This window comes from Oratosquilla oratoria, chromosome 12, assembly GCF_046742065.1.
Source record: "Oratosquilla oratoria isolate Oo_2021 chromosome 12, ASM4674206v1, whole genome shotgun sequence".
Classification (NCBI taxonomy): Eukaryota; Metazoa; Arthropoda; class Malacostraca; order Stomatopoda; family Squillidae; genus Oratosquilla; species Oratosquilla oratoria.
Window position 1 is genome coordinate 13377031 of NC_134788.1, and position 72089 is coordinate 13449119.

The following is a 72089-nucleotide window of genomic DNA, read 5'->3' on the forward strand; positions in this document are numbered from 1 at the left end:
ATTAGTGACGTCAGACGAAGGTAGCTTAGCGTAGGATATGGGGATCTCGGGAGAGGGTGTGAGGAGACGAGAGAGATCCTGAGTGTACCCCAGTGAGCATAATTACAGTGAAAGAGAAAAAAACTAATCCATTTTCCTTAACCTCAGGACTGAATTGAAGTACAAGACAAATACTAGGCGTGGGGCCTAATGAACTTGGAAACTAGGCATGGGGCCTACTGCTTAAAAAGGACTGGAAAACTTATAAGAAAAGACGTGAGGGGAAATTAAGTGACTACTAACAGAATAGAGGAAGAGTTCTGACAGTGGTAGTGACAGTGACTACAAGGGAGGTGAAAGTGGTGAACAGCGGTGCGACGAACTGAGTGTTAAACATACTCAGAAGAAACTGGTGCAAGAAAGTCTACGGGAACAAGACAACAAAAATAAAGAGTGTATTGGTTCCAAGGTCGACTACGAGAGAAATCTACAACTTCAAGTAACTACTACGATTGGAACAAGCATTCTTCAAGATTCTTCAAGGTGATCATCATCTACAAGGCGGTCTTCAAGGCAGAGTGTGTGATGGAGCTGAGGAACAACGTCGCTGACGAATGACAAGGCCGTAGAAGGACGTCAAGATAGAAGTTGACATTACGAAGTGACATCGCAAGCAGCCAGGCTAAAGCAAGGTATTAGTAATTAGTATGAGTACCGCTCAGAATTCTGACGTGTTAAGACATGAAGTTCACACCTCAAACACAAATATTCCAAAATTTACTGGAGAATCTAATAGCTATGGGGTTAATAAATTCCTCAATCTCATTGATACTCTTATAGTGAGTAAAAACATTACGAATGAGAACCGGAAGATAGAGATTCTCAAGAAGAATATCGATCCAGAGCATGAAAGGGCGAGGTTTGTCATTAACTTCCAGCAAATGGAAGAAATAAATCAATATGAGAATTACAAAAAGGCCTTCCTCAAACATTTTATGTCTAAATGTGATCAGGATCCTATTAGGTCATTGGTAAAAACGATTAAGGAAGTTAGGACAAGTGAAACTGACACAGAGTACTTAGCTAGATTAGATAGATGGTCAAAAGACATGAATTCTATCTTGAAAGATTCAGACTGGATAGAAAGATCTAGTGACAAGATGAAAATCGCACAGGTAATCAAATTGATTACCTTTAGCTTATTGGCAAAGAATTCTGATGACTTAACAGCAGAAAGGCTGTACAAGGATCTAAAATCAAATATAAGTTTAGGAGAAGTAGATTATCTTCTTCAAGGATACAGTGAAACCAGAACAATAAACCCATATGTAATGCCTATAAATCAACAAAGCCAAAATAGGAACTCTAGAGAGTTTAAGAAAACCGAAGTAGGACATAGGCGACATGCTAGAAGTCCATCTAGGGATAGGGATACCAGAATCCTATGTTTTAATTGTAATACATAACATAAGAACATAAGAAATAAAGGAGACTGCAAAAGACCATAAGGCCTACACTAGGCAGCTCCGTATCCATCACCACCTGTCATCCCCATCCATAAAGTTGTCTAATCGTTTTTTAAAACAACTGATAGTTTCAGCGCTTACTACGTGGTTACTAAGTTTATTCCATTCATCGACCACCCTATTTGTAAACCAATTCTTGCCTATTTCCTTCTTAAATCAAAATTTGTCCAGTTTATACCCATTACTGCGAGACCTGCCCTGTTGTTTTATTATGATGACCTTGTTTGCATCACCCTTGTTATAGCCTTTGATCCACTTGAACACTTCTATTAGATCACCCCGCACTCTGCGTCTTTCCAGAGTGTAAGTTTAGGTGCCTAAGCCTCTCCTCGTAAGGCAAATTTCCGAGTCCTTGTATCATTTTGGTCATTCTTCTCTGTACTGATTCTAGTGAATTTATGTCCATTCTGTAGGACGGAGACCAAAACTGTACCGCATAGTCAAGGATGGGTCTAACTATCGCTAGATAGAGTTTAATAATTACCTCTGCACTTCTATTCGTTACCGTCCTAGCAATGAAGCCTAATGCCCTGTTTGCTTTATTTCTGGCGCTAATGCACTGCTTCCTGGTTTTAAGGTCCGGACTCACCAGAACTCCCAAGTCCCTCTCGCACTCAGATTTTTCTAAAAACGTGTTATCTAAGTTGTATCTATTTTCGGGGTTGTGTAGCCCTACGTTTAACACGCTACACTTAGAGATATTGAAGTTCATTTGCCATTTCACCGACCATGTTAACAGTTTATTAAGATCATCCTGCAGAATCTGGGCGTCTTCTCCTGACCTAATTAGGCGTCCTATTTTAGTGTCGTCCGCAAACTTACTAACATCACTATCTAACCCATCGTCTAAGTCGTTTATATACTTAATGAACAACAAGGGACCCAAAACCGAGCCCTGGGGGACCCCGCTAGTAACATTGCCCCACCTAGATTTTATTCCATTTAGGGTGACCCGCTGTTTTCTGTTACTAATCCAAGCTCTAATCCATTCTAACACTTTTCCTCCTATGCCATGGGCTTTGATTTTATTTAGTAGTCTCTGGTGTGGCACTTTGTCGAACGCTTTGCTAAAGTCAAGGTAAATAACATCGTAATTTTCATTGTTGTCTGACGCCTTATATACCTTAGTGTAAAAGGATAGAAGATTAGTCACGCATGACTTACCTTTGGAGAAACCATGCTGTGAATCACAAATTAAATTATGCCCTTCAATGTGTTCTCTGAGTCTATTTACTATTATTGATTCAAGCATTTTTCCTATAACCGATGTCAAACTGATTGGCCTGTAGTTGCATATGGTCGATTTATCTCCCTTCTTAAAAACGGGAACAACGTTTGCCTGCCTCCAAGCAGTTGGAACAGAACCAGTGTCTACCGATTTATTGAATATTTCAGTTAACTGGTCGCACTGGGGACACAAAGCACAAGAATGTTTTTATGTGATTATTTGCAGAAATTGTAAATACGAAGGACACCATTAGTATCAATGTAGGAACCCTCCATTCTGTATTTATCATAATAGAATAGGTCATAGGACTCATGAGTGCCGGAATTTTCGGGTACCCCCAGGGCTAAGAGAAAACCTCCCACACAGAATAAACAATTTCAGACTTCCCCATATATATACCAATAGGCGGTATTGTGTTAAATATGGGAATGCAAGGGAGATGAAAAAAACTTACAAACTGATAATCACTGTTGGTAAAACTTCTGTAGGACCTCTCATTGCGGGTAAAGTGTTCAATAAGCCTATTCAAATTTTTATTGATACAGGGTCTGTAGTTAATGTAATTACTAGTAAAGTTTTAAACCAGTTGAACCCAGGAGTGAAAGTGTTGGAACCAATCCGTTACTCATTGCAAGGTGTAACTGGAAATCAGTTAAAAACATTAGGTAAGGTGGAACTAGAAGTTGCCTTATATACAAATGAACAATTGTACATCCCAGTGATAGTGGTAGAAAAGTTTGTTTTTCCAGGAGATTTATTGATAGGATTTGCAACTATGAGAAAAGAAAACATGGTAATTTGTCCTGCTGACTTAGGAATTTTAGTGAAGTCACAGTTAATCCCATTCTTAAATCAACCAGACTTAAGACCAGTGACAGGAATCAATGAATCCTTAGATAACATTTCTATCTTAGATAGCGTGACCGAGCGGTCCAACCCTACAGAAGGTAAAACAATTTGTGAACCCAACTCAGAATTTCGGGAAATCCCAGAGATTACTAAATTAACAACTACAGAAGCCTTGATAATTGCAGATTGCGGAGTAACAAGGTCGACATTGTTACATCCCATGTCAATTAATAAGGTTGAAGTGTGTTTGAAAGGAATCAATATAGACTCTGAAATGATTACAGTCCCAAAATCAGTTGAAATTAAAGGATTGAAGTGGGACTCAGGGATTTATAAGACAAATAAGAACAGAGTAGAAGTATTAGTAATTAATACTATGAATAAAGAGATAGTTTTAAAGAAAGGTACACAAATAGGATGTATTCAGGTGTGTACTAAACCTATTAAGATTTTAAATGAGACTAGTGAGAAGATGGAATTACCAACTTCATCAATTTGTTCAGTTCAAGAAGGAATAGACTTAAGAAATAGATGTAAAGAATTATTACAATCAACTAATTGCCCTGAGTTGGATGAAGCTTTATTTGCTTTGCTGGTGAAACACAAAAAAGCAGTTGCTTTGCCAGGGGACGCCTTAGGCAAAACAACTGTTTTAAAACATCACATTAAGTTAAAACCAGGAACACAACCTATCTACATACCAGCCTACAGAGTTCCTCACTCTAAATTAGCTGTAGTAGATAAACTCATCACTGAAATGTTATCACAGGATATTATTGAACATAGTAAAAGTGAGTGGAATTTTCCGTTGATCTTAGTACCAAAGTCTGATGGAACTATGCGCCCAGTTATTGATTACAGAGAATTGAATAAGCACACCATTCGTGATAGGTTACCATTACCCATTATCGGTGACATTTTGAGAAGTTTGGGAACTGAGAATAGATATTTTAGCACTATAGATATCAAATCAGCTTTTTGGCAAATAGAATTGCATGAAGATTCAAGAGAGTTCACAGCATTTTCTACTACAACAGGACATTATGAGTTCAGGAGAATGCGATTTGGGTTATGTAATAGTCCATTAACTTACATGAGATTAATGAATACTATCCTAGATGGATTGTTAGGAAACACTGCCAGTGTATTTCTAGATGACATTTTAATAGTTTCTCAGACTGCAGTGGAGCACTTTAAGAAATTAGATTTGATATTCTCAAGACTAGGAGAAGCAGGGTTAAAAGTAAAACTTGAAAAATGTAAGTTCTTGCAAGACAGTGTCATTTACTTAGGACATAAGATAGACAGACACGGACTCAGTACAGTAAATTCAAAGGTTGACGCTGTCAAGAATTTTCCAGTTCCGACCAATGTAGACAAGGTTAGGAGCTTTTTGGGATTAACAGGATATTATAGAAAATTCATTCAAAGTTATGCTGACATTGCTAATCCACTAAGTTCATTGTTAAGAAAGGACTCAAAGTTCATATGGGGACCTGCACAACAGCAAGCTTTTGACAAGTTGAAAGAGAAACTCACGAGTTCACCTATTTTAATTTTTCCCGACTATGAAAAAGAATTAATTCTTTGTACTGATGCGTCTGACATAGGATTAGGAGGCATACTCATGCAAGAGAGAAATGGAACTTTGAAACCCATAGCTTACACATCAAGACTTTGTAATAGTGCAGAGAGAAACTATTCTATAACAGAAAGAGAAACTTTAGCAGTAATTTATTCTTTGGAAAGTTTTAGGGATATGATACTAGGGTATCCCATCAGAGTTTGGACTGATCACACAGCTATTCAGAACTTATTTAAGCATAAGAATCTTAGAGGCAGACTTGCTAGATGGTTTGCGATACTTCAGTGCTATGAAGTTCAATTTGAATATATTCCGGGTAGAAGGAATGTAGCAGATCCACTTTCTAGAAACATTAGTCAACCAATGACTGGGACTGGGTTGATTAATTTTGTTTGTAGTATAGAAGAATTAGTAACTTTAGATGAAGAAATGCTAATAAGAGAACAGAGAGATGATGAGACATGTGATTCAATAATCAAGCATTTGATGAACCCAAGAGGAGATCCTCCAAAGCTACCAAAGGGGTATAAGATAGAGGAATTTTATTTGATTAATGGAATTTTGTATAGGAAAACATTTGTAAATGGGAAAGATATTTCTAGAGGTCAAGTAAATCAGTTGGTTATACCACAAACTCTGGTAAATGAGATATTGAAGTTACTTCATGATAGTGATTGTAGTTCACATTCTGGAAAGGATAAAACTTATAGACAAGCACAACTTAAATACTTTTGGCCAGGTATGAAGAAAACTATATATGATTATATAGAAAAGTATGTAAAATGTGTAAAGGTGAAGGGAAATACACCAAAACCTGCTCCTATACTCACCTATCCCATTCCACAGAAACCTTGGGAAAGAGTTCACATTGATACATTAGAATTACCTATGTCCGAGAACGGCTTTAAGTACCTATTTGTTGCTATTGATTATTTTTCAAGATTCTGTATATTACAACCCATAATCAATAAGAAAGCTGAAATTATTGCTTCCGTAATCTATGATCAGATAATCTGTAATTTTACTACACCTAATATCTTAGTTTCAGATAATGGAACTGAATTTAATAACAAAATCTTGGAAAATCTATGTAATGTATTCCACATCAAGAAAGTCAATATACTCGTGAATCATCCCAAAGGTAACGGGGCAGTAGAAAGGTTAAACAAAAAGATAATGATATGTCTTAGAACCCTAATAAGTCCTCATAGTGTAACTTGGGATACTCGGATTCCTTGTGTTAAGTGTACCCTGAACAATCAAATTAATGTAGCAACTGGTGATACACCTCATTTTATAATTTTTGGGGAGGACAAAACTCTGCCATATGAAATGTTGACTGCAGAGCAGAAGCCCATATATAATATGGATGATTATATATCAAATAGGATAAATACTCTTCAAAGTATTCACCAAAGAGTTAGGAAACATATGCAGGTCTATTCACAAGAGATGAAGGAACAACAACACAAAATAGCTCATAAACTAGATTTGAAAATTGGAGATTTAGTAATGGTCAAACTAACTTCACCCAATAATAAACTTTCACCAAGGTACACTGGTCCATATAGGGTAATTGATTCTGCAGGTGGGAACAAATTTAGACTTAAACATTTAGAATCAAGAGAAGAATTGATAGGACATTTAGATGACACAAGAAAAATTAGCTTGCAGATCTATGAAGATAATTATAGTAATACTCTTTGTATCAATGTTGACAACACTGAAGAGTATAAGGAAAACTTTGACTGTATTCTTGATGAGTTGAATATTAATCTTGATGTATTTTACAGATAGTATTGACCATTTGTATGTATTTGGGATGGGAGACCTAAACAACTGGAACTTGGTGTCAAGCAGATACATGGAAACCTAAAACCTAGGATCTGCTGTGGTCAGACTTGGAACCTTAAGGACCTCTCATCTGAGTACACACATGAGTATTGTGACCATTTTAAAGTAATAAGACTGTCTTTGAAAATGAAGTGTGTTGAAAATAAAATATGAATATTGAACAAGAAGAGACACTCAAACTCTAGATTAGTGTGTTTGGTAAATTAATTGCTATTATCTTTGAAAAGATGATAAAACCATTGAAAGTTAGTTCTCATAGTGAATTTTCTAATCAATTACATCCTTTCTGTAGACAATCTAAGAGAAAGCATGATCTCTTTTGTGTTCCGAGAAGCTTCACATGAATTCTCTGGTTAGGAATGTGTCTGTTATGAACAATTGTCATTACCAACGAATTTTGGTAGACCAGATCCCTCATTGTAACATACAAGGATCTCATTACTTGTTGTTTCCTAACAAGACAAAGGTTTCAATCAATTGTCCCGGGTTGAGTCCTAAATTGGATTTGGTTGAAGGTCTTGTCTCTATTCAAGATAACTGCAAATTGCATGCAGACACTATTTCCACCATTTCCAATACCCTTAACACAATACATTTAACTGATGACACCTACATTTCAACCTTCAACTTCACATTGCCTGAAAACTCTCCTCCCTTGAAAATTAAGAGAAGACCATTGTCAAGATCTCCCTCAAATGATTTACATATACTACCAATCCTTATCATACCTTTGCTTTCAGTGTTAGTGGCAGCACTGATTGCCTTTGTTGTATTCCGGAGGTTGGCTCTGTCAAGGCAAATCAACCATGTAACCGCTTAATTCATTTTAGTGCCTTATATATTGACATGCTTGTTATTCACATTTATAGGTATTATGTTTATGTATTATTCCCAATTTATTGCATGAATGATGTATTTTGGAGGGTAGCTTATTTCTTGATACCAATTATGCATGGGTAGATTAGCTTATTCTAGAAATATATTAGCAAGCCCTGTAAGAGGGAAATAAGAAATTGGTCGGGACGACCAACGGTAGCTGCCGAGCCCTGTAAGAGGCCGGTAGCGAATGCAAATCGGGTTGGGAGGCATTGGTGCTGGGTCAGCGAGTTCAGGCTCGGCGCCTGCTGTTTAATAACATTGAAGGCGTCGTTCTGTCTATGTAAACACGCCGACGGTGGTGACTGTTTTATAATCGCTGATGTAATCAAAACTCTGTAAGCGCAAAGTTATTTTTCGTTTGACTAAGCTGAGGTAAACGATATTGCTAGTGACATTGTAACGGCTTTCCAGATTGGAGAAAAGGTGGAGAAGGAGGAAAAACTATTGGTGCATGAATTCAAAGTCACGCCCATAAGGAGTGACATTTATTTGAGAAGTCAGAGGAGATTGGATTAGAAAAATTAGTGACGTCAGACGAAGGTAGCTTAGCGTAGGATATGGGGATCTTGGGAGCGGGTGTGAGGAGACGAGAGAGAGAGATCCTGTGTGTACCCTAGTGAGCGTAATTACAGTGAAAGAGAAAAAACTAATCCATTTTCCTTAACCTCAGGACTGAATTGAAGTACAAGACAAATACTAGGCATGGGGCCTAATGAACTTGGAAACTAGGCATGGGGCCTACTGCTTAAAAAGGACTGGAAAACTTATAAGAAAAGACGTGAGGGGAAATTAAGTGACTACTAACAGAATAGAGGAAGGGGTCTGACAGTGGTGGTGACAGTGACTACAAGGGAGGTGAAAAATTAATATCATACATTGTATGCAGTATGAATAATTTTCATATATAGACAATTCTTTTTTTGCTTTTTTGTCATGAAAATGAAAATCTCTAAATAAAAAGACAACATAAATTGAGACAAAACAGGATGAAAAAGATTAAAAGATTAAAACGGCACAAAATAGAAAGAGTCGGCATTTATCTATTTGAGATTAGTCTCCATTCGGTGAGAAGTGAAACAGATCTCTTCCCCCACAATGCCTGAGCCGGTCGTCCAAATAATTCTTCCAGCTGTTACAAGCCATATTCGCCCTTTTTCTAATGATACAAAAAGCAAAGGAAAACAGACACCAAAAAGTGAATACGAATAGTCAAATTCAATGTAATATCTTGCTACTGTTACTCTGCTCTCTAATGTACTCTTGATAGCTGATACCGGGTTGCCCACCACCAACAAAGCTAGAAAATATCGAGACGCGGACGAAAGAATAAAAACAATTGTTTATGAATACGACGATGGCGAAAGAAACTCTTTGAAATATCTCAGAGGAATAGCACATAACTATCAAATGAACTAAAGTTTTTTATTTTTTATTTCTTTATTTTTATCTTTCATAGAAATAGAGTTATTGTGCAATACCCAATTTTTTTTTATCTATTTTACAGAATAATAACATAAGAAAGGAGACTGATAGGCAGCTCCATGTCCATTACCACCTGTCATCCCTATTCATAACGTTGTCTAACCGTTTCTTAAAACAACTGATATTTTCTGCGCTCACTACATGGTTACTAAGTCTGTTCCATTTGGGATCCACCCATTTAGTCTTTTGGACAATTAGTCCTCCACTAATTAGTCTTCTGACAATCAGTCTTCCTTTGAAAAGTAAATGTGGACATTTAGTCTTCCCAGTACCTTGTCTTCAAGTTAAAATAGGATAATCAGCTTAAAACTCCAGTTATTATTATTTCATTATCAATTGATGATTTAATATAAACATATATAAATGATAAATAAGATAAGAATAGGAGGATTAGAGGCTCTAGGGTACCTTGTATTACACATCTGGTATGACGTATACCAAGTTGATTAATGTGCTGCTAAAATGAGGTATATGTGTGATAGTGAATCAATATATATGAGGTTCAACATTTTACAAGTCTATATATACTGATAGTTTCTACTCACTGGGTTTGCTCACAGTTTGACCAAAGTCTTTAAACTGCTTTGATTTAGACTCATACCCTACTCAACTCACTTTTGATGTAGACTCATCTCCAACTCTTCTCTCTTTATAGTTGGCTTAACCTGTACTCTGCTTTAATTCCCTTTGATCTATATTCTATATAAGGTGAGAATAACACCCTTTTCCTAATCTCCTACTCTTCTCTCTTTAGAGTATGTTTAACTCTACTCTGTCATAACTCCATTTGGTCTATATAAGGTGAGAATAACATATTTTTCTAATCCTATTCCACACATTCAACTGAATTACCATATTGACAATAACACCTTTTTACTTAACACATGCAGCACATTCTCCTTGTTATGATATATTATCATTGTCAGGCAACTTTTTTGTGCAATAATAACACCATTTATCTTAGTCCACACATGAAAGTTGCACAATTTTAATTTAGATAATTTCTTTCATATAAAGTGCATTTTCAATGCATTTTCACACGGTAAGTGCAAAAAATATTGTTACATGGAAGTGATATATAAGTAATTTTTGAAAATTTCTTTTAATAATGTATTTTCTTTCAATAATAAATAAACAATAATTTCAATTTAGATAACTTGTTTCATAAATTTCATTTCATTTGCACTTACTGTGTGAAAATGCATTTTCATTTCATTTTCACACAGTAAGTGCAAAAAATATTGTTACTTGGAATGTTACATAAGTATTTTTTTAATTCTTTTAATGATATATTTTCTTTCAATAATAAATAAATAATAATAGCAACATTAGGAGGACTGGCCACAACGTCCCACCTTGCAGAGTTCTGGCTGAAACCTCAGTGGCCGAAACGTCCGACCCCCATTATTCAAATAGTTCCATCTGCTTTACCAAATATTTAAAGAAAGGAAACAAACATTGATATATAAATATATATATATATAAAGACAAAATAGATCCATATAAACATAGAGATGCAAGTTGAAAATTATACAATATACGTATATACTACATAAACCAGAACTTATAATCACATATAATCCTTGGCTGGTTAATTGAGAGAACAGACAAATCAATTAATACATAAGACTGACAGTGGCTGAACACAACACCCTTCAATTATGTGCGCGAGATGTATTGATATTTGGATGTGCTGACATGCCGGTAAATTAATGAATATGCAAATTATGATGGACAAGGTGTTGTGTTGAGACGTTGGATAGTGCGTTGCATCGTTGCATATAAACAAGAACAATTACATATAATCCTTGACTGATTAACTGATTAAATAGTTGATGAATATATACATAAGATTGACAGTCACTGAACATAACAAAATTGCTTCCATGGAATTGGCAGTCTCGTACCCGTCGACTAAAAACAATTATGACCCTTCTTTTCACTAATCTGCGGTGCATTTGGGACAATTTTTTCCTTAATGTTTGACACCAGAAGGTTTTAGAAAACAATTATTACACTCGAATAATTTACACAATATTCATACTTAAAAGTGACAGACGAATGAAACCCACCGGTGAGTCCTCACAACGAGAGATCCAGTCAAACACAAATAAAATACGTGGTGTTCACATCAACGTCTCCAATAAACACCATTTAGCACTAGGATTGATGTTCCCTGGAAAGATCGATAATCTTACAATAAGTACTGTATTAGTGGATAACTTGCACATGAAAAAAAATCTCTTAGGCGAGCTTTATATTGATATGTGGTGACTTGGCAAAGAGAAAGTATGGCTTAATGGGAAACAGAACACGAACACAGGTTTGTGCGTTGCAATTGGAACATTTTCTTCTTGTCCTTCATGTTTGACAGCGGAGGGTGCGGTTATAGTAGAAAAACCATTACTTCCCTCATACCTTTAGCAAATTGTCCACTTGCAAAGGGACTGATGAGAATAAACCACTATGAAAGATACAGACAAAAAGTTGGTTTCTATGATATAACCGCACGGGAAATGTATTTATGTTTGGGTGTGGTCACTTGGCGGTGGGAGTGAATGAATTAATGAGATGCAAGTTATGGTGGACGAGGTGTTGTGTTGAGACGTTGGATCGTGCGTTGCATTTGGGAGATTTTTTTCCTCAGTGACGTTTGACAGCGAAAGGTGTAATGTGGTTGGTAGCCATTGTAAAGTGGCTACCAAGCAATGTAGAACATAGGAGATGCAAACAGCCACAGACATATTAGTCCTTACGGGGCTGCTAGTCTTTGAATATATATATATATATATGTATATATATATATATATATGTGTGTGTGTATAAAGTCCACGAATAGTTCATCCATTACTTCCAATCTTCACATTTCCACACTCTTATGCAATCAATTCTGAATGCAACCATATCGCTTAACTCCATAGTATTATCTACTCGTGATAAATTTTTTCCCATGTCCTCGTTACATTCTTTAATGCTTTAACACTTTTCTAGATTATCATTTGTATATGGATTATACATTTGTATATGGATGATGTTGTGATGCATGAGGTGGTGAGGTGGTGAGGTAGTATGTGTGAGCAAAATTTGACGCAGCCCGAAGGGATTTCTCCCCATCTTCTCGTTTTATGCAATGGGGGGACGGAGAAGGGGGTTGCCGATTTTATGAAGCGGCCTTGCTGTGGATGTGCTGTGTCTTGCGACACTGCTTCTGACCCAGGGCAGTGGACAGGGTGCAGGAATGACCCGTCATCCAGGAGGTGCTAAAATAGGAGGGAGGGTGGAGGGGTGTGGAGTGTATTCAGGATGGAATGGGTGGGAATGATTTTGTGCCTTTACCTTTTTGGCTACCTCTCTTGTAAGGGGGAAAAAGCCTAGGTATATGTATGTATGTATCATTTGTATACTACTTTGACCTCAATGTAAGATAAGAGGGTATTTTTTCTAGATTTGATGTATTGTAATGTTCATATCTTTTAAAGGATAAACAGGAGAGAACACACACACACACACGTAGCATGTGTGTATTGTACAGACCTAACCTAACCACATCTTCAACTAAATCATACGCATTTGGGTCATCTAGAATTATAGACGCAATTTCTCTAGCATTTTGGTGCTGTGTGCTTCTTTCAACACCTGCTCACGTCAGAATTCTCATCTGTTGTCCCACTAAAGTGAATGACTAAGCACAGCTGATTAACAGAAGCCAAGTCATCACTGAATACTCTCTGGTACTGATCATTATGACGTCATTACATGAGGTTGTAATGTATTCAGATTAAAACAATGTTTAGACTAATGGCGATACACGCCTTTTGCTCTTGTTTTGTTGATATTTTCGCGCGCACTTGAAGCACCATGATGTATATAGACAGTATATAATATATGGTGTTATAGGAAGCATGTCTTTAGTTTACCCTTACTAAGGACAGATATTTACAAAGAAACTGATTGGCACGCACGGAAAAACTAAGACATAACAGAGGTCATCGACTCCTATGCCATCATTGACATGTGACTTGATTGCCTCTCACAACATCGTCTTGAAGATCACGTATATCGCACCTGCTGAGGTGTTACTCAAGAGTGACTGATATGCTGAATGAAGGAGGGAGGGAGGGTTGGATGGATTGCATGTTCTTAGAACAACGCTAGGCCCATTTGCTACTTTATAAACTGTAGCCTATTACAGGAGAACATTAAGATCATCTGTATGATTGGATAAAATGTTTCCTGTAGAAACGATGGAGGATTAGATGTCATTGTGAAAGACAGTAACTAGCAGAGTCCAACAGTGGTCCTCACTGGGACCTACCTTGTTCTTGAGCTATAAAAATATGATGGAAGGTACGGCAAACTACATTAACATTTTTTTCAGATACTTATAACTAATAGGAGAATATGAGGAGAATAAAAGGCGAGGGAAATTACAAATTATTATGAAAAAGATCTAGCCAATTTATCTGCATGGAACTATGTGCTGAATAAAGAGAGAATTAAATAAAAATTCAAGCTTTAGAATAGGTTGAAACTGAAAAAGACCATCAATGAATTACTCTGTGAGAAATGAGACAACTAGAAAAGCATAATATGATCCACTGAGGGCGATGGTCAACACGCAACACACGCATCTATAATGAACTTCTTTCCCTGCAACTCTCAGATGATCTGTTGATATGCCATCTTCCCTTAGATTTTTCTTTCTTATTTCACACTACTTATATAAATCTACCTTTTCCTTTGTAACTTCTGGTACACTACTAATGGCAACAGATGAATTTACTCAACTATGCCATCTTCCCTTTGTTTTTTTCTCATTTCATACAATTTAGACATAAAGCTACCTTTTCTTTCGTAATTTCTGGTACACTACTAATGTCAACTGAAGAATTTACTCAGCCATAATTTTGAAAAGTAACAATCTTGATAGAAAAAAAAAACTCTTAATCATTCTGTCTCTCCACTTACTAATCTCTCCATTTCTATATTCCAAAGAAGTTGTTTGCTGCCTCTGAAGCTAGTCTGTACTTGGCCCCTTTAGTACTTTCACTTCTCTGAATAGCTTCCTCCACATGATCCATATTTCTCTTTCTTTTCTCTGATCTATCTTTTGTTGATAGTTTTGTTCAGTTCTCCATTTAGCCCCTCTTGCATAGTAAAAATATCCATAATCCATTTTACTATTTTTTTTTCTATTTCCATACAGATGTAATTAGTCTGATAGTGCTAAAAGACTTTCACACAGTTTGAGTTTTCAGGCACTAAGATATTATTTCTTTTCACAATCTTAAAAAATTGTCTTTTATTGAATAGATACTAAAATAATTTTGCAAATTTGAACAGTGCTATATTGCTGTACTACAGTTTGGTAATGCTGAACACACCAAAGAAAACCTTATGATTATTTTTGTGTACTGTGAAAAAGTATACATAAAAATTGAATATGAAATAGTACTAATGATTAGTAAGATATAAAGTAATATGTGGAAACATAATGCAGTTATACTGTAATAAACATTTTAATGAAAAGGAGATACAATTGATAAGGTATTAGTTAAACCATAAACAAGAAAAGTATACTCACTGAAGTCACAGTTTACCATCAGTACATTTGGATTTCACAGAAGTTGAAAATAATTTAATATTTTTATATATTTTTTCATTACATAAAACACATTACAGTCATGATACAAGTAATTTACTTACAGTATTTTGTAACTTTAAAAAATACCATGTTGATTTAATGCAGCCACATAGTACTAAACAAACCAAAGGAGAAACTTTAATTGCCATATGAATAAACAATTTCTATACAAGCTGTCAGGAGTTAATTGTATTCTTTATATCTTTACAATAGCCTAATTTATATTTTTTCTTTATATACTGTCAGTTGTATAACAAATACTATTTGATTTTGTTTTATAAATACTATATCATAGGAATACAGCCTGTTAGTTCTAAACAAATACAAACAGTACTCAGATCATGAAGCTGGTGGTGCCCTGAGTGATGTTGTGACATGAGCGTGTGGCATTTACGGTTCTGGCACAGAATTTTGTTTCTCCCATTTACTAGTGTTCCCTCACATACTGTATTACTAGAAGTCAGTTTACACAACACTTCTCTCATCTGCTCCCTCAAGTAATAATCACACTGCACCAAATCTAAGGTCAATCCTCCCGTCCACAGTTATAAAAAGTGAATTAATGAAACTATGAATAGCACATTTTAAAAACACTTATGACACAGGATGCCAACATGAATGGCCAAAGAAAACTATATACATATATGAACTCATCTTGACTAACTACACATTATGTTTGACAGTTATTTCATATTGATCACTTGGATAGAAGTGCTGGTAAGCCACTGACCACAATACTAACAATTATCTTCAGGATACTCTTACATGAGAATGATGAAGAGAAAAAGTCACACTGAGAAGGCTTCCCTACCAAGTATGGTTTTAATGCAGGAGTCTTGTCACCTGTGAAAGCTCCCTATCTTACACTGACAAGAAAATGTCTTTCAAGTATGGGTCATAACATGGTTCCTGAGATGAATCTTTCATGAGAAAGCAGTACAGTAGTATAATAAAGTCACCCTAGTAAGGCTTCTCTCCTGTATGAATAATCACATGGATTTGGAGAGAATGGTATTCTGAAAAATCTGCATCAATTACCACATTGAAAAGGTTTCTTTCCAGTGTTGATCATCACATGCCTTTTAAAACTACTCTTATGTGAAAAAACTGCACTGCAGTTACCACACTGAAAAGGCTTCTCTCCTGCATGGTTCATCACATAAACTTTAAGATAACAGTTTTGTATGAAAGCTGCATCACACTGACAACACTTGAAAGGCTTCTCTACTGTGTGAGTCATCATGTGAGCTTAAAGATTTCTGTTTTGTTCGAGAGCTGCATTACATAGGCCACACTGGAGAGGCTTCTCTCCTGTGTGGGTCATCACACAACTTTTCAGAGCACAATTTTTTGAGAAGGCTGCATCACATATGCCACATTGAAAAGGGTTCTTCCCTGTGTGAGTCACCATATGTTTTTTGAGAGTACCATTTTGTGAGAAACCTACATCACACAAGCCACACTGGAAAGTCTTCTCTCTTTGTGGGTCATCACATGGCTTTTGAGATTACTCTTTTGTAAGAAAGCTGCATCACATAGTTCACACTAGAATGGCTTCTCTCCTGTGTGGATTGTCACATGTCTTTTGAGAGCATTCTTTCGAGGGAAAGCTGCATCACATAGGTCACACTGGAAAGGCTTCTCTCCTGTGTGGGTCACCACATGGCTTTTGAGATTACTCTTTTGTGAGAAAGCTGCATCACATAGGCCGCACTGGAAAGGCTTCTCTCCAGTGTGGGTCATCACATGCCTTTTGAGACCTCTCTTATTTCTGAAACCTGCATCACACAGGCCACACTGGAAAGGCTTCTCTCCTGTGTGGGTCGTCATATGGCTTTTGAGAGCTCTCTTTCGAGAGAAAGCTGCATCACATAGGTCACACTGGAGAGGCTTCTCTCCTGTGTGGGTCGTCATATGGCTTTTGAGATCACTCTTTCGAGAGAAAGCTGCATCACATGGGTCACAGTGGAAAGGCTTCTCTCCTGTGTGGGTCGTCATATGGCTTTTGAGAGCACTCTTTTGTATGAAAGCTGCATCACACAGTTCACACTGGAAAGGCTTCTCTCCTGTGTGAGTCGTCATATGGCTTTTGAGATCACTCTTTCGAGAGAAAGCTGCATCACATAGGTCACACTGGAAAGGCTTCTCTCCTGTGTGGGTCATCACATGGCTTTTGAGAGTATAATTGTGTGAGAAAGCTGCATCACATACGCCGCACTGGAAAGGCTTCTCTCCAGTGTGGGTCATCACATGCCTATTGAGAACACCCTTTCGTGAGAAAGCTGCATCACACAGGTCACACTGGAAAGGCTTCTCTCCTGTGTGGGTCATCACATGGCTTTTGAGAGTATAATTGTGTGAGAAAGCTGCATCACATAGGCTGCATTGGAAAGGCTTCTCTCCAGTGTGGGTCATCACATGCCTTTTGAGATCTCCCTTATCTCTGAAAGCTGCATCACACAGGTCACACTGGAAAGGCTTCTCTCCTGTGTGGGTCATCACATGCTTTTTTAGAGTACTCTTGTGTGAGAAAGCTGCATCACATAGGTCACACTGGAAAGGCTTCTCTCCTGTGTGGGTCATCACATGGCTTTTGAGAGTATTCTTGTGTGAGAAAGCTGCATCACACAGGTCACACTGGAAAGGCTTTTCTCCTGTGTGGGTCATCACATGGCTTTTGAAAGTATTCTTGTGTGAGAAAGCTCCATCACATAGGCCGCACTGGAAAGGCTTCTCTCCAGTGTGGGTCATCACATGTCTTTTGAGATCTCTCTTACCTCTGAAAGCTGCATCACACAGGTCACACTGGAAATGCTTCTCTCCTGTGTGGGTCATCACATGGCTTTTGAGATTACCCTTTTGTGAGAAAGCTCTATTACATAGTTCACACTGGAAAGGCTTCTCTCTTGTGTGAGTCATCTCATACCTTTTGAGTTTTCCCTTTTGTGAGAAAGCTGCATCACATGGGTCACACTGGAAAGGATTTTCTATTGTGTCAGTCATCACGTGCACTCAGAACCTGCTCTTTTGTGAGAAACCTGCAATACAAAAATCACACTGTAAAACCTTTTTCCTGGATTGGTTCTTCAAGTGTATTTGAGATTACACTTTGGTGAGAAACTTGCATCACAAATGTCATGCTGAAAAGGTTTTTCATCTGTCTTGGACATCATACCTAATGTAATATTAGTCTTGCGTTGAAGTCTTTATATTACTTATGGCATAACCTATCTACTCAGAGCTTCATGGGTATTCATGTCCTCCAGGAAAGACTGTAAGATCAGATTAAATGAAAGACCTCTAGATCAGATGCGATAATATTTTCAAAACATGGGATCCGGCAAATTCACCATCAACAATTTGCCAAAAACAATTCCCCGGCAAAAATTCATCGACAACAATTCACCGACACGCTCAATTCATCAATATACACAATACTGTACATCGAAAAATAAAAATATTCTAATTTGAAATATATAGCTGAGTCATATTTTCATCCTTGATTTAGCATATTTTTATCTTTGATAATGAAATAATTACTTTCATAGCCTTTATTTAGGATACAGCATTACAAAAACAAGGTAGAGTTTCTTTTTGTAGCATTTATCAAGAATAGCTAAAAAAAATTAATGACAGAACTATTGAAAATGACAAATTAGTATAAACTAACTTAAAACTATAAAGTGGTTTACTTAAAATCAGAAAGCTTGGTTATAGGCTATTACCCACAAATAATCAACGACGTTGCTATATGAAGGATATCTTTCTACAATGTTTTTTTTTCATTCAGAAGAGTCATGATATTTCTTTCTTTGTGGTTGAGATGAAGTACCAGCCAAGTATTGATCAACTTTGACTTCATTATATCTTTGTTCTTTTTTCAGGCAGTCAAAAAACTTCCAAATATCAGGGTGGTGTCCAGCAACCTGTGTCTCAAATGTCCTATGCTATCCTTCAAGTGAACTATTTGTTTTTGGTTAAGTATGTAAAACAGTTGTATATGATGATATGATGCATGAGGTGGAATGGGTGGGGGGTATGGGGGGTGAGGTAGTACAGGTTAACATTCAAAAATCCGGCAACCATAAATCCGGGACAGATTTCAGGAGCGCATTTTCATATTTCTCGCGTTGGTGCGCCACTGTTTTCTGGAGCTGCTGCTTACGCCAGAATCAGCTGTTGGTTCATGCTTCCAAGATGTAACTAATCCTGATGCCAAGGAGCTTTCATCAAGGTTAAAGGAAGATGTTTTAACAGAATGGATGGATGTTGATGATAATGTGCCTACGGTTCATCAATACACTGATTCAGAAATTGTAGATATGGTTAAAAATCCGGAGGGAAATGCCTGTAAAGGTGGTGACAAAGATGAAAGCAGTGATGAAAACGAGGAAGATGTGAGGGAAAGAATCTCTATTGACAGGTTAATTGCGTTGACAACTGAGGCTAGAGCAAAGAAGTTTTATAAGTGAACAAGAAATCATGAATGTTTACTTGCTCCAAGATAAACTTATTAAAGAAAGACCGAAGTTTATGAAGCAACAGACACTGCATGAGATATTCAAGAATATAGCTAGGAAGCAGGAAGCATCATCAGCAGTGTCCACACTAGATAATCCACTGCCATCAACTTCAAGTCAACCAGATGTGCTGTCACCACAATCAACAGTTCCTCCATTAATTGAAGCTGTTCCTGTTGCCGATGATGTCACTGTCAGTAATGATGAAGATGATCCTGACAGCCCATCTGCTATTTAGCTTCTTTTCTCAAGAAGTACAGGGTGCAGTACAGAGTATTTTATTTAGTTTGATTAAAATTCTTAGGATTAGTTTTATTTAGTTGAATTAAAATTAAATTAAAATTATGTGTAAAGCCCGTCTGCTATTTAGCTTCTTTCCTAAGAAGTATACAGTAGTACAGAGTATTTCATTTAGTTTAATTAAAATTCTTCGGAGGATCAGTTTTATATGTTTTATTAAAATTGAATTAAAATTCTGTATGACTATCTTTACTGTATTTTATCTAGTTCGTGAATAATAAAATTTCATTTGCTTTTCACTTTGTGTTTATTTTTTCCATTAAAGGACTGTTCAGGTGGTAATTTTCTTTAAATATATACGGGGTACATCATACAAAATTATAAACTTCAAAAATCCGGCAGTCCTCAGGTCCCGAGGTTGCCAGATTTTTTAATGTCAGCCTGTATGTGTGAACAAAATTTGATGCAGCCCAAAGGGATTTCTCCCCGTCTTCTCCTTTTATGCATGGGGGGACGGAGAGGGGGGATTTGTCAATTTAATGAAGCGGCCTTGCTGTGGATGTGCTTTGCGACACTACCTCTGACCAAGGGCAGTGGACAAGGTGCAGGGATGACCTGTCATCCAGGAGGTGCTAAGATAAGAGGGAGGGTGGAGGGGAGTGGAGTGTATTTAGGGATGGAATAGGTGGGAATGATTTTATGCCTTTTTCTTTTTGGCTACCTCCCTTGTAAGGGAAAAAAAAAATGGTATATTATGTATGTATGTAAAACAGTTTTCAGAAACATCACCAATTATAATGAAAACATAGAAAATAAGAACCACTGATGTAGGGTCAATATATTGTCGTCAGGTTGTCCGGGACTGACTGAACCATCTGCAACTGTCTGTACTGTCCGTAGGAGGTTCTGTTCACGTCTACATCCTCTGAAGATTTGGTTCTGGTCCAGTTGCTTTAATTTTCTGTCATCAACATCAACAAGAGGACAGGAGACTTAAATGGACCAGAACCAAATCTTCATATGCAATCAAGGAATGGAGACCCAGAGGATGTAGGCATGAGTGGAACCTCCCATGGACAGTTCAGACAGTCATGGACGGTTCATTCAGTTCCGGATAACCTGACAACAATAGACCCTACATCAGTGGTTCTCATTTTCTATGTTTCCAGTATAACTGGTGATATTATCATTGTTGATATTTATTTATATTTTTATTTATCTAGTTGTTTTTATTTTCTATGTCATCATTATTTCTATCATTACAATTGGTGTCAATATTTTTTCTTGTTAATTCCTATATACATTTTTATCATTATTTTCATTTTCATGGACATTTATATCATTGAGATTGCCAGCATGACTATTTATTGCTGGTATTATTATCATCCATGTTTTTACCATTATTGTGTTTTTAATAAAGGACATTTGAGACACAGATTACTGGACACCACCCTAATATTTGGAAGTTTTTCGACTGCCTGAAAAAAAAAAAAAAAACTATACTGAAGTCAAAGTCGATCAATACTTGGCTGGTACTTCATCTCAACCACAAAGAAAGAAATATTGTGACCCTTCTGAACAGATAAAAAAATATTGTAGAAAGATATCCTTCATATAGCAACATCGTTGATTATTTGCAGGCAATACCCCATAACCTAGCTTTCTGATTTTAAGTAAACCAATTTATAGTTTTAAGTTTAGTTTATACTTATTTGCCATTTTCAATAGTTCTGTCATTTAATAATTTGAACTATTCTTAATAAATACTATGAAATGAAACTCTATCCTAAATAAAGGCTATGAAGATAATTATTTCATTATCAAAGATAAGAATATGCTCAATCAAGGATGAAAATATGACTTAGTTATATATTTCAAATTAGGATATTTTCATTTTCTGATGAATTGTGTATATTGATGAATTGAGCGTGTCGATGAATTGCTGTCAACGAATTGTTGATGGTGAAGTGTTGTCAGGGAATTCACTTAGACCCTCAACACATGACTAGGATTCAAATTCTGTTGTAATGAAAAAAATTCCTTCTATATAATCCTATCTACAATGGCTCATAAGAACTTAGTTTTCTGAATTCCCTAATTATTTCTCATATATACGAGTATGGGATACCAAGGTAATCAATGATTCTCTGTCAATTTCAATTACATACACTCAAAGGAAATACCAAATGTGTCTACTTATGTTTAATAACATGCTTACAAGCCTATAATGTCTGCTACCAATCAACTTAAACACTCAAATGAAGGTTTTAAATAGAAAGCTCCTTTTAATCATGACAAGTATAAAAAAGACTGGAAGGATGACTTATTCTACAGGTTTATAGAGAGAGATTTTGGGCAGAGTTCAGAGACTGAGTAACATCCCCTCAGGGCTTCACCTCCTAATGGAGGTGGTGAGGGGGTCAACAATTTTGAAAATGGTCAGCTATACTCTCCACCTTACAAGTTCCCATTATTGGTGCCTCAAGAAAGAAAAGCATCCCACATACAAAATCCTGAAAAACTGCTCATGGTATCAATTCAACAAGAAATTTTACAGTAATGCAACATTTCCTCCTCTTTTGTCATGGTTTGAGGTTGTGTTGTAAAATTCTGGAAGATCAGTTAAAGCACAAGCACATAAGTTGGAATGAAGCTCTCATTCATTCATTAGGTAGATACTTTCTAAATTATTCTGTAATACATACATACATACATATACCAAGGCTTTTTCCCCCTTACAAGGGAGGTAGCTAAAAAGGAAAAGGCATGAAATCATTCCCACCCATTCCATCCCCAAAATACACTCCACTCCCCTCCACCCTCCCTCTGATCTTAGCACCTCCTGGATGACGGGTCATCCCTGCACCCTGTCCACTGCCCTGGGTCAGAGGTAGTGTCGCAAAGCACAGCACATCCACAGCAAGGCCGCTTCATCAAATTGGCGACCACCCCCTTCTTCATCCCCCCATGCAGAAAAGAAGGGGAGAAATCTCTTCGGGCTGCATCAAATTTTGCTCACACATACTACCTCACCCCCCATCCCCCCACCCATTCCACCTCATGCATCACAGCATCATCCATATACAACCATTCTCCATTCACCCGTCTTCTGTCCTCTCCCGTCCTTCCTCAACAGACATTCCCCTCTTCCCCAAAGCCCCCTTCACCCCATCCATCCATCCATCCAATTCTGCTATTTCCTTAAAGATTTCTTATGTGCCCATTGAGTCTTTCTATGATTGCCTCATTATCTTTCTCACCATGGTCTCATGAATGATGAAGAAGGAAATTGGGACAGAGTAATGGGGTTATGGATCCTCCACTCTAAATTTTTCTTCTGATAAATGTCAAGGCATAGAAAGGTCTGGGACAAGGACTCCAATCAAATTAATAGTAACTGGGTCATTAACTATGTGTGGACGTGGTACAGAGTGTAACAGTGGAGATTGATTGTATGTTTGTGAAAAGGTGAATGGATTTGTACTAAGTTGAAAGGAAAGAGTGGTTCTCATTTTGGGAGTGGGGTGGGTAGGGCATCAGGAGTGATAAGGAAGTGAGGGAGAGGAGTAGCACTGCTGATAAGTCATAAGATAAACTAAAAAGAAGAATTAAACACCTATTCAAGTCCACCTTATAATCTGTACAACTGGCTTTCGTGTTAATCATCAGGTACTAATATTTTCTTATACATGTATGTATATATATATATATATATATATATATATATATATGTGTGTGTGTATTTACCTAGTTGTATTTACCTAGTTGTATTTTACGGGAAGGGGAGCTATGCTCGTGGGGTCCCGTCTTCATTTCTCATTTTATCTAAACAATTTTTAAATTCATGTATTGTTTTTGCACACACCACTTTCTCATCTAACTTGTTCCAACTGTCTATTACTCTGTGAGGAAAGCTGTTCTTTTTCAAATCTCTTCTATAGCTGTCTTTTTTTATTTTCTTTCCGTGTCCTCTTGTATTTCTGTCATCCCATTTTATCAGATTCTCTCTATCAGTAATTTCTATGCCTTTCATGATTCTGTAAATAGCTATCAAATCTCCTCTCTCTCTTCTTTGCTCTAGTGTCTGTAGTTCAATTTTTTGTAGTCTCTCTTCATATGATAGTTTTGAGAGTGTTGGTGCCAGTTTTGTAATTGCTCTTTGTATTCTTTCAAGTTTTTTTATACATTTTTTTGTACTTGGTGACCATATCGTTGCTGCATATTCCAATCTTGGTCTTATCAGGGTGATTAGGATTTTCCTCACCATTTCTTCATCCATGTATGTAAATGCCACTTTGCTTGTTCTTATTAAATTAAATTAAATTAAATTATAAGTTTCTCCAAAAATCTTATTTATATGTTTCTCAGGTGACATATTATTCATAACAATGACTCCCAGGTCCTTCTCATTTTCTACTTTTTTTATTCCTTCTTCTCCCAAATTATATGATCCTGTTATTCTGTTTTTGCTTTTTCCAAATTCCATTATACTACACTTTTTTGTATTGAACTCCATCTCCCACTTCCTACTCCATTCCTGTACTTTATTTAGATCTCTCTGTAGTGATTCACAATCTTCTTCAGTTTTCACTCTTTTCAGTAGTTTTGCATCGTCTGCAAAGAAGCTCATATAGCTTTCAATTCCTTCATCCATATCATTAATATATATAGCAAACATTATTGGGGCCAGGACTGTTCCCTGCGGGACACCGCTTATTACTTCATTCCATTTTGAGTGCTGGTTTCTTATCACTACTCTCATTTTTCTTCCTTGCAAAAAGTCTTCCATCCAATTTAGTAATTTACCTTATATTCCTCCTTCAGATTCTAGTTTCTTAAGCAACTTCTTATGTGGTACTTTGTCAAAAGCTTTTTTTAGGTCTAGAAATGCACAATCAGCCCATCCATCTCTTTCTTGTATTATATCTATTAGCCTTGAATAGAAACATATTAAATTGGTGACGCATGATCGTCCTTGTCTGAATCCAAATTGCCTTGGATTTAGTACGTTGTTTTTTTCCAAGTATTTTACCCATCTATTTTTGATAATTCTTTCACAAATTTTTGCTATTGTACTTGTTAGAGAGACTGGTCTATAGTTGGTAGGTTCTTCTTTATTTCCTCCTTTATATATAGGTACTATATTTGCTTTTTTCCAATCTTCTGGAACTTTTCCTTCTTTCAAGGAACTGCTTATTATGCTATGTATTTTGTCTGCCAGTTCATTCCTGCATTCTTTCAGAATCCAGTTTGCTATTTCATCTGGTCCATGCGATTTTCTGACATCAAGATACATTCTTTGATACTTCTATTTCTTCTATAGGGGGGACTTTCTCTTTCCAATCAATCTCTTCAGGTTGTATGTTCTCCCTTGTAAACACTGATTTAAAATGTTTGTTCATAATTTCCGCCATTTCCATTTCCTCAGTGTATTCAACTCCCCCTTGTCTTAATTTCTCCAAGTCCTGTTTGTTTTTCAGTTTATTGTTTACAAATCTGTAGAATAGTTTTGGTTGATCTTTACATTTTTCTATGACGTCTTTTTCATATTTTCTCTTTTCCTCTCTGCACGTTTGTACATATTCATTTCTATAACCGGTATATATTTTCCATTTTTCAGGTCTTCTGTCTTTTTTCCATCTGGTCCAGGCTTTGTCTCTTTTGTCTTTTAACTCCCTACAACTTTTGTTGTACCAGCATTTTACATATTCTTTTTCTTGTTTTTGTCTTGGGACATACTTTTCCACTCCTTTTTTGTAAATTTTTGTCAAAATATTCCATTTCTTTTCCACTGATGTTTCTTCTTTGTATATTTCTTCCCAGTTTTCTTGTTGAAAGAATTCTCTTATTTTATCAAAGTTTGTTTTTTCATACATCATTCTTCCTTTTCTATATTGTTCATTTCTTTTGATATATTTTTCTTCATTAAGTTCCAGTTCAATCAATATGTGGTCACTTTTACCTATTGGTGTTTTATATTCAATCTTGTCCACTATTCTAGGTTCAGATGTAATTAATAAGTCTAGTCTCGATGGTTCTTCTTCATTTCTATACCTAGTGTTCTCCTGTATCCATTGTGTCATTGTGTGGTCAATAATCATCTCAAGTAGAGCGTTTCCCCATGAGTCGTCTCCACCCTTTACTGTCATTTCTTCCCAGCAGATTTCTTTGCAATTAAAGTCGCCCATCATAACTATTCTTCCTCCATCTTCCATTATTTTATTTAATGTTATCTTTGTGTCCTCTAACATACTTTTATGTTCACTCTCCTCCCATGAGGCTGTTTTTGGAGGCACATAATTTATCACAAATTTTCTGCTCTTCTTATCTCTGTCTTCCACTTCTATCATAATCATCTCTACTGTATTCTTTCCATATATGACACCTTTCATGTTTATATCCTTCTTAGTCAGGAACATAACTCCACCCCCTTGCTTTTTCTCTCTGTTTCTAATCCAATAATTGTATGCATCATGTCCTACACTGTTGGGTGGTAGTGGGCCTTTTAATTTTGTTTCTACAATTCCCATTATGTCTGGTTCTTTTTCCTTCAAATAATCATTCAGCTCATTCAATCCTGTTATTAATCCATCTATATTTGTGTAAGACACTCTTAGTTTTCTGCCACTTCCATTGTGTTCTCTGTTTCCCTTATGTTTTTCTTTTGCATGTCGAACTTCCTTAGTTTCATGTTCACTACTCTCCAATAGAATCTCTCCTTCTCTGACTCCGTTCTGTTCCCGTTTTTTCTTCCTCTCTTTCCTCTTTATTCATTTCCCTTTTTATCCATATCTTTTTATATTGTTCACTTGTTGCTAGTTTCCCTGTTTTGGATAAGATATTCTCTGCCGTTGTTTGTGACTTGAATTTAATCTTAATTGGTCTGGTCTTGTCTGTGCTATACTTTCCGAGTCTAAATTTCTCTTCGATTTGTTTCATAATTTCTGGTTCATCTTCCTGAACTGATTCTAGTAATTGGCTTACTTTTTCATTTTCCTCTTTGATTCTTGTGGTTCTATCTGTGTTGTGTTTCTCTTCCATTCCTAATATAATTATACATTTCTTCTTGTCTGCTAAATCTCTTACTATATTCTCCTTTTGTCTCATCACTTTAATAACTGAGTCTTCAGTATGTTCTTTCAATTGCTGTTTGACTATGTCAGTGAATGAAACCTTATTTCCTTCTTGGGTTGTTTTCCAATTCTTAGTTTCTTTAGCTATTGTCTCTCTGTTTTCTTTACTATTCTTCTTCAATTCCTCATTCTCCACCTTTACTTCTCTTAACTGTCTTTTTAGGTCTTCTATTTCATCAAAGGATTACAAAGGCAAAGCATGCCGACAGGAGACCTTTTGATCCATATCTAGGTCGGATGAAAAAAAAAAAAAAAAAAAAAAAAAAAAAAAAATCATATTAATAATAAATTAAAACTATAACAATGTAAATAACGATTAAAATACATAAATAAATGCATTGGTATAGTTGAATAACAAACAAACAGGTAAATAGTAAATGATAATAAATTGACATATAACTAATAATAAATGAAAATCAGACAGACAAATTGTAACAAAACAAAAACAAATAATATAACATAAATTATAATAATTACAGCATCTTACTTAGGTATTTATCTAAATGATTCTTAAAGCTTCGAACTGAACTACATTGCACTACCTGTGCAGGAAGCTTATTCCATTCATTAACTACACGGTTGGCAAAGTTGTTTCTACCTACTTCCAAATAGAATCTATTTCCGGACAGTTTGAGACCATTGTTTCTTGTCGGATTCTCATTCAATGTGAAAATTTGGTCACTTTTGATGTTGTCAATTCCCTTTAAAATCTTAAAGACCTGTATCAAGTCACCTCTGAGTCTACGCTTTTTTAGGGAAAACAGATTCATGTGCTTAAGTCGATTTTCGTATGATTTATTTTTGATATTTGGAATCAGTTTTGTGGCTCGCCGTTGTACTTTTTCCAGTCTGTCCAGTCAGTTAAGGTTTTATTCGCCTTTTCTAGTTATTCCAATCATTCAACTAATTATAAAATTGTGTTCATATGACCTAACCTACTCTAAATGTCCTCGATCACCTTATCAACCTTCTCCTCTAGTCTTGTCAGTCGGGGGGGGGGGGGGTTTGTGTCCCCCCCCACCCTCTTTAAATCCCTTGAAAATATTCTCATCACTTTCTACTGTATTGCTCTTATCTATACTTCTAATCTTTACATTTTTATTAGACATTTCGTCGTCGTCGGGAGGCCTTTTGTTTACCTTTCGCCTGTCTGCCTGGGCCAAGTCTACTCCTTCCTCATTTCCTTCCATTTCCCTCAGTAATCCCTCCCCCTTTCCTCTTTCCCTACTTTCCTACTACTCCACGAGCAATTTCCCCCCCACCCTGTAAAAACAATAGGCACTTCTCTTGCGTTGGGATCCACAAACTTCAATTTTCTTCAGAACGTCTTCTAAGCCGTCCATTCGTTGAAGTGTGTGTGTGTGTGTGTTTGTGTATTAATTATTAGTGGTAAATAGGATTATGATAGGAAGAGTTAAGGATGTACAGGTGCTAAGGGGAGAGAGTGGGGGAATATCAGATCATTTTTTGGTGTAAGGTAAGTTGAGAGTGGAGGATAGATGGAGAAAGAGGAAAGGGGCCAAAGGTAGAGAGGAGCTTAGAGTGAACTCTTTAAATGAAAAGGAAAAGGAGAAGGAGTACAAGAAGCTGAAGGAGGAGTGGAAGGGAGTGAAGGATAGAGTAGAGCTAGGTGTGGAGGAGGAATGGGGATGGTTCAAGGAGGGAGTCACAAAAGTGTGCAAGGATGGTGTGTGGAACAAGAAGGTAGGAGGAAATAGAAGGAAGGGTAGTGAATGGTGGGATGAGGAAACAAAGAAGGTTGTAGAAGAGAAGAAGCGAGCTTTCACAGTTTGGTAACAAAATAGGATGAGGGAGTCATATGAGAGGTACAAAAAAAAGAAAAGATAAGTAAAGCAAAAGGTAACGGAGGGAAAGAGGAGAGCAGATGTGAAATGGGGTAAGAGTATGACAGAAAATTTTGAAAGTAATAAAAAGATATTTTGGAAAGAAATTAAGAGAGGAAGAGGAGGCGAATCAAGTAGAGAAGAAAAGGTAAAAGGTGCAGATGGAGAGATGATAATGGAAGAGAAGGCAGTAAGGGGAAGATGGGCAGAATATTTTAGGGAGTTGCTAAATGTGAAGGAGGATAGGGAGGGAAAGATAGCTGCAGTGGGAAATGCTAAGAAAATGACTGTAATGAGTGAGGAAAATGGAGGAGAAATAAGGAAGGATGAAGTGAAGGCAGTTGTTAAGATGATGAAAGCAGGTAAGGCACCTGGTCTGGATGGATGCCATGCAGAATGTCTAAAAAAAGGAGGTACAGTGATGGTGGACTGGCTGGTGAGGTTATTTAATGTTTGCTGGAGAGAGGGTAGAGTGCTGGAGGACTGGAGGAGTGCCTGTGTAGCTCCACTTTACAAGGGAAAAGGGGACAAGTGTGAATGTAGTAGTTTCAGAGGGATTAGTTTGTTAAGTGTAGTTGGGAAGGCTTATGGGAGGATCTTGATTGAGAGGATTAGGAGAGGAATAGAGGGAGTAATTGGTGAGGAACAGTGTGGATTTAGGACGGGTAGAGGTTGTGTAGAATCTTTGTGGTAAGACAGATATGTGAGAAAACTATAGGAAAGGGGAAGAATGTTTTTTGGGCTTTTATGGATCTGGAAAAGGCCTATGATAGGGTAGACAGAAAGGCACTGTGGGAGGTTATGCAGATATATGGGATAGGAGGAAAGCTTCTAGCAGCTGTCAAGAGTTTTTATGAGAGTAGTAGAGCTTGTGTCAGGATTAGAAATGGAGAGAGTGAATGGTTCGAGGTAAAGGTGGGACTTCATCAAGGATGCGTTATGTCGCCCTGGCTGTTCAACTTATACATGGATGGGGTAGTGCGAGAGGTAAATGCAAGGGTAGTGGGCAAGGGATTGGAGATGGTTAAAGAAAATGGAGAAAAGTGGGAGGTGAGCCAGCTGTTCTTTGCGGACGACACTGCGCTTGTGGCAGGATCAGAGGCGGGATTGAAGAAGTTAGTGGCAGAGTTTGGGAGAGTGTGTGATAGAAGAAAGCTAAAGATAAATGTGGGTAAAAGTAAGGTGATGAGATGTACAAGGGGTGAAAGTGGCAGTAGACTGGAAGTGAGCATAAAGGGAGAGTGACTGGAGGAAGTGGATAGTTTTAGATACTTGGGTGCAAATGTGGCAGGAAAAGGTGGAGTGAAGGTGGAGGTAGAATGTAGATTGAGAGAAGCAAGTAAATGCCTTGGTGGATTGAAGAGTGTAATGAGGAATAGACATTTGGGAATGGATGCTAAGAGGAGACTATATGAAGGAGTGAATGTGCCAACAGCACTGTATGGGGCAGAAACATGGAACATAAGAGAGGAAGATAGAAGGAGTTTGAATGTGTTTGAGATGAGGTGGCCGAGAAGTATGATGGGGGTTCCTAGGCTAGATAGAGTGAGAAATGAGGTGAGGAGGAGAACAGGGGTGGAGAGGGAGTTGGGAGATAGGGTTGATGAAAGAGTATTAGGATGGTTTGGACACATGGAAAGAATAAGTGAAGAAAGACTAGTAAAAGAGGTATGGAAGGCAGATGTGGAGGGAGTGAACATGAGGGGACGTCCTAGGATGAGGTGGATGGATGGGGTGAAGGGGGCTTTGGGGAAGAGGGGAATGTCTGTTGAGGAAGGACGGGAGAGGACAGAAGACAGGGGTGAATGGAGGATGGTTGTATATGGATGATGTTGTGATGCATGAGGTGGAATGGGCGGGGGGGATGGGGGAAGAGGTAGTATGTGTGAGCAAAATTTGACGCAGCCCGAAGGGATTTCTCCCCGTCTTCTCCTTTTATGCATGGGGGGGGACGTAGAGGGGGGTTCGCCGATTTAATGAAGCGGCCTTGCTGTGGATGTGCTGTGTCTTGCGACACTGCTTCTGACCCAGGGAAGTGGACAAGGTGCAGGGATGACCCGTCATCCAGGAGGTGCTAAGATCAGAGGGAAGGTGGAGAGGTTGTGGAGTGTATTCAGGGATGGAATGGGTGGGAATGATTTTATGCCTTTTCCTTTTTGGCTTCCTCCCTTGTAAGGGGGAAAAAGCCTTGGTATATGTAAATGTATGTACGTACTAATATTTTCTTATACATACATTTCTATGTGTGTGTGTATTTACCTAGTAGTATTGTTCAGGAAGGGAGCTATGCTCATGGTGACCCGTCTTTGTATCTTTCAGCATCAAGTTTTTTCTTAAAATCTTGAATAGTGTTTGCACACAATGTTTCTTTGCCTAATTTGTTCCAGGTATCTATGACTCTGTGTAGGAAGCTATCTTTTTTTTTCAGATCTCTTCTGTAATTATCTTTTTTGAGTTTCTTTTTGTGTCCTCTTGTTTTTCCATTGCCACATTTCAATAAATCATTCTTATCTAAGATTTCCATTCCTTTCATAATTCTATAGATATTCAGTAGGTCTCCTCTTTCCCTTCTTTGTTCCGGTCTCCTCTTTCCCTTCTTTGTTCCAGAATTGGTAATTCTAATTTGGACAGTCTTTGTTCATATGTCATTTTTGAAAGAGTTGGTGCCAGTTTTGATGTTGCTCTTTGTATTCTAATTTTTTTTATATTCTTTTTTATACTGGGTGTCCATAGTGTTGCTGCATACTTGAGTTTTGGTCTTATTAGTATAATTTTTTTATCATTTCCTCATCCAAAAAGACAAATGCCACTTTTATTGATTTCAATAAATTGTAGGTTTCTCCAACTATTCTATTAATATGTTTGTCCGGTATCATGTCTTTGCTGATCATCACTCCAAGGTCTTTTTCAGAGTTTACTTTTTTTACCTCTTCTTTACCAATTTTATAGTTTCTCGATATTCTGTTTTGACTTTTTCCATATTCCATTATACTACATTTCTTGATATTGAATTTCACTTCCCACTTTCGAGTCCATTTTCAGATCTTGTCAAAGTCTCGTTTTAACCACTTCCATACGGTGACGCCTATGTAGGCGTCATGAGGAGCAAGTGGGTATGCGATGATGCCGACGTCATCATCTTGATTATATTTATTGTAGTCATACCTACGTAACCTCCATTCTCTCTAAACTGGCTTCATCATATTTTCTATGGTTATCAAAATTCACGGGTGAAAGAGAACGAATGATTGAGCACTGACTTTATTTTTTATAATGCGATTATTATGATGCAACATCGCAAGTCAGGCAGCTAATGCTGCCAGACGTACGACGTGCCCCAGAGTGAAGAGGTTAATGGGTTGCAATCCTCCTCCGTTCTTACTTTCTTTAGTATTTTTGCATCGTCTGCAAAGAAATAACACGAGGATGACAGCATTTTGGAAGTGAGTATCAATGGAAAGAGGCTGGAGGATGTGCATAGCTTTATATACTTGGGGTCGCATGTGGCAGGGAAGGGAGGAGTGATGGTGGAGGTAGACTGTAGATTGAGAGAAACAAGTATTTGCTTTGGGAGATTAAAAGAATCTAATGAGAAATAAACATTTGGGAGATTGCACGAAGGGGTGATTGTGCCAACAGCACTGTATGGGGCAGAAACATTGAACATAAGAGAGAAGGAGTTTAAATATATTTGAGAAGAAATGTCTGAGACGTATAATAAGGGTTACAAGGTTGGACAGAGTGAGAAATAATGGGGTATGGAGGATAGCGGGGGTGGAAAAGGAGTTGGGAGATAAGGTTGAAAAATCATTGGGATATTTTGGACACATGGACTGAGTGAAGAAGGATTAGTAAAAGAGGTGTGGAAGGCATAGTTGGATGGAGTTAACATGAGGCAGCAACTGAGGGTCTTGAGCAGGAAGGGGATCTTTGTTGAGGAAAGAAGGGAGAAGGCAGATGGCAAAGGTGAGTGGAGAATGGCCGTGTATGGATGATACAGCAATGCATGGAAGAGAGTTGGGGGAGGTTAGGGAGTGGTTTTGTGTGAATGTTATTTTGACATTGCTCCCTGTCTTCAATGTTTCTGTATGAGAAGAGAGATGGGGGGATCAACGATTGAATAAAGGGGCCTTCCTGTGGATGTGTTGTGTCTTGCTGCGTTGCTTCTGACCCAAGGCAATAGGTGAGAAGCAGGGATGCCCCATCATACAGGAGAAGCCAACATAAGAGGGAGGAAAGGAAGGATGTTGAATGGAAGTGAAATAGATGGGAGTGGAATTATGACTTTTGACTTTAGCTACCTCCCTTATAAGGGAGGAAAAGCCCTTGGTATATGTATATATATTCTTATTATCTTCAAATGTGTTTTATGAAATACCACAATTTTTCATTTTCCAACTTTGAATATCATATTTCAATATGGTAATACTGAGCAATTCAAAGACCCAAAATTATGTTGTATGTATTGCAAAATGTATCTGTAAAATGTAAAATACAAAACAGTATGTATTCATAAGAACACAAGAAGAACACAAGAAATAAAGGAGACTGCAAAAGACCATAAGGCCTACACTAGGCAGCTCCGTATTCATCACCACCTGTCATCCCCATCCATAAAGCTGTCCAATCGTTTTTTAAAACAACCGACAGTTTCAGCGCTTACTACATGGTTACTAAGTTTATTCCATTCATCGACCACCCTATTAGTAAACCAATTCTTGCCTATTTCCTTCTTAAATCTAAATTTGTCCAGTTTGTACCCATTACTGCGAGTCCTGCCCTGTTGTTTTATTATGATGACCTTGTTTGCATCACCCTTGTTATAGCCTTTGATCCACTTGAACACTTCTATTAGATCACCCCGCACTCTGCGTCTTTCCAGAGAGTGTAAGTTTAGGTGCCTAAGCCTCTCTTCGTAAGGCAAATTTCCAAGTCCTTGTATCATTTTGGTCATTCTTCTCTGTACTGATTCTAGTGAATTTACGTCCATTCTGTAGGACGGAGACCAAAACTGTACCGCATAGTCAAGGATGGGTCTAACTATCGCTAGATAGAGTTTAATAATTACCTCTGCACTTCTATTCGTTACCGTCCTAGCAATGAAGCCTAATGCCCTGTTAGCTTTATTTCTGGCGCTAATACACTGCTTCCTGGTTTTAAGGTCCGGACTCACCAGAACTCCCAAGTCCCTCTCGCACTCAGATTTTTCTAAAAACGTGTTATCTAAGTTGTATCTATTTTCGATTTGTGTAGCCCTACGTTTAACACGCTACACTTAGAGATATTGAAGTTCATTTGCCATTTCACCGACCATGTTAACAGCTTATTAAGGTCATCCTGCAGAATCTGGGCGTCGTCTCCTGACCTAATTAGGCGTCCTATTTTAGTGTCGTCCGCAAACTTACTAACATCACTATTTAACCCTTCGTCTAGGTTGTTTATATACATAATGAACAACAAGGGACCCAAAACCGAGCCCTGGGGGACCCCGCTAGTAACATTGCCCCACCTAGATTTTATTCCATTTATGGTGACCCGTTGCTTTCTGTTACTAATCCAAGCTCTAATCCATTCTAACACTTTTCCTCCTATGCCATGGGCTTTGATTTTATTTAGTAGTCTCTGGTGTGGCACTTTGTCGAACGCTTTGCTAAAGTCAAGGTAAATAACATCGTAATTTTCATTGTTGTCTGACGCCTTATATACCTTAGTGTAAAAGGATAGAAGATTAGTCACACATGACTTACCCTTGGAGAAACCATGCTGTGAAACACGAATTAAATTATGCCCTTCGATGTGTTCTCTGAGTCTATTTACTATTATTGATTCAAGCATTTTTCCTATAACCGATGTCAAACTGATTGGCCTGTAGTTGCATATAGACGATCTATCTCCCTTCTTAAAAACAGGAACAACGTTTGCCTGCCTCCAAGCAGTAGGAACAGAACGAGTGTCTACCGATTTATTGAATATTTCAGTTAACTGGTCGCAGATTTCAAATTTACACTCTTTAAGCATTCTTGGAAAAATTTTGTCTGGACCCGGAGATTTTGTAGCTTTAAGTCTGTCAATCTGCTTGACTACTTCCTCTTTACTAATGCTGATATTAGTTAGACTACTTTCTTCATCCCCTCTGAAAATCGGATCGCAGTCAGGTACTTTATCTAACCTCTCTTCAGTAAATACCGATAGAAAATAATCGTTAAACTCCTTACTCATTTTTTCTTCCGATTCAATCATGACATTTTCATCGTTTTTAATTGGTCCTATTCTTTCTTTATTTTTTGTTCTATAGAGGTGAAAGAAACCCTTTGGGTTGGATTTTGCTTGACTGGCAACCTTGATTTCATAATTACGTTTCGCTGAACATGTATTCCTTTTAACCAGCTTTGCCATTTCGTTATATCTTGATCTAAGGTGTGATTCCCCATTTTTCATTTTTACGTAAAGTCCTCTTTTCATTCCGATCTCATGTTTCAATCTGTCCGTCATCCATTTGGGAGTATTACTATTTTTCCGTATTGACTTTAGGGGGATAAATGTATTTTGTGCATTAATAATTAGATCAGTTAGATTGTTATACATATCATTTAAATTACTGACCTGACTGCTGGGCCCTCGCCCCCAATTGACCTGACCTGAGGTATGCGTATTACCCTCCTTGACCCAGACCTGACTTAAGGTATGCTTCTTACCGTCCATGACCCACACCTGACTAGCCCCGCAACGAGAATCAAGAATGTCTGAAACGTCCGCCTGGCTTTTCGTATTCAATTTCAAATAGTTTTTATATTGTCAAAGTTTGCTTTCCTGAAGTCTAGTACTTGAACGTTATTCGTACTTTTTATTTTTTCCCAAATAACATTAAATCTTATTTCTTGATGATCGCTAAAGCCTAGACTATCTCCCACTATTACGCTGCTAATTTGGTGCTCATTATTTGTTAGAATTAAGTCCAGGGTATTTTGTCCCCTCGTAGGATCGGTAATCATTTGTTTTAGGAAATTATCCTGCACCACATCTAGGAATTTCTTCGCTTCATGATCTCCTATTAAAGTTTCCCAGTCAATGTTTCTATAGTTAAAATCTCCCATGATTACAACGTTTTTGTACTGGGATGCTCTGTGAATTTCATGAATCAGGGAATCAGTCTGCTCAATGCTGAGGTTAGGAGGTCTATACAAGACGCCAATAATAGCTTTCTTATTCTTGCCTATAATCTCTACCCAAATAGATTCCGTACAGTCCTCTTCCTTAATCGAATTGTTGATAATACAGTGAGTTAAGTGGTCTGGGATGGCCATTATATCCCCCAAAATTGTTAGGTTTGGTGAAGTTATATTAGTATTATATTTTGATTATGGTTTCAATTTCAGAACAGGTCAGTAATAACAAACCATTATTCAACTTCATTCAACCTGTATTCACTATTGTGTAATATAACTGAAGTAGATTACATTTGAATGTGATACTAATGATTGTATTGTATTTCAGTCAATATTCAGCATTTTTATTTTTGGGGACAATATCCAATGAAAGGGATACTACAGGGAGAGTAAAGGGGACATTGTACCAATATGTTTGTTTCCACTTTGACATCCAGCAATTCTATTTTTCAGGATAACATTGTATAGAGACAGCATTACAGAGATGGTAAAGCGGAGATTTTAGGTGGGAAGGCAACATAAGGACAGATAGAAGCTGAAAGCAATTTGCATTCTTGAATAGTCTCTGACCATGGGAGAATGCTGATTGTTCAAGGTTGTCTCTTTGTAGTTGGGTAAACTACCAACATGTGGTACTGAAGGGTACTGACAGGAGTAAATCATGTTGGCATGTGACCCATTTCCAGAGATTTTACTGTTTGAGGATGATGTACCTGGAGCCAAGACCTCTTCAACATATTGACATTAACATTCAATTGAAGCATAGGTTGGAGTGTCAAAGACTAAAAAATGGGAACACGACCAAAAGAAGATGGAAAGTTTTCCTCTGTCATGGCCACTTCTGCTAGCCCCATTGATTGGATGAAAGCCACACCCAATATTCTATGGTTAATGAAGCAGCATCCCTACTTATAGAGCATCAAATGCAAGGTGACATAAGTATTTACCTAGTTGTATTTTCCTAATTATATTGTACAGGAAGTGGAGCTATGCTCATAGTGACCCGTCTTTGTATTTCACACAATCTAATTTGTTCTTAAATTCTTGTATGGTGTTTGCACACTACTGATATGAGGAAAGAGTTACTCTGAACCATGACATTAAAAATGAGAGGGTAGGTGTGGCAGCCCCCAGCCCATCCCATCAAAAATATGCTTTGTAAAATTCATACTGATGTTACTATCAATTTGTGATATTTATGGAGTTCAACACATTCAGAATGATAGGAGCTATATAATGATATAGATAAGAATTGAATCTGTGAGACTGGCAAACAATGGTAAATGTCCAGTTGTGCACAACTATGAGATATAGCAATAGAAAATTACTTATTAATTCTGAAAATCATATCAACGTATTATGCAGTTTTCTTGACGGAAATGAAAAAAGCTAAAATAGATTTCATAAGTAACAAAATCATGCCGGATGAATGGTATGCCATGTTTGTTTTGATAGATGTCGACATTGAAGAAACGAAAGGATGATAAATTCATCTATTCTAACCTAACCTGTATTTAGTAAATCGGTACCTGTAATTTAAAGGTCATCCGGATGATTGTCGTTGTGACGGATGTTGGCGGCCTGTTGGCTGGCCTTTTTCTGATTGTAAAGTATAAAGGTTTCTCATAGCTTGACGGAATGCTTGGATTTCGACTCCATAGCATTCCTTCATGAATATATACCTCATGAGGTACTGGCGGAAATACTGAGGGGTAAACACTTGACAAACAAGATGGCATCCCGATCCTATGCTAGTGACTTCATTAGTATATTTGCTTGTAGCAAGGTATTTTTTTTTCATTTCCACCAAGAAAATCGCATAGTACTTTCACATATCATAATTTACAAAATTAATATTTAATTTTCTAATGCTATATTGTGTAGTTGTGCACAACTGGATTAAAACCCAAACTTTATATTCAAAATTATTAATAGAAATAGGCCAGTATGAAAAAATGTAGGCCTTGCAGTGTTTACGTCGTGGGATCACCCCCCAACCCCAAGAGTTGGGGGCCAAACAGCAGCAACCAGCCCTGGCCACCAGCTCTACGCAGGTGGCACCGATCCCCAAGAGGAGCTACAACTGCCTTGGGGAGTACCACAATCCTTTTCTTTGCAACTTGCACTGTTACATTTGTTCTGCACCAAGGGGTGATTCTCCGGTGATCACCCCTCTTCTACTTTTAGCCGAGAATGTAAAGAGCAATCCTGGGCCCACCACAAAATATACATGCCCAACATGCTCTAAACACATTACCTCAAGCAGACAGACAAAGGGCTCAGTTCAGTGCAATATGTGCAAAAACTGGGCCCACCTCACTTGTACAACTCTTGCTGACACAAACCAATACACAAACACTTGGACATGTTCTACCTGCCCTCCAGTAACCCCACTCCCACCTCCCTAGCCACAGCCAGTACCCTTACCCACTCCCAGTTTCCCTTCGCCCTTATCCCCAATCAGTACTCCCCTTCCTTTGTCCCCAATCTCTCCTTTCCCACTCTCTAACCCAGATCCTATACCTTCCCCATTAACATCCCAACCTCAACCCCAAACGGTAACATACAACATATACAGAACACACAACATCAACATATTACAACACAACATTGACAGTATTAACACAAAAAAACATGAACTCAAACACTTTCATAATCAACACAATATACACATTGCAATTATACAAGAAACAAAACTAAGACACTCACACAAAACACAATCATTTCATAATTACACCACCATCAGACAGGACCGGACCGACGGCAATGGTGGTGGACTCATCACCCTGATCCACCACTCCATCTGTTTAGTGGACACAAGCGCCACAACCAAAATTCTCCTCCCTACCACAGATAACACTACAGAAATCCAATCCATTCGAATCCGCACAGGCAACAGATCAACACTGACAATAGTTAACATGTACATTCCCCCCCAATCATCCCCCACAGTTCCAAACACCTTCAGGCCTCAATTTAGCCAACTAGCATCAATCCCCAACCTGATCATAGGTGGTGACTTCAACGCCAAGTCGTCTGCCTGGTATGTCGACAACCCTGACACAGACAGAGGGCTTGAAATACAGACTCAGCTTTACTCATTGACTATCATGAACAACACGCATAATCATACACATATCCTACACCAAGCCCTCTACACCCCCTCCTCTCCTGATATCACCTTTTGCTCCCCCTGCCTAACCCCAACAACATCATGGAGAGTGGTCGGAACCCATGGTTCTGACCACCTTCCATCATCATCACCACCAAAACAAGAAGCACCCCAGTTGGCCACAGACACAAATACACCAATTACAAGAGAGCTAACTGGGAAGCTTTTACTGAAGAGACAGAACAACATTTTGAATCACTTAACAGTACGCCAATCACAAGCATAAACAATGCTGTGCACACTTTTAATACAACCATATAAAATGCAGACAGGAGATACATCCCTAGAGGCAACAGAAAATCACACAACCCCAACTTTACACCAGAAATCCAAGGCCTCATCAGACAATGAGACACACTCAAACAAAATACCCCCACACCTATCCCTCAAAACATAGCAGACCAAATACAAACACTAAACACTGTGATTGCCAATAAAATACACAAACAAAAAACACAAAATTGGCAAAGTTTTATCAATACACTTGATCACAAAACAAACACCAGCAAATTGTACAAAAGACTCAACAGCATTACACTATCCAACAGTAACACAACATGCTCTCACACAGCAATAATCACAACAACAGAGTATACATTTATTTGTCCACAACATATTCTTTCACACAATAATATGTGACATCATAAAGTTTGCTTCAATTTTAAGAACCTGTGTCTTTCTTTTTCAAATTTAATAATTTATGCTTGCTTTTTCCTAATGCATATCAATTCAAGATAAACCAACTGAAGTGCCTTTTCTTACAATTATTAAAAGACAGGTGCTTATTCTTGAGTTGTTAATATCTCAGGTGCTGATTATTTATTATTATTATTTGCAACTTATTTATAACCTATTATAAATTAAACTAACCTAACCTCCTCTAACTCATTTCAAAGCTTTTATGACCATATAGCTGGACAATATAATTGTCCTTTAAATCTTTATCATATATAATATTTTTCCTTAACATCTTAAAATATTTTTCTTAATCTTTAAAGGCTACGTTGTGCATTGTTAACAGAGCATAGGTGCTTTATACTGTGTTTCAACTAGGTGCCAAATCTTAAATTGAAAACTCTAGTGCTTATTCTATTGAATGAATTTAGGTGCTTCAACTTAAAATGATCCCTATATGTATACATTTTCATATTTTCTTGGCAGACAAAGCAACGTACAAAGCTCCCCATCCCACCACTTAAAAAATAAAAATCCCCGAGATTGTAGGGAGAGTAGGGGAGTGGGGGGCACTGGTTTGGGAAAGAAAATTGGATCACAATGTTCAGATTGATACATCTTCATTTTCTCAATTAACTGTTTTGACACAATAATGGGGATCTTATCTAGAACATATTTGTTGCATAAGGATTGATTTTGTGTTGCACAAGTTGCAAGAAAAAGTTGGATTTTCGGTATTTCTTTAAAAGTGCACACCTACATGATAGATAATTAGAAATCAAATACTGATTTTGTAAATTATAATACATCAATGTAATATATATTTTTCTTGGTGGAAATCAATAACAGAAAAACGTTGCTAAAATCTATGCACAAACGATTGAAGTTGCATCAACTCCTTTAGATACCATCTTTGTTTTTATAGATTCAAAGGCCAAAGATGACAATGACAACCTTAATGACCTCTAGAATTACAAATACCGCATTATCAAATGGAGGTTACGTTAGGTAGGTACGGTAGGTTAGCTTAGCATTGACAAATTTGTACTTTAATTTTTCAACCTCCACAACTACCGCAACAACGATGGTGTCTCAAGCAGTCAAAGTGGCCACGTTTGTGTTTATCTATCAGTAACTTTTTCTGTTACTGATTTCTGCCAAAAATAATGGATGTTACATTGGTGTATTATAATTTACAAAATTATTTTTCTATTTCTATATAGCATAGGTGTGCACTTCTTAAAATTTACCATGTTTCCTGACAGGACCTCCTGGATTCCTTTGCCCATAAGGTACATTCAAATCATACTGAATTCTGGTCAACTCAGCTAGGTACATGCGAGTCTGCTGGGGGTGCACCATTGTGGAGGGATGTTTCTGCTGCCATTTTGAGTGACCCGTTTGAATGGGTTCTCCTCAGTTTGAACTCTGGCAGTGTTCAATTCATATGCAGATGATTCAAAATGTCTTCCTGTTCTAGAAGTTTTGATTCAGTTCTTAAAGAATTGAAGGATTTTCACCAATCCAAATATAAATTTGGATAGTTGCAGTAGTAGTTTAGTGTACCGGGTGCAAATCTAAAGGTAAGGCACCTAAATATTCACGTTTTAATGTGATATATATATAAATATATGTATATATATATATTTTTTTTCCTGGAAATGAGCAACTTCAAGATTGTTGTTAGTGATGTGGGTGCATTTGCTGCTAAAAAATGCATTTTGGATCATCATGTTTTGCTGCTAGAATACTTTTTTGATAGTTTCTTATCTTTACTTATTCCACTGACTCTGACCCATGAATTCAAAATTTCATTAAAATTGGACCAGTGGTTGTGTGTACTTCTTTGCCAAAAGCTTTAAGAATTACTACCCGTTATTTTCACTTCTTGTTTTAAGTCAGTCAAGCTAAAAAATCAGAATTGCAGAAAAATTCAAAATGTATCTCCCTTATTTTTCAAGCTATTTCAAAAATTAAAAAAACATTTTGTTAGTAAGGAAAAGGTCTTTTATATGCAACAAGCAAGGGCTAAACCAAACTCAGAATTTTAGTGCTGGTAGCTACCTTGGCTGCATAATGTTGCAAGTGGGAGAAGGGCAAGGTGGGCCGGTCACTGTGCCAGGATGGAGCCAACAAGATGACCAAAAATGGTGATGGAGGGAAGTATAAGGGGTAGATGCCCCCTGGGAAGACCTAAGTACCGGTGGAGCGATGGAGTGGCAAATGATGTGACCTGCATTAACCCTGACCTACAAAATTGGAAGGAAACAGCAAAGGACAGACTGGTCTGGAGAGGCATAGTGAAAGTGGTGAAGGGAGTGCAGTCCTGATAGCCACTGGAGTAGAGAGAAAGAGAGAAAGAAAAAGAGTAAAGCTACCTCAACCCATTGTCAACTTGGCCCACCTACTTGACCAAGTCGGCCAATCATGGTTAGGTTACATAAGTTAGGTTGGGTTAGAGTACACAATTTTATTATACTTTAACTTCTTCGACCTTCACATCTATTGAAACAAGAGATGGTGTCTCAGGCAGTGGATGGGCCGAGTTGACAATGGATCAAGCTGCCCCACAAGCTATCAGACAACCCAAGTTTCATATTAGAACTTAATGAATCCTTAATTGTAAAGATTTATAATGCAGCAAATTCTCAAGCAAAGACAATACTACACGACAACGATGACGTAGCAAAAAAACTACACTACTTTCACTTCGGAATTATTGTGTAAGCACCAAAACAACATATACTGCGCCAAAACTTACTTTTAACCCTGGACAGGTAGCATTGTGTCAGATCTGCACCAAGGCGCTGCGCAAAACGCGTTTTTTTGTTTCTGTGCATAGACGCCTAGCATGATCTCGCTTGTACTTCAGGGACCGTTAGTCATTCACCATCCTGAGTGGAAGCAACACGTGTATCACCTCTGCTCAGCCGCCTTCACCTGCTATCGCCCTCCAAAGTTGTAAATGGTGCATATCTAGCACCACACTACCATAGCTCGGGTAGGTCACGCAATTGCAAAAGTCTTGCATTTCACATTACTGCATTATTACTTAGTGAAACATTTTATTGTATTTATTGGAAAATATCAGTGAATGGTGTAGCTACCCGTACCAATCGCCATATTGGATCGGAGGGCAGCAAAAATATGATTTTGAGGCTAATTTCTAATTTTCAATTTTTTTCTTTCTATTTTCAGATTTCAGCATGGCAAAGAGAAGCCTGATGGAGGAGGAGTATTTGCAGGCCCTTTTCGTGAGTAGCGATGAAGAGGAGCCTTCTACAGTGACTTTTGAGGCAGATGCCCTCTCTGCCCTTCCTCTTCTAATGCCAGGACCAAACTTCTGTGTGCGAAGTGCCATAAGCCTGCATGTAACTTGCATGTCAACTACGTCTGTGACCAGTGCCATCGCGCGTGGTAAGTTTCACGAATTATTTTTTTTTACCAGTTTATACTTACTAAATATAATTTTTTACATTTTTGCCCTCATCTAGGGCCATTGTAGATTACTTTTACAAAATTTCATGCATATCCATCAATTATTAGTACTCTAAATATGCCTTTCTTTTACGTAAATTGCACACAGTAAGGGTTACATTGAAACTAAGCTTTTTTTTTTAGTTTATAGTCACTATATATAATTTTTTAATGTTTTATCATCATTTAAGATCCCTGTAGATGACTTCTGGAAAATTTCATCCAGATCTAATAAGTATTACTACTATAGATACAGCCCTCCTTTCACACCAAAAATTTTAGTGATTTTGTACATAAAAAATTAACCCCTTTTTCTTTTCTTTACAGATTTTGCAGTTTTGCTCCAATCAACAATGTTTTTACATCAATCAACTCAAGAACTCCTCTACTTTCAAGAAAACACTCGTTATTAGTGAAATTTGGTATTCTAAAGTGTACAGTGCCTGTTATTTGACCAAATGTCTATTTTTATAAATTTTTCATAATCATGTATGTAAAGTGTTATTTTTATAATCAGCGTTTTTTTTTTCTCCTTCACCAGTAGAAAGTAGAGTCTTTGTATTAGTAAACTGTAAAATAATAAATAAAGAAGGGCATAATGGTAACTGGGTATAAGCGCTCAAAGTGAACGTAACAGATATGACACCACACTACCCATAGCGGGAGAGTTTGTCCACGCTACCTGTCCAGGGTTAATGGCAAAAATAAAAAAGTATTCATGCATATACAAATACTAAACTGAAATCATTACGAGATAGAATTCAGCATTTACAAGTACAACTTTCAAACTTTCTCACCAAAATATCCGTGCCACATAACCTTGATGATTATTCCCAGCTTTGTCTGCTGTGTTTACAAATTTCAGCTTGCGACAAACAAATGAGCAACAAGAAGCGGAACTTAGAAGAATCATCAATAGAATATGGACAAAAACTATAAGAACATAAGAATGAAGGAGATTGCAAGAGACAATAAGGCCTACGCTAGATAGTTCCACGTCCATTACCACTCGTCATCCCTATCCATATGTGTCTAACCGTTTCTTAAAATAACTAATAAATTCAGCGCTCACTTCATGGTAACCAAGTCTATTCCATTCGTTGACCACCTTATTGTTAAACAATATTTTGCCTATTTCCTTCTTAAATCTAAACTTGTCCAATTTAAATACATTACTGCGAGTCCACCTTTACCTCAAACCATTCACTCTCTCCATTTCTGATTCTAACACAAGTTCTACTACTTTCATAAAAACTCTTGACTGCCCCTAACAGCTTTCCTCCTATCCCATATATCTGCAATACCTCCCACAGTACCTTCCTGCCTACCCTGTCATAAGCCTTTTCCTAATCCATAAAACCCCCAAAACATCTTTACCTACCTATTCCTAAAGCTTTCTCACATGTCTGTCTTAGCACAAAAATATTATCCACTCAACCCCTACCTGTCATTTTAGTCTTGTTTGGATATCTGAATTTGGTTCGTACATGTATTATTGTACCGCACCCACATTGGAGCACGATGTAGGCATCCAAATCCGATAAATCTTCTTCACTCGATGTAAAATCACCATCGTATTGCTCGCTCCGCTCTGGCAATACTGACGTCATCAATTGCCCTTGTAGTGTGAGCGTGAGTGTGTATGGCGCGGACGGGGACGGACGGTTGGCACCCCCTCCCCCTCTTTCTGGTGGGGGGGGGAGAGGGGGTCAAAGGGCACGAGCGCTGGTATCACCCTTCCCACCCGAATGTGGGGGGGCCTCACGTTGGCTTGGGTGGCGCAGTGCCGAACAAGGACCGTGCGTGGGTGGTGGTGAATGCGAGTGTGAGTGGAGTGTACAGTACCCGGAAAGGGGGATATGGTAAGCTAGCATTAATGGTTAGGAGGTAGGGAATTAGGCTAGAGAAGTGGAGAGTGTGCCGCAAAGGAATGTAAGGGCCCACCCAGGAGCGACCGAAACCGAAGAACCGACGTCATCGACGCACAAGTAAGTACTTTTGAATCACAGCCCTAGCGGTGGAAAATGTCACTACGACATTGAAAAGTTTGTTTGCTACCAGGCATTTTTTAGATCATGCTATTTGGATAAAATCAAGACTACAAAATGCTAGAAATGTGCATTTTAGAGTTTTAATTTCTTCTAAGTTATATTTTCATGCATAAAAAAATAAGGAAATCTTAAACCTTCATAGTTGACCTTTAAGCACTCTCGGAAAAAAAAATGACTGGACCCGGGGATTTTGTTGATTCAAGTCTATCAATCTCTTTGACTACTTCTACCTTGCTGATGCTGATGTTAGTCTACTTCCCTCGTCCCCAATGAAAATCAGATCGCAGTCATACGTACCATATCTAACATCTCCTTTGTAAACACCGAGAGAAAATAATTGTTAAACGCCTCACTCATTTTTCCTTCGATTTTATCATGACAGCTTCGTCGTTTTTAATCGGGCCTATCTTTCTTTATTTTTCATTCCGTGGAGATGAAAGAAGCTCTTTGGGTTGGATCTCATTTGTCTGGCAACTTTAATAGTTACGTTTCACTGTGCGCGTTTTCTTTTTAAACAGTCTTGCCATATCATATTTGGATTAAGGTGTTTCCACATTGTTTATTCTTGCGCAAAGTGCATTTTTTATTCCGATCTCAATTTTCAGCCTGTCCGTCATCCATTTGGTAGCATTCCAATTCTTTCGTGTTGCTTTGATTTTTTTTTTCTAATTTAACCTGTTATGTTACTATGAATTTGAATGTTTTCAATTATCTCAGATTAAGGCTGAAAGTGGACATGACATCAATGGACGAAAACGATTATTTGGAAGGCAAGTTCCTCCCTCCTCCACTTTTTATTTTTTTTATTTTTTTATGAAATATATATTTCAATAAAAAAAAATCCTTCAAGATGTCGGAAACGAATATCAGCAAAGTCACTGAATTTCTACATTAATCAATTAGACAACAGATTAACAAGTAGCCAATACTTGGGCAGCTTGTATCATTATAATCACTGGGATAGATGGAGGATGTGGTTGCTTATATATGTATATATGCATATATATATATATATATATATGTGAGTGTGTGTGTGTGTGTGTGTGTGTGTGTGTGTGTGTGTGTGTGACGGCGACGAATTGAATCGTCGCGAGGCTCGGATAGACACATTGAGAGGAGATTGCAAGAATACTAGGTCATTATAGACCCACTGGAGCAATTTAGGGTAACAAGTAAAATTCACAATAATATGTACTTTAACAGAGCTCTGGGCGCCAGTTCTGTCATGACCGAGGACCACTCGGTCGCAATATGGATGAGGTACAAAGTATAGAAGGGAGGAACAAGAAAATAGCATGTGAACACAAAAAATATATATAATTCCTAATAGTGTTAACAAGATATTTCATAAAAGATTGAAAATTGTCCTGTAACGAGGTGACGGAGAAAGCAAGCTGGAGATCCTCGGAAGGTGGACTCGTTGGATAAGTAAGACCGGAACCCCGTGGCTCCAGGCTGGAAATCGAAATTAGCGTAAACGTTGAGGCCTAATAATAGAAAAACAATCGGCAAGAACATGAACCAAAGATTGAAATCACCAAGTGGGTTAGACTGGGGTCGAGAGGAGAACGTGACGTGAAATTGACATGTCGTGATGTGATGTGATGTGACGACGGTGTGACGTGACGTCGGGACGTGACGCGTGATGTGACGTGACGTGCGATGTGACGTGTGGCGTGACGTGCGATGTGACGTGTGGCGTGACGTGCGATGTGACGTGTGGCGTGACGTGCGATATGACGTGTGGCGTGACGTGCGATGTGACGTGTGACGTAGCGTCAGGCGTAGCGTGTGGCGTAGTGTGTGACGTAAAATTTAACAGAAGGGGAATCAAATGTTAAACCGAGAATGAAATTTTTTGAAATACCTGGCTAGGTCTAGGTTTGAAATGATACGTCAACCCACTGACTTAACCCATTCAACTCCGATGACAAGATGTCTTGTCATTTGGTCAAATAAAACAAAAAATCATAATAAAACAACAAAATGTTTGATGATCAAACAGCACCAGAAAAATATGACGTCATCAGTCCTCCTCGAAGAGGAGGACTGATGACGTCATATTTTTCTGGTGCTGTTTGATCATCAAACATTTTGTTGTTTTATTATGATTTTTTGTTTTATTTGACCAAATGACAAGACATCTTGTCATCGGAGTTGAATGGGTTAAGTAGTAATCAGCCTATAGGTCCCAAAGTGTCTAGACCAGGGGTTCTTAACCTTTTTTCTCCAATTCCCCACTTTTTAGTGAGCCAACTCTCCATTTCCCACCACAGCATCGGTCTTTGACAAACTCGATTTTAACCCATGCAGTGTTTAGTACCTAAATAAACGCTTTGCTTTCTTGTGCCATTTTACGGCCCTTTTACCCAAACATGACTTACAATACCTCATATATTGGTTGTTTTTGTTATCAAAACAGTCTGTAAATGGTTGTCATTTGTAAAGTAAGTCAACATTTGGATGTAATGTATTAAATTTTGATGCACTATCGATTATTTGTGGGTGGAAACAAATTCACGAAATGTGACAAGAAGACACCAGAAACAAACAAAAAGAAACAAAAACACCCATTAAAAAAAAAAAAAAAAAAAAAAAAAAAAAAAAAAAAAAAAAAAAAAAAAAAAAAAAAAAAAAAAAAAAAAAAAAAAAAAAAAGGCAGGACTTAATCGAGGAACAAAGAAGGTAGGGTGCTTACCGCAGGATAGATCCAATCCCGGTATGGGGCTAGGTTGCGAGAATTCCTGACGGTAGAGGTGTATGTGTGTATAATTTGGGAGTGAAGCTCCCACGGGCTTTGGTTTGAGCCCGTTTGGTGGGTGATTGGACTTATGAGTGTGTGTGGGCCCAACCACACACACTCATACATTCACAAGATGTGCATACGTACATGAAGTACGTATGCACATCTCAGTGAACGCACCCTACATGGATGTAACAGTTTTTACGGAAAACAGTGAGTTTTATCAATTGAGTAATTTAAAGAGAGAAGGGGGGGGGGTGATCAAATGTATGAGTGTGCGTGGTTTTGGCCACGCCCACTCACACATTTGTTGGATGTGCATACCTATGTGAAATATGTATGTACATCCAGTCACCCTTCATGACATGTATAATGCAATTTATAATTCTAGAGGGGGGGGCTGACACTCCACCAGCCGACGCAGTTCGTAATCGCTAAGGTGGCGGCATAGGCGACGCACAAGACCCTCAGATGTTGTCTGAGGCCCTCTCCTCAGAAAAGCAGTTGCGGGGCAATGCTTGAGGTAGTGGTTCAGGGTGGCTTCGGGGTGGCTGCAATGACTGCATCTTCTTTCTTCAGGAGTGGAGTTAGTCTTTATTTCCCAGAAACAACGGTCCTCCAGTCGCAGACGGAAGAGCAGAGTTTCCACTTTTCTTGGTGTGGAGCGAGGAAGTACAAGGGACTCATAGTCTGTGACTGCCCTGTACCACCTCGCCCTCTCTGACACCTCTGCCTCCAGTCTGTGCTGAAGGAACCGTTGTACCTGATTCAGAGCCCTGGTGCGTAGGCGCAACTGATTTCTGCTGAGAGGGACGACAACATCGACTTCGGGTCTTTTGCGCGCCGCTTCAGCCGCGGCGTCGGCTAGCTCATTACCTGGGACGCCTACGTGGCTTGGCACCTAGTTGAGCGTAACACTCCTGCCTTGCTGATGCAGCTTCAGCAGGAGTGCTAGGATGGAGGTCAGTAGGCGTACATTGTCGCTGGGCTGTATCGATTCTAAACTGCCCAGCAAAGACTGTGAATCCGTGTGGATCACCACAGGACCAGCTCGAGATATTAGAGCATGCTCTAACGCTCCTTAGACCGCTATGGCCTCAGCTTGGAGAGTGGACGCATGATCAGATACTCTCCTGCCGTAGGTCAAACCATCCGTCACAAAAGCAGCCCCCGCACTGCGAGGCCTGTTGGGGTCTACGGAGCCATCCGTGTAATAGACCGCCGTTCCAGGTTTCGACAGTGCGCGGACGCCTTGTAGGGCCTGTGCTCGTACTCTTTCCTGGTCACATAACTTCTTCTTACTGGGAAGCTTTGTGACAACGAAAGTTGCAGGTATCGACAGCCATGGTGGTGGGGGCTTGAACTCTGGATGTGGAGAGTCCCTGCCCTTCTCAAGGAGAGTGCTGGTGAGCCTGTAGGAGTCCAGGATCCCTGCCGCCTGTGCCAGCCAGGTATCGGAGTGGATAAAAGTACCCACCCGTCCCAGAGCTGTCACAAGGCTCTGACTCAGCTCAGTTATCCTGGGGCTCTGGACCAACTTGGCAAGAAAGTCGACCTCCAGCCTTCTGACCCGTGATGTTAATGAAGGCAGCGAAGCCTCCATTCGGAGGTTAACGATCTTAGTCCAAGGTTGAGCTCCCAGGATAATCCTTGCTGCGGCATTTTGGCAAGGCTCCAGGTCTTCAAGCTTGGGAGTCGCCACATTTATGAGAGCTGGGGCAGCGTAGTCCACCAGACTGCGGACTGCGTGCACATAGAATGTGCGAAGGACCCGATGCGTGGCACCGAGTGCCTTCCCCGTCATTGCTCTCATAACTGTGGTTCTTGCCTTCAGTCTCTCCTTGAGATAGGTAAGTTCCCTCTGAAAGGTGAGCCTCTCATCAATCCAGACCCCCAGGTACTGATACTGGTGAACCCAGTCCAGCCTAAGGTCCTGGATGGTGAGGTGCTTCCCTTCTGTCCTGAGTCTCAGTGCCATAGCTTTCGACTTTGTAGGGGAGATCTTTAACCCTAACCTGCTACATTCCGTCGCCACAGTGCTTAAACAGCGCTGAGCCCTGTTGAAGCACTGCCGTTTCCCAGTAATTAAGAGCGCAATGTCATCTGCATAGCAGATGACCTTGCATCCCTGTGGTAGAGGTAGTTCCAGAATGTTGGAGACGAGCACATTGAACAGAGTGGGGCTGCTGACCCCCCCCCCCCCCCGTGGAGTGCCATTCTCCAACATTCTGGCCTCTGATATGTGACCTTGAAAGCGTACTTTCGCAGACCGGTGACTGAGATAGTCAGCAATCCAAGAAAGCAGCTTGCCTTTTACGCCCTTGCGAGCAAGGGTGTCTAATATCACAAGTGGACTGGCCAGCTCAAACGCCTTTTCCAAATCCAAAAAGACCACAATGGACGGTGTTCCACTGACAGCATTGAGGAGTGTTGCTATACTGTTTGCTGTGCCAGTGCCCTTGCAGTAAGCATGGATATGCTCATGCAATGGGCCCAGTTTCCACAGCAGCCTGTTTAGCACCATCCTCTCCGCTGTCTTCCCCATACAGCTTGTCAGGCTGATGGGGCGGTAAGCACTAGGTTCCTTTGGCTTTGGAATTGGCGTTATGATTGCCGTCTTCCAGGCTGTTGGTAGCTTGCCAGTCCTCCAAGACGCATTTATCACCCTTAGAAGTGCCTCGTCACCCGCTGGCCCAAGATGGGCCAGCATGGAATAGGTGATGAGGTCCTCTCCAGGTGCCGTGTCTGAGCTGGTCTTGTGCGTGACCCATAGCTCCTGAAGCGTAAAGCTAGCGTCAGTATCATCCGACCGACTCACCATGTCCTCTACACCATGGCGCCTCACTCCTTGGAGGTCCTGCAATGTGTCTTGAACACACTGCGGGAGTGAGGTGCTGCTGGAGCGAGAGACAAACTCCTGCACCAGCCGCATCGCCTCAGCATCAGGGGCATGATGAGTGCGTCGTGGTTGAGTCCTGCCAGTAGCCCTACGGAGCTTAGACCACAGCTCTGCTAGGGAGGTGTGAGCAGTAAAGCCCTCACACCATTCAAGAAATTTAGCTCTTCTGGCATCTGCAGCTATGACGTGAGCGTCATGTACTGCAGCGCGCAAGTTGGCCAAATTACTCTGAGTTCGGCGCCGTCGGAAAACACGCCTAAGCATGTTCACCCGATGGTTGGCCTCTCTCACCTCGGGGGTATAATACCAGCTGTTCTTATGTTCTCTGGGGGACTGGCGAGTCTTTGGGATGGCTCTGTTGGCAGCCACCTGAATGGCTGCAGAAAAGTCAGCTTCCAACGTTTCAACGTCCTGTGGTGGGACGTAGGACGCTGCCCATTCTTCAACAGACTTCTCAAACACTGGCCAGTTTGCCAAAGCTGTCTTCCACCTGGGAACAGGTAATACAGCTGGTATGGGTGGTGAATCCCGTATGTGCATCGAGACACCGAAGTGATCGCTAGTGACAATAGGATGCACCTCCCAGGTTACCCTAGGGAGGAGAGTGGCCGTCGCCAAGGTCAGATCAAGTCGTCCACCTTGCACGTGCGTCGGATTTCCATCATTCAACAACGCAATGTCAGGGCATTCATCTAATACTGAATTTAAGTGGTGCCCAGCGACATTGGGCCCATGGGACGACATCAAAATATCATGGTGGGCGTTGAAGTCCCCTCCTATGATGAGGAGCCTGTCCGCAGCAAGAGTACATAATTCTCCAAGGTCCAGTTCCGCTCTCAGGCCCCTGTATATGTTGTAGATGGTGTACGTTTCGTGGGCCCGATGAAGTCGAACCGCAAGAACTTCTACACCATCCCCACATGATACAGGGCCCGTGATTTCACTGCAGGGGATGGATGATTTGACTAAGATCATGCACCTCCTAGCAGTGAGTGAACGAGGGAGGGAAAAGATGCGATATCCCGGAAATCGCACCTCGTCGCTCACCAATGTCTCTTGGAGAAGCATGATATCGTAATCATGCTCTTGCGCAAGCGCAAGGAGATACGAACTTTTACTGCGGAACCCGTTAAGGTTCCACTGTAGCAACCTCAAGTGATTATTGAACAGGGCGATGTTCTTCCCCGTCAGTTTCCATGACGGTCTCATCTTGTTGTCCCCGGTCAGACGACAAGATGGGTTGCGACTTTAGAACAGTGGACGCCTTTTCCTCCTCATCAGAAGAGGAGTCTTCAAGCCTCGAGGAGAAGTGGCTCCGACGACCTACTCCCTTCTTACTCTGGTTCCGTTTTGGGCAGATTTTCTAGAACTAATAGAAGTAATCTGGGTGATGAATACTTGCGTCAACTTGTGACGTTACACTGAGGATTGTGCCAGTTTGTGGCGATTACTCCAGCTGGTGGAAGTAATTAATATCCACGTCAGCTTATGACGTTAATTCTGAGGAAATTGTGCTGGCTCGAGGCGATAACTCCAGCGCTATGGTCACTCGTAGACGTCTTTGTCTTTTGAAAGTTTGTCTCTGACTGTCTCCTTTCTGGCTCCAGTCACCCTGAGAGGTTACACCCTGCCCCCTGGTTCCTCTTTAAAAAAAGAAAAAAGAAAAAAAAAAGTGGCCAAGACAAGATAAAAATAACTAACACAAAATCCTGTGCAGTACAACAAAAACAAAGGAAAATTTTAAATTGTTATTACTTATGAAAGGAAAAGGGAGGAAGGAATTGGTAAGAAAAAAGAAGAAAAAAAAAAGTTAACGATTTCTTAGACCGATACAGTAAGCTTACGGACGAGTGCACATAAGTGAAGGCCTGAACGAACAGAAAAGTTTCGTTTACAAAGAAATGGGAAGAAGACACGTTCAGAGGGAAAGCGGTCTTCTAATGGGAACAAATCGAAAAATTGTGGAACAAAGCGTTCTGAATACGAAGGCATGAATAAATACATGTAGGTACGTAATAATACATACGCGCACATATTGGCTCATCTTCCAATTCTCAGTAGATCGTCGCTACAATATAGATATATTGAAATAACAAGAGACTTGGCTGCTGCTCCCTAGTCTTAATGAACTGAAACACCAATAGACCTGAGAATACGTTACGGAGTGTAACTTACACAATATAATATACGTCAAGTCAGAAAATGGCACAGTTTATACAATATTTCTTACATACCATTTACTATACAGAACTCATCATAATATATAAAACATATTATATGATATCCATACACAACATAATATATCAGACATATTACATGATATCCATACAATGAATAAGTAGGGGAAAGGGGCTAACTTACAAACACTAGAGTCATGACTATTAGCCCGACCGGTCCCAAACTGTGACGACATACCCAGACAGTTTCGTCTACTGTTTACAGAGTATGACTAGCAGCCAAACAAACGGCTCAGAGTATGAAAAAGTTCAATGACAAAATATAACACACACACACACGCGCGCGCGCGCGCGCACATACGCTCCTGCTCTATTCCCCCTTTCCTCAGTTCTCAGACATTTCATCTCAAACACATTTAAACTTTTCCTCCCTTCTGCCTCTCTTAAAATCCAAGTCTCTGCCCCATACAACACTGTCGGCACAATCACCCCTACACGCAATCTCATTTTTGCATCATTCCCAGTTGAATATTTCTCATAACACTTATTAATCCAAGACATTTAATTGCTTCTCAATATACAATTTACCTATACTACTCCTCCGTTGCCTGCCGCACGCAACCCCAAGTACCTGTAAGAAACTGGTAGAAAGGAGGGCAGAAAGAGGGGTAGAAGACGGGTTGTTACATCTTATAGGTAGGTTGCTGCTTGAGTCTATTTTCCGTCTGGTGTAGATAATAAAGATTGTAAATAACAGTCCGGGAGCTTGAAGGCATATTTGTATTTTTGCTGATATGACATTCCTTTATAACCTGAGAATTATATAGAGACTCGAGATTATTCTAAGTAAACAATATTACCTTAGGCTTGAAACAAAGAATCTGATTGGTGAAAGGGTGGAGGAGAAAATTCAAGTGGTTCATGAATCTAACATCACGCCATTTGGGGAGGATCTTAATTATAAAGTTAAAGATCATTGGACTAAGGAAATCACTACGTCACTGCAAAGCTCACTTAGGATCTTGTATACTTGCTCTCGGGGGATTCCTTGGAAGAACATCGGAGAGCGCTGTGCACTATTTGACTTAACAGAAGAAAGGTATAGAAGAACGCGGCAATTTTAATTTCCTAGACAGAAAATAACAACTAAAGAAGTGAGTCGTCACATCCATAAGAGAAAACCGCAAGGGCGGCGACAGTGGTGGCAGCAGTGGGATAATGAATAGTGGCAGCAGCGAGGGAAAGAATGCACACAAATAAAACGTCTTCGAAGAAAAACACTCAACGCACGCAAATAAAACGTCTTCGAAGAGAAGCACTCAAAGCACGCAAATAAAACGTCTTCGAGGAAAAGCACTCAACGCACGCAAATATAATGTCACCGAAGAGAAGCACTCAACACACGCAAATTAAAGAAGACTACACATGTACATGTGAAGAAAATTGCTGTATCCAAACAATTATCAAATGTATTGTCCTCGAAGAAACAAGAAATAATTCTTCTACAAAGAAAACGCAAGCAACTACTCATGAATTCCAAGCAACATACGGGACAACGTAGTCATGCAAACTCCGCGTTGGTATGAGGATGAGTTAATAAAGGAGAGGGACGAATACAAGGATGATGTTTTGCTGAGGTGCGCGCCTATACGTATTGAGGGACGACTACAAGTTGAAGAGAAAGAGTCAATTTAAATCGACATTGTCAACAGAGAAGGTAGAAAGTCACATGTATTATACTCGTAATTATACGTAGTTAGGATGGTCATGGAAGTTCTCCGTTATGAGATAATTATCTCACAGTGAAATGCCCAAAAGTTTTCGGGAGAAGAAAATACATTAGGGGTAAATAGAATCATTAACATAATTCATACAGTAATAGTGACAAAAACATACTAGATGAGAGAAAAAAAATAGAAACTTTAAAACAAAAAAGTGAAATGTCCAAAAGTTTTCGGGAGAAGAAAATACATTAGGGGTAAATAGAATCATTAACATAATTCATATAGTAATAGTGACAAAAACATACTAGATGAGAAAAAAATAGAAACTTTAAAACAAAACAAAAAATAGATCATGAGAAGGGTAGGGCTAAGCTTATAGTAAGTTTCCAACATATGGAAAATAACAAATATGAAGGGAAAATTAATCAAACACTTTCAATCAAAGTGTGACCAGGATCCTATCAGGTCTTTGGTTACAATGATAAAGACAACAAAAACATATCAAACAAACAGGGAATATTTAGCAAAAATAGATATATGGTCGAGGGATTCAGATTGGATAGAATATAGATATAGAGACAAGCTAAATTTTCTCAGGGTACTAAGTTAATAGCATCTGCACTATTGGTATACAACAGCGACGAGATGACCACAGAAAAGCTATACTGGGATCTTAAAGAAACAATTGATTTAGATAAGATAGATTATCTTTTACAAGGTTATCAAGAAAATAAAACAGTTAGTCCATATTAGTACCATTAGGAATGCAACAACAGAAATAAACTAGGAACTCTAGGAGTTATTACAGAAACAGAGGATCCGAACGTAAAGTTAGAAGAACTTCAAGGAATACTACACTGTAGTGCTATAATTGTTGGAAATAAGGACATACAGCATGGGTGGTATTACAAGATTATCTGTAGGATATGTATATATGAAGATCATGATGAGCATCATTGTAGAAGCCCACCTTTCTGTTTGTATCACAATACAGTAGGACATAGAACACAAAACTGCAGAGGAACGCAAAATTTTTATATTCACCCAGAAACGAAAGGAACCCCCCCCCAAAAAAAACGCACATGCACACACACACACTAAACCTAAATCTAGAGCAGGGATTCTTAACCTTTTCTCTTCAATTCCCCACTTTTTAGAGAGCCAACTCTCCATTTCCCACCACAGCATCGGTCTTTGACAAATTCGATTTTAACCCATGCAGTGTTTAGTACGTAAATCAATTAAAAAAAAAAAAAAAAAAAAAAAAGACAGTGGCTCTTCTGTCCGACCGGTCGTTCCCCACTTGGCAACTCCGCCATTCCCCACCAGTGGGGAATTCCCCACAGGTTAAGAACCACTGATCTAGAGTGAGAGACACTATAGTGTACTGGTCAGTGATGACAAAGAGAAAAATAATAGAAGATAAATAATAATAATAATAATAATAATTTATTGTGACAATTGGAACGACTTCTGTAGGACCCATCATTTCAGGTAAAATCTCCAATAGACCTATTCAAATGTTTATTGAAACGGGTTCTGCAGTAGATGTTATAACCAGTAAGGTTTTAAACCAATTGAAGCCAGGAGTGAAAATATTGGAATCAATTCATTGCAAGGAGTAACACAAAGTCAATTAAAACATTAGGTAAGACTGAGTTAGTTGTTCTATTGTATAAGCATGAACACTTGCACATTTCGGTGATAGTGGTAGAAGAATCGGCCCTCTGAGGAGATTTATTGATAGGATTTGCAATAAGAAAAGAGAGCAGGATCATATGTCCGGGTGAGTTAGGGATTTTAGTGAAATCCTTTTTTTAAATCAACTAGATTTAGAGCCAGTATCATGATAAGAGAGTCTATTGAGATAGATGGGGAAGATAGCAATGCTAGATTGAATAGGAGTGAGGCAGGGCGGTCTATTCAAGAACAGATATCACAAGAGGAACAAAAAGACATATAGTGAACACAACTTAGATTTTCAAGAAATCCTAGAAATTAATCAGAATTTATCATCTCCAAATGAAGCTTTGCTAATATAGGAAGGTGGCGTGATAAAGTCGACATTATTGCACTCCAGAGCAATTAACAGTGTAGAAGGGGAGTTGAAAGGAGTCACCATAGACTTCAAAATTTTAACCATCCCAGAATCAATTAGGATAAAATGTTTGAAATTGGACTCAGGAATTTATCAAACACACAAGAACAAGGTAGAAATGTTAATTATTAGTACTTTGAACAAAGACATTCTCTTAAGAAAGGGTACACAAATAGCATGTTTTCAAGTCTGCCAAAGACATGTTAAGATTTTAAATGAGTCCTGAAGAGGTGGAATTGCCAATTTCATAAATCTGTTCAGTTCAGGAAGAAATATTTGAGGGAGAAATATAAGAGTCAAGTAGGGTCTACTTCTTGTCCTGAGTTAGAATCAACTTTAATTGCATTGTTAGTGAAGTACAATAAAACGACTGCTTTGCCAGGAGATACCTAGGGCAAAACCTTTTTAAAACATCAGATTAAATTAAAACCAGGGACTCAGCCTATCTATATACTTACCTAAAGATTACCGCATTCCAAGCTAGCCATTGTAGATGAATTGATCACTGAACTGTCATCGCAGGATGTCACAGAACCCAGTCAAAGTGAATAGAACTTCCCATTGATTCTGGTGCCAAAATATGATGGTGCCATGCATCCAGTTATTGACTACAGGGAGTTGAATAAACAGACAATACCTTATTAACTATTGTTACTGGTAATATATATACTTCGCAGTTTGGGAACAGAGAATTTGTATTTTAGCATTATAGACATTAAATCAGCCTTTTGGCAGATTGAATTGCATCAAGATTCTTGAGACTAAAAAGAATTTTCTTCAACAACAGGGCACTATGCATTCAAGCAAATTCCATTTCGGTTATGTAACAGTCCATTAACTTCTAGAGATTAATTAATACAGTACTAGATGGGTTGTTAGGAAACAACCAGTGTATTTCTAGAGGATATTTTAATAGTTCCCAACACAGCAATTGAGCACTTTAAGAAATTAGATTTGATAATCTCAAGACTAATTGAAGCAGGGTTGAAAATGAAACTTGAAAATTGTAAGTTTTTGCAAGGTGTCATTTATTTGGGACATAAGATAGACATGGACCTAGTATAGTGAATTCAAAGATGGAGGTAAAGAACTACCCAGTACCAAACAATGTAGAGAAAGAAGTTTCTTGGGATTGACAGGATATTATACCAAGCTTATCAAGGGATATGTAGACATAGCTAATCCATTAAATTCTTTGTTAAGGAAAAATTAAAAATTCATTTGGGCACCTGAACAACAACAAACTTTTGACAACTTGAAAGATAAATTTACTAGTTTTCCAGTTCTCATTTCTTCCTAATTAGCCTATACAAGCAGCCAATACACCGTCTGGGGTATTGGCTGCTTGTTATTGTGGCAAAGTAGCATGTAGTCGATACTTTAGGGTCTATATGGGGCGCCCCTACGGACCAGAGCCACACATTATTTTGTCTATGATAGAGGAAAACTCTGTTCATAGAGAAATGATGACACTTTTATACTACGACTGTCCCTCCGTTATGCTGTCCCCCAACCCCTTGTTGTTGTCCTGTACCATTTCTCTGGGTATTCTATTTCTGTGATGGGGGAATTCCCTGTGGTGGGGGAAAAGAATGCTGCCACCAAGTATTCCCACTTGGATCGTAAGAGGCGAGAAGAAAGGGACGAGGATTGGAACTAGGCATCCTTCTCCTTGTAGCCCCACAGGGCACATTCCTAAAAATAAAAGTGAAGGCATAAGAGGGGCTGGAAGGCCTCGGACCAGCACCCTAAGGTTTGGGTCTTTTAATGTGCGTGGATGTGGTACAGATGAGGGTAAAAGGGAAGAGATAGGTAGTATGTTTGTGAGAAGAAAGATGGATGTGCTGGCTTTGAGTGAAAACTAAGTTGAAAGGGAAGGGTGAGTGTAAGTTTGGGAGTGTAGCTGGGAGGTACTCAGGAGTGAAGAGAGGGCGAGGGAGGGAAGGGGTGGCTATTCTAGTAAGTGAGGAGATAGGTAAACGTGTAGTGGAGTGGAAGGAGGTTTCCTCAAGGATAATGTGGATGAAGGTGAAACTGGGAAAGGAGATGTGGGTCTTTGTAAGTGCATATGGGCCTGGCAGTGAAAAGAGTGTAGAAGAAAGGGAGGCCCTTTGGATAGATTTAAATGGGTGCATAGAGGGTTTAGGAAGAAATGTCAATGTAATAGTACTGGGAGACCTTAATGCTAGGGTGGGAAATGGCCCAATCGATGGAGTGGTTGGGAAATGTGGAGTTCCAGGAAATAATTGTAGTGGAGAGTTGATGGTGGAGATGTGTCTAGAAAGAGAGTTGATGATAGCAAATACAGTGTTTCGGAAGAAAGTCAAGCATAAGTACACATGGGAGAGGGTGGTGGAGGGAAGGGTGGTAGATAGAGCGCTAATGGATTATGTAGTGGTAAATAGGATTATGATAGGAAGAGTTAAGGATGTACATGTGCTAAGGGGAGAGGGTGGGGGAATATCAGATCATTTTTTGGTGGAAGGTAAGTTGAGAGTGGAGGATAGATGGAGAAAGAGGAAAGGGACAAAAGGTAGGGAGGTTCTTAGAGTGAACTCCTTGAATGAAAAGGAAAAGGAGAAGGAGTACGGAAAGAAGCTGAAGGAGGAGTGGGAGGGAGTAAAGGATAGAGTAGAGATGGGTGTGGAGGAGGAATGGGGATGGTTCAAGGAGGGAGTCATAAAGTGTGCAAGGATGGTGTGTGGAACAAGAAGGACAGGGGTAAATAGAAGAAAGGGTAGTGAATGGTGGGATGAGGAAACAAAGAAGGTTGTAGAAGAGAAGAAGCGAGCATTCACAGATTGGTTACAAAATAGGACGAGGGAGTCATATGAGAGTTACAAAGAAAAGAAAAGAGAAGTAAAGCAAAAGGTAAGGGAGGCAAAGAGGAGAGCAGATGTGAAATGGGGTAGGAGTATGACAGAAAATTTTGAAAGTAATAAAAAGATGTTTTGGAAAGAAATTAAGAGAGGAAGAGGAGGCGAATCAAGTAGGGAAGAAAAGGTAAAAGGTGCAGATGGAGAGATGATAATGGAAGAGAAGGCAGTAAGGGGAAGATGGGCAGAATATCTTAGGGAGTTGCTAAATGTGAAGGAGGATAGGGAAGGAAAGATAGCTGCAGTGGGAAATGCGAAGAAAATGAGAGTGATGAGTGAGGAGAATGGAGGAGAAATAAGGAAGGATGAAGTGAAGGCATTTGTTAAGATGATGAAAGCAGGTAAGGCACCTGGTCTGGATGGATGCCATGCAGAATGTCTGAAAAAGGGAGGTACCGTGATGGTGGACTGGTTGGTGAGATTATTTAATGTTTGCGGGAGAGAGGGTAGAGTACCGGAGGACTGGAGGAGTGCCTGTATAGTTCCTCTTTACAAGGGAAAAGGGGACAAGTGTGAATGTAGTAGTTTCAGAGGGATTAGCTTGTTAATTGTAGTTGGGAAGGCTTATGGGAGGATCTTGATTGAAAGGAGTAGGAGAGGAACAAAAGGAGTAATTGGTGAGGAACAGTGTGGATTTAGGACAGGTAGAGGTTGTGTAGATCAGATCTTTGTGGTAAGACAGATATGTGAGAAAGCTATAGGAAAGGGGAAGGATGTTTTTTGGGCTTTTATGGATCTGGAAAAGGCTTATGATAGGGTAGACAGAAAGGCATTGTGGGAGGTTATGCAGATATACGGAAAATGGAGAGAGAGTGGTTTGAGGTAAAGGTGGGACTGCGTCAAGGATGCGTTATGTCACCCTGGCTGTTCAACTTATACATGGATGGGGTGGTGCGAGGTAAATGCAAGGGTAGTGGGTCAGGGATTGGAGATGGTTAAAGAAAATGGAGAAAAGTGGGAGGTGAGCCAGTTGTTGTTTGCGGACGACACTGCGCTTGTGGCAGGATCGGAGGAGGGATTCAGGAAGTTGGTGGCAGAGTTTGAGAGAGTATGTGATAGAAGAAAGCTAAAGATAAATGTGGGTAAAAGTAAGGTGATGAGATGTACAAGGGGTGAAAGTGGCCGTAAACTGGAAGTGAACATTAAGGGAGAGCGAGTGGAGGAAGTGGTTAGTTTTAGATACTTGGGTGCAAATGTGGCAGGAAAAGGTGAAGTAAAGGTGGAGGTAGAATGTAGATTGAGAGAAGCGAGTAAATGCCATGGTGGATTAAAGAGTGTAATGAGGAATAGACATTTGGGAATGGATGCGAAAAGGAGACTGTATGAAGGAGTGATTGTGCCAACAGCACTGTATGGGGCAGAAACATGGAGCATAAGAGAAGAAGAGAGAAGGAGTTTGAATGTGTTTGAGATGAGGTGTCTGAGAAGTATGATGGGGGTTACTAGGCTAGATAGAATGAGAAATGAGGAGGCGAGGAGGAGAACAGGGGTGGAAAAGGAGCTGGGAGATAGGGTTGATGAAAGAGTATTAGGATGGTTTGGACACATGGAAAGAATGAGTGAAGAAAGACTAGTAAAAGAGGTATGGAAGGCAGATGTGGAGGGAGTGAACATGAGCGGACGTCCTAGGATGAGGTGGATGGATGGGTGAAGGGGGCTTTGGGGAAGAGGGGAATATCTGTTGAGGAAGGAAGGGAGAGGACGGAAGACAGGGGTGAATGGAGAATGGTTGTATATGGATGATGTTGTGATTGCATGAGGAGGAATGGTCGGGTGGGGTGGGGGGTGAGGTAGTATGTGTGAGCAAAATTTGACGCAGCCCGAAGGGGTTTCTCCCCGTCCTCTCCTTGTATGCAAGGGGGGACGGAGAGGGGGGGGTCGCCGATTAGATGAAGCGGCCTTGCTGTGGATGTGCTGTGTCTTGCGACACTGCTTCTGACCCAGGGCAGTGGGCAGGGTGCAGGGATGACCCGTCATCCAGGAGGTGCTCAGATAAGAGGGAGGGTGGGAGGGGTGTGGAGTGTACTTAGGGATGAAATGGGTGGGAGTGATTTTATGCCTTTCCCTTTTTGGCTACCTCCCTTGTAAGTATGTATGTATTAATAAACTAGTAACATTAGATGAATTGATGATAAGGAAACAAAGAAGAGATCGGAGTTTGGAAAAAAAAAAAAGTGACACAGTACTTGATGAACCAACAAGGTCTTCCTCCAAAACTACTTGAGCAAGAGAGGGGGGGGGGAAGGATGGTGGATGGGAGTAAAATGGTTGGGAGTAGATATGTGCCTTTGAATTGGTTACCTGCCTTATAAGGTGGGTATATATATATATATATATATATATATATATATATATATATATATATATATATATATATATATATATATATATATATATATATATATATATATATATATATATATTACTGAAGAAAGCAAGAAAATTTTTAGGGAAGAATAAAGTGAAATAGGAAGTACAGCATGATGGTAAAGAGGGGGAATGATTTCCTATGTATATTCACATGAATTGATCTAAGGTATCTAGTCTGAATATTGATCTACCATGAACTTTCCCTGCATCTCTAAGAGGATCCGTCAATATACCATCCTCCCTTAGTTTTAGTTTTATTTTATTTTTTTATTTCACACTATTTAGATAAAGCTACCTTTTCCTTTATAACTTCTGGTACAGTGCTGTCAGCAGATGAATTTGCTCAACCATAATTTTGAGGAGTAAAGATCTTGATTAAAAAAATTACTCTTATCTTTCTGTCTCTCCATTTATATCTTTCAAAGAAATTGTTTGCTACCTCTGAAGCTAGTCTGTTCTTGACCACTTCAATACTTTCATTTCTCTGAATAGCTTCCTCTACATGATCCAGGTTTCTCTTTCTTTTCTCTGATCTATCTTTTGTTGATAATTTTGTAAAGTTCTCCATTCAGCCCCTCTTGCATATAAAAAATATGCAGAGTCCATTTTGCTAATTTTTTCTCAATTTCTATATAGCTGTAATTAGTCTGATAGTGCTAAAAACCCAGAAGGCATTAAAATATTATTTATTGTCTTTTCACAATCGTCTTTTATTGAATAGATACTAAAATATTTTTGCAAGTTTGAACAGTGCTATATTGCTATAATATATTCTGGTAATGCTGAAGAAACCAAAGAAACCCCATGATTCTTTTTGTGTACTGTGAAAAAATATATACAAAGATTGAATATGAAATAGTACTAATAATTAGTAATATATAAAGTAATATGTGGAAACATAATGCAGTTATAATGTGAAAAACATTTTAAGGAAAAGGAGATACAAGTGATAAAGTATCAGTTAAACCATTCAACTCCGATGACAAGATGTCTTGTCATTTGGTCAAATAAAACAAAAAATCATAATAAAACAACAAAATGTTTGATGATCAAACAGCACCAGAAAAATATGACGTCATCAGTCCTCCTCGAGGAGGAGGACTGATGACGTCATATTTTTCTGGTGCTGTTTGATCATCAAACATTTTGTTGTTTTATTATGATTTTTTGTTTTATTTGACCAAATGACAAGACATCTTGTCATCGGAGTTGAATGGGTTAAACCATAAACAAGGAAAGTATACTCACTCAAGTCACAATCTACCATCAGTACATTTGGATTTCACACAAGTTGAAAATCATTTAATATTTTTCAACATTTTTTCGTATCAATTAGACTCATGATACAAGCAATTTACTTACTGTGTAACTTTAAAAAGTATTATGTTTATTTAATGCAGCCTCATTACACTCAACAAACCAAAGGAGAAACTTTAATTACTATATGAATAAATAAATTCTATACAAGTTGTCAGGAGTTAATTATATTCTTTATATCTTTACAATAGCCCAATTTATATTTTTTCATTATATACTGTCAGCAGAGGTGGGCGCGCGAACCTTTTTTGGGGTTCCGAATCCGAACCCGAATCTTCGCAGGTTTTGGGTTCCGAACCTCCGAATAGCGAACCCGATTTTCAAAATTTCGGTGCGAACATTTATTCCGAACATTTGTCCGCGAACCTCCGAATCTTTAAAATATAGCAGAGCGAACCTTAATTCCGATACCTTCCGAACATTTCCAAACCTAAATTTTACTCATTCCGATTCTCCGAATCCAAATTTAAAGCTTTCAGATTAAAAAGTGGGGATGTTTTTTGGGCTTTTATGGATCTGGAAAAGGCTTATGATAGGGTAGACAGAAAGGCACTGTGGGAGGTTATGCAGATTTATGGGATAGGAGGAAAGTTTTTGAGAGCTGTCAAGAGTTTTTATGAGAGTAGTAGAGCTTGTGTCAGGATTGGAAATGGAGAGAGTGAGTGGTTTGAGGTAAAGGTGGGACTTCGTCAAGGATGCGTTATGTCACCCTGGCTGTTCAACTTATACATGGATGGGGTGGTGCGAGAGGTAAATGCAAGGGTAGTGGGTCAGGGATTGGAGATGGTTAAAGAAAATGGAGAAAAGTGGGAGGTGAGCCAGTTGTTGTTTGCGGACGACACTGCGCTTGTGGCAGGATCGGAGGAGGGATTCAGGAAGTTGGTGGCAGAGTTTGAGAGAGTATGTGATAGAAGAAAGCTAAAGATAAATGTGGGTAAAGGTAAGGTGATGAGATGTACAAGGGGTGAAAGTAGCAGTAGACTGGAAGTGAACATTAAGGGAGAGCGACTGGAGGAAGTGGATAGTTTTAGATACTTGGGTACAAATGTGGCAGGAAAAGGTGGAGTGAAGGTGGAGGTAGAATGTAGATTGAGAGAAGCGAGTAAATGCCATGGTGGATTAAAGAGTGTAATGAGAAATAGACATTTGGGAATGGATGCGAAAAGGAGACTGTATGAAGGAGTGATTGTGCCAACAGCACTGTATGGGGCAGAAACTTGGAACATAAGAGAAGAAGAGAGAAGGAGTTTGAATGTGTTTGAGATGAGGTGTCTGAGAAGTATGGTAGGGGTTACTAGGCTAGATAGAATGAGAAATGAGGAGGCGAGGAGGAGAACAGGGGTGGAAAAGGAGCTGGGAGATAGGGTTGATGAAAGAGTATTAGGATGGTTTGGACACATGGAAAAAATGAGTGAAGAAAGACTAGTAAAAGAGGTATGGAAGGCAGATGTGGAGGGAGTGAACATGAGCGGACGTCCTAGGATGAGGTGGATGGACGGGGTGAAAGGGGCTTTGGGGAAGAGGGGAATGTCTGTTGAGGAAGGAAGGGAGAGGACGGAAGACAGAGGTGAGTGGAGAATGGTTGTATATGGATGATGTTGTGATTGCATGAGGAGGAATGGGCGGGGGGGGGGGGTGAGGTAGTATGTGTGAGCAAAATTTGACGCAGCCCGAAGGGATTTCTCCCCGTCCTCTCCTTATTTGCAAGGGGGGACGGAGAGGGGGGGTCGCCGATTAAATGAAGCGGCCTTGCTGTGGATGTGCTGTGTCTTGCGACACTGCTTCTGACCCAGGGCAGTGGGCAAGGTGCAGGGATGACCCGTCATCCAGGAAGTGCTCAGATGAGAGGGAGGGTGGGAGGGGTGTGGAGTGTATTTAGGGATGAAATGGGTGGGAGTGATTTTATGCCTTTCTGTAAGAGGCCGGTAGTTGTACGAATGGTAATCAGGTGAAATACATACTGAGTCAACAAGTCAAGATTCGACGCCTACTGTTGTTATAAACAAAGATTGGAAGGCGTCGTTCTGTCTATATAAACACACCGACGGAGGTGACTGTTTTATAATCGCTGATGTAATCTAAAACTGTGTTAGCTGCAGACCACCTCCGTGAAGACATACCACTTGCGCAATGACGTCATCTTTTTGCTCCTATGCTTTTGCTTATGCAGCAATAATTCTGGAAGGACTGTAACAGCCTCTCGGATTGGAGGTAAATGGGTATGTAGAGTAATACTATTGGCTTTAAAAGGAAAAGACACGCCCTTAAGGTGTGTCACTTGTGTTGAAACGTAAAATACTATTGGACGAATAAAAAGTGACGTCTGAACGAAGGTGCTCTGAAGTATTGGAGAGAACTGGTGGGCACTCTCTGCGTGTAGTCCGTTAGTTTAACAAGCGAGATATTCACCCTTTTATTAACCCAAAGGTCGAGAGAACTAGGCATGGGGCCTAATGAAATTGGAAACTAGTGAGACTAAAGGAAATACAAGACATAGGGCCTACTGCATAAGAAGAACTTGAACATTTAGTGAAACTCACTTAACGAAGGCAAGGGGCCTCGAGACGAGTGGAATTACAAGTCAAATATAAGAGTAATGGTCGAGGACCGACAGTGGTGGTGACAGTGGTGACAAGGATGGTGAAAGTGGTGGCAGCGGTGGGATGAACTGAATGTTAAACATACTCCGAAGAAACTTGTACACGAAAGTCTACGGGAACAAGACAACAAAAATCAAGAGTGTATTGGTCCCAAGGACGGTCGACGACGAGAGAAATCGACAACTTCAAGTAACTGCTACGATTGGAACAAGCATTCTTCAAGGTGATCATCATCTACAAGGTGGTCTTCAAGACAAACTGATAATTACTGTTGGTAAAACTTCTGTAGGACCTCTCATTGCGGGTAAAGTGTTCAATAAGCCTATTCAAATTTTTATTGATACAGGGTCTGTAGTAAATTGTAATTACTAGTAAAATTTTACACAATTTGAACCCTGAAGTGAAAGTGTTGGAACCAATCCGTTACTCATTGCAAGGTGTAACTGGAAATCAGTTAAAAACATTAGGTAAGGTGGAACTAGAAGTTGCCTTATATACAAATGAACATTTGTACATCCCAGTGATAGTGGTAGAAAAGTCTGTTTTTCCAGGAGATTTATTGATAGGATTTGCAACTATGAGAAAAGAAAACATGGTAATTTGTCCTGCTGACTTAGGAATTTTAGTGAAGTCACAGTTAATCCCATTCTTAAATCAACCAGACTTAAGAACAGTGACAGGAATCAACGAATCCTTAGATAACATTTCTATCTTAGATAGCGAGACCGAGCGGTCCAACCCTACAGAAGGTAAAACAATTTGCGAACCCAACTCAGAAGTTCAGGAAATCCCAGAGATTACTAAATTATCAACTACAGAAGCCTTGATAATTGCAGATTAACAAGGTCGACATTGTTACATCCCATGTCAATTAATAAGGTTGAAGTGTGTTTGAAAGGAATCAATGTAGACTCTGAAATAATTACAGTCCCAGAATCAGTTAAAATTAAAGGATTGAAGTTGGGCTCAGGGATTTATAAGACAAATAAGAACAGAGTAGAAGTATTAGTAATTAATACTATGAATAAAGAGATAGTTTTAAAGAAAGGTACACAAATAGGAAGTATTCAGGTGTGTACTAAACCTATTAAGATTTTAAATGAGACTAGTGAGGAGATAGAATTACCAACTTCATCAATTTGTTCAGTTCAAGAAGGAATAGACTTAAGAAATAGATATAAAGAATTATTACAATCAACTAATTGCCCTGAGTTGGATGAAGGTTTATTTGCTTTGCTTGTGAAACACAAAAAAGCAAGTAAATCAGTTGGTTATACCACAAACTCTTGTAAGTGAGATATTGAAGTTACTTCATGATAGTGATTGTAGTTCACATCCTGGAAAGGATAAAACTTATAGACAAGCACAACTTAAATACTTTTGGCCAGGTATGAAGAAATCTATATATGATTATATAGAAAAGTGTGTAAAATGTGTAAAGGTGAAGGGAAATACACCAAAACCTGCTCCTATACTCACCTATCCCATTCCACAGAAACCTTGGGAAAGAGTTCACATTGATACATTAGAATTACCTATGTCAGAGAACGGCTTTAAATACCTATTTGTTGCTATTGATTATTTTTCAAGATTCTGTATATTACAACCCATATTCAATAAGAAAGCTGAAACTATTGCTTCCGTAATCTATGATCAGATAATCTGTAATTTTACTACACCTAATATCTTAGTTTCAGATAATGGGACTGAATTTAATAACAAAATCTTGGAAAATCTATATAATGTATTCCACATCAAGAAAGTCAATATACTCGTGAATCATCCCAAAGGTAACGGGGTACCTCCCTTGAAAGGGGGAAAAAGCCTTGGTATATGTATGTATGTATTACTAGAAAAACAAATTATTAATACAAGACAGTAAAAAGTAGAAACAAAAGTTCACAAAACAAAACAGTAAAAACATTTAAAACAAAAACTCACAACACTTCAGTCTTCACTCTTCACAGATTCACTCTAACTTGTAGGCCCTCTCTCTCTCCCTCTTAACCAACTTCAAGCTTCCCTTCATGAAGGTCAGGTTCCCAAAGTTCAGATTAGTCAGAGAGGCTCGCTTTGTCCTCGAAATGTCCGTCTTTGTTTCGCATTACTACACACAGTCACACAGGCTTGCATATCGAGCACATTTCGAGCAGTGGTCATTTGAGACACACACACACACACACACACACACACACACACACACACACTTACACGCCCATACTGAAATAGAAGTAGAGAGAAGCGATAAAGTAAAACACAATGCTAATGGTCAAAGGCGTCTATAGTTGTTACAGAAACATAGGCGTCACCACATCTGTATGCCGCGGAAAAGTTGAAAACCAATGTTTGGTCGTCTTCGTTTTTTCGATTTTTTTCTGGGATCCGGAGGTTCGGATTCGCGAAAAAAAAAGACGTTCCGAACCCGGAAGTCCGAATCTTTTTTGACGTCGGTCCGAATCTGAACCTCCGAACCCAAATCCGGGATTTTGCCGGTCCGAACAAATCCGCGGATAAAGGTTCGCGAACATTTGTTCGGAACGCCCATCTCTGACTGTCAGTTGTATAACAAATACTATTTGATTTTGTTTTATAGATACTATATCACTGGAATACATTGAGCTAGTTCTAAACAAATTCAAACAGTACTTAGATCATAAAGCTGATGGTGCCTGAGTGATGTTGTGACATGAGTGTGTGGCATTTAGGGTTCTGGCATAGAATTTTGTTTCCATCATTTATGTGTGTTGCTTCATGATACCACATATACTATCAGAATAGTCAGTTTACAAAACACTTCTCTCATCTGCCCCCTCAAACAATAATCACACTACACCAAATCTTGATTGAACTAATAAAACTATAAATATCCCATATTTTAAAAACACTTATGACACAGGATGCCAACATGAATAGCTGAAAAAACTATATGCATATATGAACTCACCTTGACTAACTAGACCAATATGTGAGACATTATGTTTGACAGTGATTTCATATTGATCACATGGATAGAAGAGCTGGTAAGCCACTGACCACAATACTAACTATTATCTTCAGGATACTCTTACATGAGAATGACGAAGAGAAAATGTCACACTGAGAAAGCTTCCCTACCTAGTATGGTTTTAATGCAGGAGTCTTGTCACCTGTGAAAGCTCCCTATCTTACACTGACAAGAAAATGTCTTTCAATTATTGGTCATAACATGGTTCCTGAGATGAATCTTTCATAAGAAAGCAGCACAGTATGATAAAGTCACACTAGTAAGACTTCTCTCCTGTATGAATCATCACATGGATTTTGAGGGAATAGGTTTCTGAAAAATCTGCATCAATTACCACATTTAAAAGGTTTCTATCCTGTGTTGATCATCACATGCCTTTTAAGACTACCCTTTTGTGAAAAAGCTGAACCACAGTTACCACAATGAAAAGGCTTTTCTCCTGCGTGGTTCATCACATGAACTTTAAGATAACAGTTTTGTATGAAAGCTGCATCACACTGACCACACTTGAAAGGCTTCTCTACTGTGTAAGTCATCATATGAGCTTCAAGATTTCTGTTTTGTTCAAGAGCTGCATTACATAGGCCACACTGGAAAGGTTTCTCTCCTGTGTGGGTCATCACATGGTTTTTGAGAGTAACCTTTCATGAGAGAGCTACATCACATAAGCCACACTGGAAAGGCTTCTCTCCTGTGTGAGTCATCATGTGGATTATGAGACAATCCTTCTCTGAAAAATCTACATCACATAGACCACACTGGAAAGGCTTCTTTCTTGTGTGGATCATCACATGGCTTTTGAGAGTGCCCTTTTTTGTGAGAAAGCTGCATCACATAAGTCACACTGGAAAGGCTTTTCTCCTGTGCGGGTCATCATATGATCTTTAAGACGTCAGTTTCATACAAAAGTTGCATTACATAAGCCAAACTGGAAAGGCTTCTCTACAGTGTGGGTCATCACATGACTTTTCAGAGCACCCTTTTTTGAGAATGTTGCATCACATATGCCACATTGAAAAGGCTTCTGCTCTGTGTGGGTCACCATATGTTTTTTGAGAGTACCATTTTGTGAGAAACCTACATCACACAGGCCACACTGGAAAGTCTTCTATCTTTGTGGGTCATCACATGGCTTTTGAGCCTACTCTTTTGTGAGAAAGCTCTATGACATAATTCACACTGGAAAGGCTTCTCTCCTGTGTAGGTCATCATATGGCTTTTGAGAGCACTCTTTTGTGTGAAAGCTGCATCACATTGATCACACTGGAAAGGCTTCTCTCCTGTGTGGGTCATCACATGGTTTTTGAGATTACCCTTATGTGTGAAAGCTGCATCACACAGGTCACACTGGAAAAGCTACTCTCCTGTGTGGGTCATCACATGCCTTTGGAGACTACCCTTATGTGTGAAAGCTGCATCACACAGGTCACACTGGAATGGTTTCTGTCCTGTGTGGGTGATCACATGGTTTTTGAGAGCACTCTTCTGTCTGAAAGCTGCATCACATAGGTCACACTGGAAAGGCTTCTCTCCTGTGTGGGTCATCACACGGTTTTTGAGAGTACCCTTTAGTGCAAAAGCTGCATCACACAGGCCGCACTGGAAAGGCTTCTATCCCGCGTGGGTCATTGCATGTCTTTTGAGATGACTCTTCTTTGTGAAAGTTGCATCACATAGTTCACACTGGAAAGGCTTCTCTCCCGTGTGTGTCATTATGTGGCTTTTGAGAACTTTCTTTTCTCTGAAAGCTGCATCACATAGGTCACACTGGAAAGTCTTCTCTCCTGTGTGGGTCATCACATGGATTTTGAGATTTCTCTTTTGTGTGAAAGCTGCATCACATAAGTCACATTGGAAAGGCATCTCTCCTGTGTGGGTCATCACATGCCTCTTGAAATTACCCTTTTGTGAGAAAGCTGTATCACATAGTTCACACTGGAAAGGCTTCTCTCCTGTGTGGGTCATCATATGGCTTGTGAACCTACTCTTTTGTGAGAAAGCTGCATCACATAGTTCACTCTGGAGAGGCTTCTCTCCTGTGTGGGTCATCATATGGCTTTTGAGAGCACTCTTTTGTATGAAAGCTGCATCACATTGGTCACACTGGAAAGGCTTCTCTCCTGTGTGGGTCATCACATGGTTTTTGAGATTACCCTTATGTGTGAAAGCTGCATCACACAGGTCACACTGGAAAGGCTACTCTCCTGTGTGGGTCATCACATGCCTTTGGAGACTACCCTTATGTGAAAGCTGCATCACACAGGTCACACTGGAATGGTTTCTGTTCTGTGTGGGTGATCACATGGTTTTTGAGAGCTCTCTTCTGTGTGAAAGCTGCATCACATAGGTCACACTGGAAAGGCTTCGCTCCTGTGTGGGTCATCACATGGTTTTTGAGAGTACCCTTTAGTGCAAAAACTGCATCACACAGGCCACACTGGAAAGGCTTCTGTCCCGTGTGGATCATTGCATGTCTTTTGAGATTACTCTTTTGTGTGAAAGCTGCATCACATAGTTCATACCGGAAAGGCTTCTCTCCCGTGTGTGTCATTATGTGGCTTTTGAGAACTTTCTTTTCTCTGAAAGCTGCATCACATAGGTCACAATGGAAAGTCTTCTCTCCTGTGTGGGTCATCACATGGCTTTTGAGCCTACACTTTTGTGTGAAAGCTGCATCACATAGGCCACACTGGAAAGGCTTCTCTTCTGTGTGGGTCATCTTATGGATTTTGAGTTTTCCCTTTTGAGAGAAAGCTGCATCACATAGGCCACACTGGAAAGGATTCTCTATTGTGTCAGTCATCACGTCCATTTAGAACCTGCTCTTTTGTGAGAAACCTGCAATACAAAAATCACACTGTAAACCTTTTTCCTGGATTGGTTCTTCTTCAAGTGTACTTGAGATTACACTTTGATGAGAAACTTGGATCACAAATGTCATGCTGAAAAGGTTTTTCATCTGTCTTGGACATCATAT

The 72089-nt window shown here is 39.1% G+C and overlaps 1 protein-coding gene across 1 annotated transcript; it reads right to left on the bottom strand.

Moving 5' to 3' along the window:
• Positions 1-14893: 14893 nt before the first annotated feature.
• On the bottom strand, positions 14894-44116 carry LOC143030984 (uncharacterized). Its single transcript, XM_076194293.1, has 2 exons — positions 44051-44116; positions 14894-18064 (listed from the first exon to the last, which is right to left on the bottom strand). Exon 2 carries the CDS (start codon positions 18027-18029, stop codon positions 16572-16574), a length of 1458 nt encoding a protein of 485 aa, XP_076050408.1. The 5' UTR covers positions 18030-18064; positions 44051-44116; the 3' UTR covers positions 14894-16571.
• Positions 44117-72089: the final 27973 nt, after the last annotated feature.

What these genes read in the sequence shown, in the direction of transcription:
- LOC143030984 (XM_076194293.1), bottom strand. Translation starts at nt 18,029, where the DNA reads ATGACTGACACAATAGAAAATCCTTTCCAGTGTGACCCATGTGATGCA.